Source organism: Enhydra lutris, unplaced genomic scaffold, assembly GCF_002288905.1.
Source record: "Enhydra lutris kenyoni isolate GAN:26980312 unplaced genomic scaffold, ASM228890v2 scaffoldscaffold78, whole genome shotgun sequence".
NCBI lineage: Eukaryota > Metazoa > Chordata > Mammalia > Carnivora > Mustelidae > Enhydra > Enhydra lutris.
In genome coordinates, this window is record NW_019154162.1 from 4,341,166 (window position 1) to 4,404,692 (window position 63,527).

General features: G+C 43.3%; 2 protein-coding genes across 2 annotated transcripts; both read right to left on the reverse strand.

Annotated features, from left to right (window-relative positions):
• Nucleotides 1–5,129: 5,129 nt before the first annotated feature.
• Nucleotides 5,130–15,416, reverse strand: LOC111160866 (RNA polymerase II subunit D). Its single transcript, XM_022524250.1, has 4 exons — nucleotides 15,302–15,416; nucleotides 11,706–11,886; nucleotides 6,687–6,782; nucleotides 5,130–5,532 (listed from the first exon to the last, which is right to left on the reverse strand). The coding sequence occupies exons 1-4, from the start codon at nucleotides 15,372–15,374 to the stop codon at nucleotides 5,454–5,456; spliced, it is 429 nt and encodes a 142-aa protein (XP_022379958.1). The 5' UTR covers nucleotides 15,375–15,416; the 3' UTR covers nucleotides 5,130–5,453.
• Nucleotides 15,417–22,136: 6,720 nt separating this feature from the next.
• On the reverse strand, nucleotides 22,137–45,346 carry LOC111160870 (AMMECR1 like). The gene is made up of 8 exons (XM_022524259.1): nucleotides 45,198–45,346; nucleotides 43,544–43,653; nucleotides 33,704–34,148; nucleotides 30,097–30,207; nucleotides 29,673–29,787; nucleotides 28,970–29,060; nucleotides 27,436–27,532; nucleotides 22,137–25,743 (listed from the first exon to the last, which is right to left on the reverse strand). The coding sequence occupies exons 3-8, from the start codon at nucleotides 34,108–34,110 to the stop codon at nucleotides 25,632–25,634; spliced, it is 933 nt and encodes a 310-aa protein (XP_022379967.1). The 5' UTR covers nucleotides 34,111–34,148; nucleotides 43,544–43,653; nucleotides 45,198–45,346; the 3' UTR covers nucleotides 22,137–25,631.
• Nucleotides 45,347–63,527: the final 18,181 nt, after the last annotated feature.

Genomic DNA, 63,527 nt, shown 5'->3' on the forward strand with positions numbered 1-63,527 from the left:
CTGCTTACATCTGCAATCTCAGCTCCTAATAGTTTTTCCCTGATTTACAAAGCTCCAGCCATTTTGGCTTGTTATCTCTGCACCCATTCCCCTACCCCATTCATACTTTTGTGCTTAGCATTCTCTCCTGATCTGGAACTCTCATCCCCACCCTCCCATATTTTCCTATCCTTGACAGTTCAAATAGCATCTTCTCAAAAATGCCGTCCCTGAGCACTGTATCTAATATCATACTTGTTCCCAGGCTAATCTATTTAGCTGTTTTTTTTTTTTCTTGTCTGTCTCCCCCCCCCCCCCCCCCCGGAATGTAGGCACCAGGAGACCTGGAACCTTCTTATCTTGCTCTCCTTTAACCCCAACCTAATATGGTGGGCACTCAGTAAAACGTGTTGAATAAATGACCTGATGTTGAGAATGTTGTAAGAGTATTAGAATGAATAAGAGCCTTAGAATGTTTTAAAAATTCTCTTAAGTGTGTGAAGTTTCAATAAGATATATAAAACACTTAACAGTGCCTAGCCACAAACAACTGGGCTCAAAGGCAGCCTGTCCTGGCTCCTTCTCTATTTTGAATGCAAATAAACCTGGAGTTACAAGACCTTTGTGTGTACATGTGTGAGAAAGATTCAAAGAAAAGAGGGATTCAGCTAGTTAGTACCCCAGTTACAAAAATATTGAAATATTGAAATGCTTTCCTAAATAAGCTCTAACCACTCCCACCTCCCCAGGACCTTACTCCAATCTGGCAATTAGAGACTTACTAACTGCACATAAGTCAGTGGCCCCCAAGTTGTTAAATATTTTGAAAACTACCTCTGCTCATAGAGGAGTGCCTGGGTGGCTCAATCAGTTAAGCATTAGACCCTTGATTTCAGCTCAGGTCATGATCTCAGGGTGGTGAGATCAAGCCCCACATCCTGCTCAGGGTGGAGTCGCTAGGGATTCTCTCTGCTCCCTCTCTCTGACCTTCCTCCCTCAAATAAGTAAATAAAATCTTAAAACAAAACACCCCTGCTCATTGAAAATTAGAAACCTGAGGAGGTCTGATTAGAGCCTAGTCAGAATTCCAGTTTTGCTAAGGACTACCTCTGTGCAATCTTTTTAAAACAAAACAAAAAAAAATTATTTTTGAGAGAGAGACAGAAGGAGTGCGCATAAGTTGGGGGGAGGGTTGGGACAAGGGAGAAGCAGGCTCTGAGCCTGATGCAGGACTAGATGCTACATCATGACCTGAGCTGAAAATCATGACCAGGATCATGACCTGAACTGAAAGCAGACTATTAACCCACTGAGCCACCTAGGAGCCCAGCCTCTGTGCAACCTTACATAACGAAACAAGGTATGATTATGATTTTTTTTTTATTTTTAAAAAAGATTTAATTTATTTACTTGAAAGAGGAAACACAAGCAGGGGGAGTGGGAGAGGGAGAAAACAGGCTTCCCGCTGAGCAGTAAAGTGGGGCTGGATCCCTGGTCCCTGGGATCATGACCTGAGACGAAGGCAGACGCTTATCGTCTGAGCCACCCAGGCACCTCTGATTATGATTATTTAAACCAGCCCATTTTATCCACCAAGAACAGGACATAGGGCTAACGGTTTTGTTTCTCCACTTTACAGGGCATAGAACTGCCAGCACCTTCATCAGATCCTGAAATGCAAATAAAGAAAATTCATGATACCAGATGCAGAGCGGAGGTTCCCCCACCTGCGAGTTCGGGGTACAGGGGATGTGGGGGACTAAGAGGGACAACAGCACATTGGCACCAGAAGAGGAGGCCCTGAAACTGCTGACGCCTTCTCAGGGGCCTTGTGAGACAGGGCAGGGACTGGACTCATTTCCCCTCACCCCTAACCACAAAATCCAGCCTTCTTCACCTGGGTCTGTAGGAGAAGCTGAGCTGCCCCAAGTAAAAGAGCTCACAGGTGAGCAGAAATAGGCTATTCCCCTAAGAGGGAAGCCCGCTAGGAGGGCTGGACCAAACCGATCAGCGCTAAGATGGATGCCAATCCCCACCTTTCACAGACTTGTCTCTCATTGTAATACTAAAATTCGCGCCCAGGGGCGGAGACGTAATATGCTAATTAGACGTGGGCAGCACGTATAGCATGAGCTTTATTTAAATGTGCAAGTTGGGGCAGGGGAACAATTCCTGCTCCTACTGCCATTCTTTTGCTGCCTGGAGTCTCTCTAAAGCTCTCTGGGTAAACTTTTCTCTGGGAGCCAGCCTGAGGACTCATTCCTTGTGTTGTCTCCTTTGTGCAGGAGCATAAGCCCCAATAAAGCCTTGCCTGGAAGGCTTTATTGGGGCTTATTCTCTTTCCTTTGGCTTCTGGTCAATTTGTACTGTTCAGAGAGCCCAAAGGCGGACTGGGTATGAGTGGAGGTAGCTGAGGTCCTTTGCCCGTCTATCCAGGTGAGTGCAGGCCCAGCAAGAGGCCAGCAGGCCTGAGATCCACAGCTCCCAAGTCCCTAAGGGGAAGGGGGGCTGAGCCCTTAGCACTCTCATGTCTAAGGTGAGGAAAACTGACCTGGATGAGAAAGCAAGTTCAGTTCTCGGAGGTCCCTTTTAGAAACACAGATGTTGGGGAACCTGGGTGGTTCAGTGGATTAAAGCTTCTGCCTGTGGCTTGGGTCATGAACCCAGGACCCTGGGATCGAACCCCGAAACAGGCTCTCTGCTCAACAGGAAGCCTGCTTCCTCCTCTCTCTCTGCCTGCCTCTCTGCCTACTTGTGATCTCTGTCTGTCAAATAAATAAATAAATTTAAAACAAAACAAAAAACTGCTTAAAAAAAAAAAAGCACAAATGTTTACCTCTTACCTCTTTTGTATGTTTACTCAAGTGTCTCATTTTTACTTTAAGTCAAATTAAAAAAAAAAAAATTTATTTTAAGTAAGTCTCCCCACCCAACATGAAGGGAGCTCCAGCTCACAACCCAAGATCAGGAGTCACATGCTCTTCTGCCTGAAACAACTAGGTGCCCCCAAATCAATTTTTTTTTAAAAAGTTTTATATATTTTTCCAGCCTTATTGAAGTAACTGACATAGAACATTGTATTGGTTATATATTAGTGAAAAGATTTTATATATGTATAAATTCTAACTATGTGAGGTCAGGGTGGTTAACTAAACTGACTGTGATAATCACTATATATGTGTATATATGTGTATATACATATATAGTGAAATTTATCACAGTCAGTTTAGTTAACCACCCTGACCTCACATAGTTAGAACTTCTTCCAGTGGTGACAACTTTTAAGATCTACTCTTAGCAACTTTCAAATATATAATACAGTACTTTTTAAATGATTTATTTATTTTAGAGAGAGAGGGCACGTGAAGGTGGGGTGTGGAGACAGAGAAGCTTCAAGCAGACTCCCTGCTGAGTGCAGAGTCCAACAAGGGCTTGGTCCCATGACCCAGGAGATGACCTGAGCTAAAACCAAGAACCAGATACTTAATCAACTGAGTCACCAGGCATCCCTACAATACAGTATTATTAACTATGGTCACCATGCTGTGTATTATGTCCCCATGCCTTATCTTATAACTAGGAGTCTGTACCTTTTGACCACCTTTACCCATTTCACACCCCTCCCTTCATCCTTTGACAACCACCAATCTGTTCTGTTTCTTTTGAGTTTGGGCTTTTTAGATTCCACATATAAGTGAGATTATATGGTATCTGTCTCACATTTCATGTAGCAAAATGTCCTCAATGTCCATGGATTCAGTATCTAAGTATTTGGCTGTAAGCCATTTAGCTTCTGAAAAAGTTCACCTGTTAAATAGGTGAGAAATAATCCATGGACAAGTAACCATAACATACCATACTATTTCTCTATTGGAAAAAGAATCAGCTCTTGACATACAGAGCTTCCTCTGTGTTCTGATGTTTGGTATACAGTTTCCAGAAATAGAATCACTAGGTCAGAGTATGGACATTTTTATGGTACCTGATCCATTTGGTGGGGTGTTTTTGTTTCTACTACCTGCCATGACCCTCTTCCCTCATCTGGGAACATCACCCCCACCACCCTCCCTGCTCCAACCATGTGGTTCCTGGGGAGTATCTGTAGTTTAGTGAACTTAGTGACACTTGTCTTCACATGACCAAATCTACTAGCTTATGTGCATGCTTTCTTTGTGCACACTCTCCACTTTCCTTCCTATGAAAATAGACAATCACCCCCATCAGAGATCACCTGCCACTAAGTAGCAAGAAAAAGGTTTGGACTGGATGCCCCATCCAAGGAGTCTTCAAAGTGTTCAGACCTTCAAGTCTGGCCACTGAAGGCAAAAAAGATCTTAATTTAGGAGGGAGAAACAGTACTTTAGGACCACTGCCTCCGAATCTACATTCTTCAACAGTGTAAGAAAAAAGGTCAAGTACTGATCTACCTCAAGGTTATGTTAGAGCCCTCCATGCTTGGCAGTTATCCTGGGTGTAACTGCTTCCCATGGTGAGCTTCTTCCTTGACTTCTGGGTTAAGCACTATGATGCCAATGCTGTCTCAGTCATTAGCGTATCATCATTTCTGTAAGGATTTCAGATGATGGTACAGGGCTGGTTTAATTCTTCCTTTTGCATTTATATTCAGGGTTTTTTTGCTTGTTTTTGCTTCTAGGCTCCATGCCCAATGTGGGGCTTGAACTCTCACCCTGAGATTGAGAGTCACGTGCTCTACCAATTGAGTCAGCCAATGCCCCTTAATTCTTCCTTTTGCATTTATTTATTTTTTTTTAAAGATTTTATTTATTTATTTGACAGAGAGAGATCACAAGCAGGCAGAGAGAGAGGAGGAAGCAGGCTCCCCGTTGAGCAGAGAGCCCGATGCGGGGCCAGATCCCAGGACCCCGAGATCATGACCTGAGCCGAAGGCAGCGGCTTAACCCACTGAGCCACCCAGGCGCCCCTCTTCCTTTTGCATTTAGATAAGACTGTCGTTTCCTGTAGTTTCAAAAACTACAAACAAATTGAAATTAAAACATGAAATCTTAGGAATCAAAAACAACATGTGGGCTAAAAAAATAAAATCTTAAAAAAAAGGGGTGCTTGGCTGGCTCAATCAGTGGAGCACGCCACTCTTGATCTTGGGGTAGTTTAAGTTCAAACCCCACATTGGGGGTAGAGATTACTTAAAAAAATAAAATCTTAAAACAAACTTTAAAACACAGGGGCCAAAACCATGGCATGAGGTAGTCAATAGTGTAGCTTATATGCGCATCACCCCACCTCACCCTCCCCAGAGGCAAGGTCAGGTTACCATGGTTCAATAGTCAAGTCTGAAATAGCAACCTAAACCAAGACTAAGCTGGGTTGTTCTAGCCAAAGACAGCCCAAGTGTCTTCCACAATGGAATTTCTGTGTAAGTTAGCTCCAGACACCAGGACAGTGGTGCTGGGCTTGAGATGTAGTTCCTTCAGCAGCAGAGTGGTATTTGGAGATTAATATTGAAAGCTGCGCTTGGTCTGGATATCATCAAGAATCTGCTGTAACTCTTCATCTTCAAACCGACCCTCCAGGCTACAAGAAGAAAACCAAAACAAAAGAGTGTCTCAGTGAGGGACAACATATTCTTTTTTAGCACACTAATCTTTGAGCACCACTTGTCTACTTCTCCTCTAAACATACACCTTTACCCTTCAGCTGTATTTTTGCCATTCCTTTTAAAAACATACAAAGTGTTTCAGAGATTTAAGAAAGTGTAGACAATAAGTTAACATTACCTCTACCTGATTTAAATTTCTTTAACAAACACAACAGGAACAAGTTAATGGCTCTGTGTATGCTCCCCTATCACAATACCTTCCCCAGAATTAACCATTATCCTAAATTTGTATTTATCATTCCTAATCATATTTTTATACTTACTATATACATATATACAAAATGTATCTATAAGCCATACACAGCAATGTTTTTAAACTTTATAGGAAATGGCATCATACTACATATATCCTTCTGAAATTTTTTTTCACTCCAAATTGATTTTGGAATTTGTTTTTGTTTTTAAGATTTTATTTATTTGTCAGATAGAGCACAAGCAGGGGAACAGCAGGCAGAGGGAGAAGCAGGCTCCCCACTGAGCAAGGAGCCCAATGTGGGACTTGATCCCAGGACTCTGGGATCACGACCTGAGCTGAAGGCAAACGCTTATTAACGGACTGAGCCACCCAGCTGTCCCTTGGTATCTGTTATTATTCCATGTTGCTCCAGTTCATTAATTTCTTCACTGCTACATAAATGATTTATTTGTCCATCCTCTTGTTTACTGAGAGACTGTCAAGTTTCTGTTATCACTAGCACTGCAGTAATGAACATTAGGATACATGTCTTCTTATGGAACTGCATGAGTTGCTTTTAGGCAAGTACCCAAGAATGGATTTTCGGGTTACAGGGTATAATCATCTTTAACTCTAGTATATGTAGCTAAATTGCTCTCCAAAGTGACTATACTAATTTGCACTCCTACCACCAGTGTGAGAAATTCAGCTGTTCCACATTTTTGCTAACAGTTGGTGTGCTATAAAACCATCATGTTCACACCCTGTTAAAGAAGGCACTCCATTCAATGTTGGTGCTATATGCCCCAATTTTAAATGCACACACCTTTTAGAAACAGTAATTCTACTTGTAGGAAATTAATATAAAGAATTTAGCACAGTGATAGTACTAACCTTGGAATCAGCGCCTTTGACTCCTCAGCAGTCTCTGGGCAAAGGTTGGCCAAACAGGCCAACTCAAACTTATGAAGCTTCTTCTGGAGCAACAAGCTGACCATGCGGAAGAAAATCAAAACAAAACAAAACAAAAAAATCAAAGACTGGTGAGTAGGAAAAAGAGAATCAAAGGTACTTAGCAAGTAAGAAAAAAGTAAAGCACCTGCAATCTTTCTATATGGTTAGCTTGGCTGCAAAATCCCACTTTCAAATCACTTCCTGTTCCTATGCCTGGAGAATAGGAAGTTAAAATGAAATCAGGCAGACAACAAAAGTGAGCAGAGCACATCAGGCCTGAGAACCGCTTGCTAGTATAACTTTGAAAAGCCATTATATACCTTACAGACTATACAACCCTTCCCCCCAAGAATTTATTTTGCTATTCTCTGCTCTTATCACTCTGCCTTGCTTCTTTCGTCATTAATTTTATGTCAAACACATAATGTTTGTGTATTTCTGACTTGGAGGAAATTCTTTTTTAACTTACCTACAACAGAACAAAAACAAAACAAATCTAAAAAATAAATATAGGCATACCTTATGTTGTACAAATATGTATAAACTGTGTCTTATTTTAAATGCAATTCTAGTTCAAATTGTATAAAACATTGTCAAATCCTATCTTGGCTTCTTACACATTTAGCTCTTAAAACAGAGCTCATCCCGGGCACCTGGGTGGCTCAGTCCGTTAAGCATTTGCCTCTGGCTCAGGTCATAATTTCAGAGTCCTTGGGATCAAGTCCCACATCAGGCTCTCTGCTCAGTGGGGAGTCTGCTTCTCTCTCTCTCAAATAAATAAAATCTTTTAAAAAAAAGTAGAGATCATCCATGATAAATCTGGTTTCAGAGAAGACCTTAATTATCTGTTCAGAAACAAAACATTTACTGTGTTTATTATTCTATTACAAGCATATTAGGTATACAAAATTTCAAAAATATAGGACAGAAAAATAAGCTATCCATATCACTACCTACACAAAATCAAGTAATTACCTTAGTGTACTGTTCCAAACACTTATGTTTTAGAATAAAAATTCACACATTCAGTTTCATAACTTTCTGCCACTTAGTAAAGCTATATTCATTTACTAAGGAAAATACTATAAACTTAGTTACACGGGAAAAGGTTTACAAAGTACTATATGTATCTGTGTGGAGGGTTTTGTTGTAAAATGAATATATTCTCATTTATAAACAATACAAAGAAATCCCCAAAAGGTGAAAAGAACCTGAAACCCTACCCAGAAATAACTAGCATTAACACTTTCATGGAGATCCTCTACCATTCCTCTTTATATTATAAAAGAAAGAAAAAAAAATTTTGAGAGTGTAATTAAAAAACAAAAACAAAAGGAATTGTAACAAATGTTATTCTGTGATTTTTTTTTTCACTCAATAACACTAGCTGTTTTCCACATTAGTACTACACATAACTCCACCTTGAACACAGCATTCTGTTGAATGACTGTGCTATAATTTATATGTCAAATTTCCAGCTGTTGAACATTTCAATTGTTTCCAATTATTCACCCTTTTATTTTTTATTTATCTTTTTTTTTTAAATCAAGTCTTTTCCCTTTTTTAAAAATTTATTTCAGAGACAATGAGCAAGTGGGGAGAGGTAGAGAATTTCAAGCCAACTCCCTGCTGAGCACAGAGGCCAACGTGGGGCGCATTCTCATGACCTTGAGAACATGATCTGAATCTAAAGCAAGAGTCCGATGCTCAACTGACAGAGCCACCCAGGTGTCCCTTCAATTCACCATTTATTTATTTTTTTTTAAGATTTTATTTATTTATTTGACAGACAGAGATCACAAGTAGGCAGAGAGGCAGGCAGAGAGAGAGAGAGAGAGAGAGAGAGAGGAGGAAGCAGGCTCCCTGCTGAGCAGAGAGCCCGATGCAGGGCTCGATCCCAGAACCCTGAGATCATGACCTGAGCCGAAGGCAGAGGCTTTAACCCACTGAGCCACCCAGGCGCCCCTCAATTCACCATTTTAAATAACGCTTTTCAAACACCATGTATACTTCTTTATGTACTAGACTGGTCACAATGCGTTGTTGTTTTTTTTTTTGTTTTTTTTTTTTTTTTTTTTTTGTTAGAGAGAGAGAGAGAGAGAGAGAGAGAGAGTGAGCACAAGCAGATAGAGTGGCAGGCAGAGGCAGAGGGAGAGGCAGGCTCCCCGCTGAGCAAGGAGCCCGATGTGGGACTCGATCCCAGGACACTGGGATCACGACCCGAGCCGAAGGCAGCGGCTTAACCCACTGAGCCACCCAGGCGTCCCTCACAATGCGTTTTAAAGATAAATTCCTGGAAGCTAATTATCCAGTCAAAGCACAGGAGTCCCAAGAGATAGTACCCTAAAAGTGCTTCATCAGTACACACTTACATCAGCAATAAATCCTGTTTCCCCATTTCCCCTACTTATTACATGTAGGTGTCCCATTCTGTTTAATCTTTTCAAATCTACTTAGCTCTTTTACCATTTCAATTTCCTTGAAGATGAGCATTTTTTTTTTGAAGATGAGCATTATTTCAAGAGAATTTGCTAGCCATCTTAAGTTCTCATTCAAATTGAGCCTCTAACTGCAGACTGTGTCCATTTTTAAAAACCAGTGTTATCTTTTATTAATTCTTTGTTGGAGCTTTTAATATTAAGGACATAAAAAACTTAAGGATATCAGTCCTTTCCCCAATTATTTATACTTGCACTTTGCATATGGCATTTAATTTAAGTAACAAAGTTTAAAGATATTTATGCAAATTAATTTATTCACTATTTAGTGCCTACAATGAGATTAACACAGTGATGAATACAACCAAGTTCCCCCACATTTAAAGTCTTACTAACCATAGCCAAAATAATGCATTCATTTACTCATATTACCACACAGCACTTTTATTCACCATGGTTTATATTCAAATCCTTAGGAATCAAGTTTGGTATAAGGTATAGTGCTTAAACTTTTTTTTTATTATTATTATTAACATAAAGTATTATTTGACCCAGGGGTACAGGTCTGTGAATCATCAGGCTTACACATTTCACAGCACTCACCGTAGCACATACCCTTCCCAATGTCCATAACCCAGCCACCCTATCCCTACCCCCTAAACTTTGTTCTTTTTTTTTTAATTTATTTGACAGAGAGAGAGAAATCACAAGTAGGTAAAGAGGCAGACAGAAAGAGGGGGAAGCAGGCTCCCTGCTGAGCAGAGAGCCCGATGCAGGGCTTGATCCCAGGCCCCTGAGACTATGACCTGAGCCGAAAGCAGAGGCTTAACCCACTAAGCCACCCAGGCACCCCTGAACTTTGTTTTTTTTTTTTAAGATTTTATTTATTTATTTGACACACAGAGAGAGATCACAAGTAGGCAGACAGGCAGGCAGAGAGAGGGAGAAGCAGGCTCCCTGCTGAGCAGAGAGCCTGACTATGGGGCTTAATCCCAGGACCCTGGGATCATGACCTGAGCTGAAGGCAGAGGCTTTAACCCACTGAGCCACCCAGGCACCCCTGAACTTTGTTTTAAAATATTTCTCCTTCGGTCCCCTCCTCCTCGGTCCTGGGACTGAGCTCCACATCAGGCTCTCTGCTCAGCGGGAAGCCTGCTTCCTCCTCCCTCTCTCTGCCTGCCTCTCTGCCTACTTGTGATCTCTGTCAAATAAATAAATAAAATCTTTAAAAAAAAAAAACTAAAAAAAAAAAAAAAAAAATTTAAGATCATTATATTAGCCACCTTTTCCATTCCCCTGAGGCTGCAGAATGGCACTAAATGTATACATTAATTTGGGGAGAACCAACATGTTTACAATACTGAAACCTTTTATCCATGAATGTGTCCAGATCATCTCCTAGACCCAACAGCTTGTAGTTTTGCTTGGAAGCTCTGCACATTTCCCTCTAATCTTTTCTCCATGTGTACACCCACACTTTTTAGAACATACACACACACTTGCTTTTTAGAAAGATTATATACATACTTCATATACAATCTCACACCTTCATTTTCTGTACACTTAACATGTGAACACTTCCATTTTCTATCACAATTTGAATGACAATAGATTAGCCAACAAATTAGTTCCCACGATTTATTTAGTTACTACTGAATGTTTTGGGTTCCCCCCCACCTTGGCTATGATAAACAGCTCTCTAAAAAGTATCTGTCTATACACATTTTTTTTGGTATACCTGCTATTCCTAAGGACAGTAATTCTCAAGCATTTTCACTGGAGCAGAGTAAACAAGTATCCCTAGGCAACCTGCAGTCACAGGCTCAAGTGACTTTCTGCATCTGCAAGGTTTTAAGTTTTGTAATTTAATTCAAGAATTCACATATATGTTTTTGTTTTATTCCACAATATGCTGGTATCTATTTTAATGTAGAAATGTTTTAAATCACCTACCATCAAATAAAACTGGTATCTGAAGAAGATAGGTTTCTCCCATGGTCTCCTATATGCCTTAGCACATCAGTTTTCCAAGTTACATCTGACCCAATTTGAGAAGCAATGCCTTAGGAAAAAATGCTAAAAGCCACTGTCTGGGAGGCAGAGCAAAGATTAAGAAAGAATGCTCCTGATTTATATTTATTAACATATAGAGGTCTTGAATACATTCCAGGTGAGTAATAAATTACCCCACTTTATTAAAAACAACAACAACCCACAAACACTGCTGTGTTTCTTATAGGTTTAACGTATGTATGTGAATGCATGGAAAAGATCTGGAAGACTAAGAATAAACTAACAATGGTTACTGTGCAGAATAATCTCTGGGATTTCAGGTTTAGGGAAAAGTGGCCAAAGAGAATTTTGGTCTTACAAGCAATTTTCAAATTTCTGACAAAGACCTTATTTTTCTTAAATTAATGGTACAGATGATGTCCATGGGATGGCACTGGTGGAGGCAAAAGCATTTTACATGTAGATGTCCAACAGTTTGGATTAACAAAAACTTTCTTTTATCACTCACCTACGGACACTGGCAATGGTCTCTCTGTTTTTGAAACGACTGAAACGGGCTGTGTAATTTAAGGTTTTCATGAAGACCTCAGAAAGCTCCTGTTCATCCTCCGCACTCTCATTCTGTTGCTTTCGATGCTCCAGAAGCATATGAACCTCTGAATTTAGCAGTGTCTCAGCTGTTTCAAACTCTATTTGTGAGAAGCACAAATGTCAGCTGAAAATATTCCTTCAAAGGACAGTGTCTAAATGTTCATTTTATCTTGAGACTAACAGCAAGTTTTTGTTCTTGCATGAATCCAGAGGCCTCATATCCCACAGCTTTATCTCTGTCTAGACTGATCTATCAAGGCACAGTAGAGTTCATAAAACACTAAAACTTAGCTCAGTCTGGCGAGACAGTTTAACATCAAAGAACCTGATCCGGATGTGCTATTAAATAATTACACATCATTATCCTAATGAGGCCAGTTACTGACTTCAATACAGAGCACAGCCAACCATTACTCCTCTTTAGCTTCCTTGAGGTGGTAACCTAGTTCCATAATACTAGTATTACATTCTCAATTTTAAGAATTATTACATGTTAGGGAGGGCACTTTAGGGCAACTGGAAACACATTAACAATGAGTCCCAAGTTCTATTTTTGTACCTGTACAAATCTGCTATTTACTCATTCACCCAGATCACTGCCTATTACATACTAGGCATTAGACCTGTGGCCAGAACTCCCTCCCCTCTAGATTTCATAATCTTCTAGTTTCCCAACTAAACCTACTTCAAATATTTGCCATCACACAAATCTTCATACTCATTTTTTCCTAGCTTCAAGTTTTTATTTAAATTCCAGTGAGTTAACATACAGTATATTATTTTCAGGTATATAGTTTAGTGATTCATCACTTACACATGACACCCAACAAGTATCCTCTACCCATCGCCCATTTATTCCACCCCCGCCGCCCCACCTCCTCCCTCTCCAGCAACCCTCTTTTTTCTCTATAGCTGAAGAGTGTTTTCTGGTTTGCTCCCTCTTCCCTCTATGTTCTTCTGTTTTGTTTCTTAAATTCCATGTATGAGTAAGATCATACGATTGTCTTTCTCTGACTTATTATGCTTAGCACAATAGTCTCTACCTCCATCCACGTTATTGCACATGGCAAGATTTCATTCTTTTTTATGGCTGAACAATATTCCATTCCACATCTTCTTTATCTGCTCATCAGTTGATGGGCATTTGGGCTCACCCTTGATACTCATTTAAAATAATTTTTTTTTTAAGATTTTATTTATTTGACAGAGAGAGATCACAAGCAGGCAGAGAGGCAGGCAGAGACACAGAGGGAAGCAGGCTTCCTGCTGAGCAGAGAGCCTGATTTGGGCCTCGATGAGACCATGACCAGCCATAGGCAGAGGCTTAACCCACTGAGCCACCTAGGCGCCCCTAAAATAATTCTCTTGACCAGTTAGAATACCAATGAGCAAACTTAAGTTTAAAGAGGAAATCCCTCAGTTGGTTAAGCATCTGCCTTCAGCTCAGATCATGATCCCAGGGGCCTGGGATGGAGCCCCACATCTGGCTCCTTGCTCAGTGGGGAGCCTGATTCTCCCACCACCTGCTCTGCCTCCTCTGCCCGCTGGTCCCCCTGCTTGTGCGTGCATGCTCTCTCTGACAAATAAATAAGATCTTAAAAATTAAAAAATAAATAAAAGAAATAAAAGAATAGGACGAGGTGCCTGGCTGGCTTAGTCAGTAGAACATGTGATACTTGATCTCAGGTCATGAGTGCAAGCCCCACATTGGGCCTAGAGTTTTAAAAAAGAAAAAGGACTACACAACAGATCGTCAAATTTTTGAAAGGCTATAGCATTCATTTGCATAATCTCATTTTACAAATAAAAAGGCGTGTATATATTTATTTATTTATAAACAAATCTAGTTTGGAAGAATAAACACTAAATTGTTTACACTGTTGCCTCTGGATAAAGGGTGTGGAGTTTCACTTTTTCTACTATGTATAAAATAATTTAAAATCAGGTGGGTATTGGGGCGCCTGGGTTGCTCAGATGTCTGTCTGCTTTCAGCTCAGGTCATGACTTCAGGGTCCTGGGATCCAGCCCTGCATGGGGCTCCCTGGTTGGTGGGAAGCCTGCTTCTCCCTTTCCCACTCCCCTTGCTTGTGTTCCCCTCTCTAGCTAGGTCTCTTTCTGTCAAATAAATAAAATCTTTGAAAAAAAACCTCCATAAGCGCCAGTTAAAAAACCCTCCATAAGCGCCAGTTAAAAAACCCAAATGGGTTCAAATGAACCAATCACTTCCCCTTCATGCTTTTAGTAATTTTTCAGGTCCTTGATCCTAGAGACCCGGCTAGCCCCTCCACTCCCCCTTTAAAACGCCCAGTCACCTCTCTACGAATAGAAATTGAGCTCAGGAGCTCCCAGGTGGCTGGGTTGGTTAAGTGACTGCTTTCCGCTCAGGTCATGATCCCAGGGTCCTGGGATAGAGCCCCCATCGGGCTCCCTGCTAAGCGACAAGCCTGCTTCTTCCTCTCCCGTTGCCCTGTGTTCCCTTGCTCGTGATGTCTCTCTCTGTCAAATAAATACATAAAATTTAATTTAATTAAAAAAAAAAAAGAAATTTAGTTCAGTACACGCTGGCCTCTTTCCCTCCTTCTTTCTTTTAGTTTTTTTTTTTTTTTTTTAAGGGGGGGGGGGGGGGGGGGGGCGCCTGCGTGGCTCAGTGGGTTAAGGCCTCTGCCTTCCGCTCAGGACATGATCCCAGAGTCCTTGGATCGAGCCCCGCATCGGGCTCTCTGCTCAGCAGGGAGCCTGCTTCCCCCCTCTCTCTGCCTACTTGTGATCTCTGTCAAATAAATAAATAAAAATCTAAAAAAAAAAAAAAAGAAAGAAAAGAAAAAAGAAAACAGGCTCGGTGCCCAGGCTCATGATCCTGAGATCAAGACTAGCAGGCTAGGTTGTCTCGGTGGCTCCGGTGTTAAGCGCCGGTCTTCGACACAAGTCACATCAGCGTCCTGCGTCCCTGGGTCCTCTCCCTCTGCCTCACGCCTCTCCGCGGCCCCGCCCCCCCCCATGCTCGCTCGCTCTCAAAATAAGTAAGTTAAATGTTTAAAAAAAAAAAAAGAAGAAGAAGAATAAAGAAAAAGACTGGCATGCTCTACGGATTGAGCCAGCCAGTGGCCCCTACAATCGTGTATTACTTATTAAAATATCCTTATTTGTCCTTACCACTGTAACTACTGTCGGCTTTGTTCATCCCTTCCACACCCCTGCAGCACTTCGCGGTTTATGAGATACAATAAATTACTTAAACAAGTAGGAAGAGGCTGCTCAAGGGCAGTGTGGAGCTGGGCGCCGAAGTTTCCAGGGTAGCAGGCGTGGAATCCAACAGGCCCCTCTGGAGGCACCCCGGCGGTGCCCGCCCTCGGCCCAGCCCGGGGTCCCTCTCACCACCGCATCCCCCATCCTCCCTGCCCCTCTCCGCGCCGGCGACCCGCCCGGCTGCCCGCCTAGGACGACACATGGGCAACGCCAGGCCTGCGGCGATCACGCAGGACAGCGGTGGCAGTCCTGCAGTCCCAGCCCCACCTTTGGGGAAGATAAGCTGTGAGGCATCCTCCTCCACGTCGCCGGCCCGCGGGTCGCTCCCACCGGCCGCCATCGCAACACCACGCCAGACCTTACCGCGCCCGGAACCACCCGCACGAGCGGAAGTACCCACGCGCCGGAAGCGCAGAAGCGCGGGTCTCGGCCACGGAAGGGGCGTGGCCAAAGATGGCTCGGTGGGCGGGTCCGGAATGGAGGCTGGTGGGAGGGCCGTGGCCCTCTGGGAAGCCCAAGACAAGTGGGGCGATGGAGTTGTGGAGCTTTCTGGGAGCAACGAGGATCTCCTTGTCGCGCGTGGTGGCTCTGGTCATTTGGCCTTTCTGAGCCTCGGCTTCCTCACCTCTGAAGTGTCGTGAGGCCGGGGAAGGTTTAGATGAAATGCGGAAACGCGCAGAGTGACTGACTGATCTTAGGAACTCCCGTGGATGGAAAGCTGGGTTAGTGACTCCAAAATCACATGGTGGAATTTCTTTCAACGCTTAAATATTTAAAAAATTTGATTGGGGTGGCTGTCTAGTTTAGTCGGTTGAGTCCCACATTAAGTGTAGAGGTTAAAAATAAAATCTTTTTAAAAATTGGTGGTGGATTATTCTGATACTTCTGAACGCGTGGAAAGTGATGTTGGAACATTTGGATGATACATAGAAAAGTAGGCAGATGAAAAACGATGCTGTTTTCAACTTCAGAGAATATAGAAGATTGCAACAAAGAAGTAATCAGTGCGTTGTCTCTGTGGTGAACGATATTTAGGTATCATTTTTTAAAAATATTTATTTATTTGACACACAGAGAGAGAACACAAGTAGGCAGAGAGGCAGGCAGGGAGAGAGGTGGAAGCAGGCTCCCTGCTGAGCAGAGAGACTGATGCGGGGCTCGATCCATCGGAGGACTCTGGGATCATGACCTGAGCGGAAAGCAGAGGCTTTAACCCACTGAGCCACCCAGGCGCCCCCACCTAGGTATGATTTAAACTATGTTTACAAAAAAAAAAAAAAAAAATTACCAGACAAGAATATGTATGTACCTATATATACTCTTTTGATTTATAAATATAATAATTCTTAACAAAATTAATTTGCTGTTTCTGTATTACCAGAAGAAAGGTATTGGGTAAAAGAATAAGTTATATAGCATAGGCAGAACTTAATAACTGTTTCAAAGCGGTTTCCTACATAGTTCATTAGAGGCATAGGATGGAAGTCCTAATGAGGAGTCTGGGGACATGCAGAAGCTGGGTGTGAGAAATAGGCCTGGAACACAGTGTAGACCTCCTTCTCCCATCTATCCATCCAACAGGCCCTTACAGAGCACCTGATACCTACTGGAACTTACCATGTGCTGCCTCAAGGACTAGCTGGATACCCAACACTTGGTATCTTCTACACACACACAGTAGAGAAGAAATCAACAGATGACGAAGAAAGAAAAATAATTCAGAGAGTGATGTTTCACAAGGTGGTTTGTCCATAACATTTTCATTCAGGAAACCATTATAAACACTTATGTGGAAAGCCCTGGGTTAAAAATATGACTCAGACTAAATCTGTCCCTACAAAGAGATCACCAAAAGTAGCGGATGCAAGATCTGGACTTATTTTCCATAATAAAAGAAAGAGGCAGGTGGTTAAAGAAAATAGAAAGTCGAAGAAAATAATACGGAAGGATCCATAGAGAAAAAAGTCACTTCTGGTTGGGTGTATAGGTGTCATAAGAGATCTGAGGAGCAGGGGCTGGCTTGGAACTGCTCTTTCATTTAATCAAACGGACATGGAAGAGGCATAACATGAATGAAATTATCAGGTACATACGAGGAATATTTACTCTTTAAGGTAACTTCATATTTCAGTTTCCTTAAATGTCATTTTCATTATATCATCCTCGGGAAATGAAGAGAATCAGGAATTATACAGTACTTATACAAACAAATGTTTGCTGTAATAAATATTTTATTGTTACTACATCGTTTTTTCTTTAAAAAATTTTTTAAAAAGATTTTACTTATTTATTAGACCGAGAGAGACAGAGTGAGAGAGCATGAGAGGGGAGGTCAGAGGGAGAAGCAGACTCCCCATGGAGCTGGGAGCCTGACGTGGGACTGGATCCCAGGACTCTGGGATCATGACCTGAGCCGAAGGCAGTTGCCCAACCAACTGAGCCACCCAGGTGCCCCTAAAAATTTTTTTGTACAAGATTTTATTTATTTGTCAAAGAGAGAGAGAGAGAGAGTACAAGCATGGGGGGAACCTGATGCAGAATTCAATCCCAGGACCCCGGGATCATGACCTGAGCCGAAGGCAGAGGCTTTAACCCACTGAGCCACCCAGGCGCCCCTTAAAATTTTTTTAGAAGATTTTTATATAGGGACGCTGGGTGGCCCAGTACATTAAGCGTCTGCCTTCAGCTCAGGTCATGATCCTGGGGTTCTGGGATTGAGTTTGCATCGAGCTCCCTGTTCTGCAGAGTCCGCTTCTCCCTCTCCCTCTGCTCCTCCCCTCGATCGTGCTCTCGCTCATTCGCTCTCTCAGATAAATAAATAAAATCTGAAAAAAAAAAAAAAAGATTTGTATTTCTTTGAGAGAGAAAGAGCAGAGCTAGAGACAGAGCATGGGGGGGAGGAGCAGAAGGAGAGGAAGAAAGAGACTCTCCCCATCCCCGCCACTGAGCAGGGAGCCTAATGTGGGGCTTGATCTCAAGACCCCAGGATCATGATCCAAGCTGAAGACAGACACTTAACCGACTGAGACATCCAGGTGCCCCTTTATCATTTTTCAACCCAAGTAATAATTTACACCTTTTGTTACCTTTTGGTGTACTTCTCGAAGAATCTTTTTTTTTTAAGATTTTATTTATTTATTTGACAGATAGAGATCACAAGTAGGCAGAGTGGCAGGCAGAGAGAGAGAGAGGAGGAAACAGGCTCTCCGCGGAGCAGAGAGCCCGATGTGGGGCTCGATCCCAGGACCCTGAGATCATGACCTGAGCCGAAGGCAGAGGCTTAACCCACTGAGCCACCCAGGCGCCCCATCGAAGAATCTCTTATGGACTGAATCATTAATGTCTTTCCTGGACCCAGGTTTCTGCCCCTAATATAGTATGATGTTTCCCAGTTCTATGTACACTGAAAGTTAATGTACAGGGGTGCCTGGGTGGCTCAGGCATTGGGCATCTGCCTTTGGCTCAGGTTGTGATCCAGAGTCCTGGGATGGAGCCCTGCAAGGGGCTCCCTGCTCAGTGGGAAGCCTGCTTTTCCCTCTCCCACTCCCTCTGCTTGTGTTCTCTCTCTCACTGTCTCTCTCTGTCAAATAAATAAATAAAAATCTTTTTAAAAAAGTTAATGTACAGAATCTCCCAATTTAAGCTATTATCTCATAAATAAAAAAAAAATTCTTGGCACCTGCTGCTGGAAGGAAGTTGGCTGGTAAGTGCTACTGAGGAAGTCAAAGGAATAAACATGTAACCCTCTCCCTTTTACTATTAATATAATCTCTAGAGATAGAAAGGAAGGGGATATATGGGGATGGTAGGAGGTTGTGTGATTCTGCCAACAGCCCTTGACTTCCAGGTATGAAAACTTGAGGGGGCTGCCCTGAAGTCCCACTCTTCAGGGGAGTGACAGGGCAGTGAGCCCTGTGCTGGCACTGTTAGATTCTACCTGAAAAGCCCTCTCTTCGTGAGGTCAAGCTGGGCTTACTTCAGCAACCACCTCTTTCAGAAAGTCTGTCCTTACTTAAAGAGCTGAGGATAGTTAAACTTTCTCCTTTCATATGTCCAGAGTAGCTTAGGGTTCTGAGAGGGTTTGAATACTTGCCCAGTTGTCCCCACCTACATGTGTCACTGGATAACAGTCCAGAGAGTCAGTCATCCAGTCATTGCAACAGTGTGTTTGAGCCTGGAGGCAAAGCCTTTCCAGCAGGCTACCTTGGAGTTTCAGTCCTGTCATAAAGCAGAACATTTGGCTCAGAGTATTAACTAGTTATCTGGCTCATAAACAGCAGGACCGAGATTGGAGTTCAGGCCTATCAGACCACCAGCCTAAAGATTCCAGGATCAGCATCCTGAGTTTCTTTCATCAGGAACCAGGGTGGGATCAAAGAAAGAATGGCCGGGGTGCCTGGGTGGCTCAGTGGGTTAAAGCCTCTGCCTTAGGCACAGGTCATGATCCCAGGGTCCTGGGATCTAGCCCCGCATCAGGCTCTCTGTTCAGTGGGGAGCCTGCTTCCTCCTCTCTCTCTCTCTCTGCCTGGCTCTCTGCCTACTTGTGGTCCCTGTCCATCAAATAAAAATGGGTAAAATCTTAAAAAAAGAAAAAAAAAAGAAAGAAAGAAAGAATGGCCATACTGGGGTAGTAGGTGGGAGGTCAGTTTGGCAGCAGGAACTTGAATGGCTCAGGGTAAATTTGGGAACTCTTTCCTGTTTAGTTCCCCCAGCAATAGGTATAGTCTTGAAGCTGGAAGAGTCACTTGTTTTCCCATTTGCTCAGCATACAGAACCTCGAGGAATCAGAGAGCAAGGAGCCGGAAGAGATCCCACAATCCTGGTTAGAGCTTCATTTTAGAATAAGGAAAACAGACTCAGAAGGGACAGCACTTGCAGTGCATTCCTCAGGACACTACTCTGGTTCTTTGTACAGTATTGGTTCAGAGTCAAGTCCTTCAAGGAGCTCACTGAATAGTATCTCAAAGCCAGGTATTCAAGCCAAGGTCAGCCCCTAGATTGATCTGGAAGCAGCTTTAGAGCATCTCCCTTACCCCCAGAATTAACTCCACTCATCTCTGACCAGCTGGCTTAGTTCACATGGTTAAAATGGCACATTTTAGGGGCACGTTGGTGGCTCAGTCAGTTAAGTGTCTGCCTTCTGCTCAGGTCATGATCCTGGGGTCCTGCGATATGGATTGGGCTTCCTGCTCAGTGGGGAGTCTGCTTCTCCCTCTCCCTCTGTATGTGCTCTCTCTCAAATAAATACAATCTTAAAAAAATGTAAAAAATGGCAAATTTTTGGTTATACACATCTTACCACCACCAGTGTGCGCGCGCGCGCACACACACACACACACAAAATCATCAAAAAAACCCCACAAAAAAACCAATGATATGAAATTCCATGCTATTTAACTGCAAGCAATATGATAATATGGAACAGTAATTTCTATAACCAAGATTTCTCTTCTCTTTAAGAAACAGAGAATCTGGGCGCCTGGGTGGCTCAGTGGGTTAAGCCACTGCCTTCGGCTCAGGTCATGATCTCAGGGTCCTGGGATGGAGTCCCACATCGGGCTCTCTGCTCAGCAGGGAGCCTGCTTCCCTCTCTCTCTCTGCCTGCCTCTCTGTCTACTTGTGATCTCTGTCTGTCAAATAAATAAATAAAATCTTTTAAAAAAAGAAAAAAAAAAAAGAAACAGAGAATCTGGGGTGCCTGGGTGGTGCAATCAGTTAAGCGTCCCACTCTTGGTTTCAGCTCAGCTGGTGGTCCCAGGCTTGTCATGAGCCCCACGTCAGGCTCCACACTTAGCAGAGTCTGACTCTCTCTCTTCCTCTGCCCCTTTCCCCCTGCTCTCTCTCAATAAATCTTTTTTTTTTTTTTTAAAGATTTTATTTGGCAGAGAGAGACACACAGAGGGAACACAAGCAGAGGGAGTGGGAGAGGGAGAAGCAGGCTTCCTGGGCCCCTGGAATCATGCCCTGAGCCAAAGACAGATGCTTAACGACTAAGCCACTCAGGCGTCCCTCTCAATAAATCTTAAAAAAAACCCCAAACACACAGAAAATCCTTCTCAGACACCCCAGTTTTACCACCAACTTCTGCGTTTAAAGAGTTGCTTGTCTGTTTCCAAATTATCTAACCCCAACAGCATGGATACCTACAGCCATAGGCTTAGGAGTTCTGCCGAGTGTAAGGGCCTCAGAACTGGGTATCTTAAATAACATCCTTGCAAATAAAGATTTAAACTTAAGACTGACAATTGCAGCATGTGTGCATTTGTTTGAAAAATTATTCTGGGCCATTTTCTTCAAACCCATCTCATCCTTTCTGGGCCCTCCAAAATAAACATTTCCCTTTAAGGTTAAACCATACCAGTATGTCTCGGGGTCTTTGGTTGGATTAATTCATTACCAAACGAGATCTTCAATTTGAGCAACCTCCCCAACCCCCAGCCCCCACTTGTTTTTTAGCTTTTTGGACAAGGTCAGTTTCAAACGGAAATCTAAAGAGGACGATGAACCTTCTTTCTAGAAAGACCCAAATTTTAAAGGGTACATGAACCTCAGTTTAGGAAATTTGGTTCTAAAAGGCCAGTGGCATTGCTACCAACCACACAAAAAATACAAGGGCAAAAAAGCCACAAAAAAACCAAACCATTGAGGATCATGGACACCATGCAAAACACACAGCCTGACTAAAAACAGCATCTGGGTGGCTATCTTCAAAAATAAGATGATGGGGTGTCTGGGTGGCTCAGTCAGTTAAGTGTCTGCCTAAGGTTTAGGTCATGATCCTGGAGTCCTGGGATCAAGCCTGTTACCCCCTGCTCCCCCGCTGCTCCCCTTGCTTGTGTGCACTCTAATAAACAAAATCTTCAAAAAAAAAAAAAAAGAAAGAAAGAAAGAAAGAAAGAAAGAAAGAAAGAAAGAAAGAAAGAAAGAAAGAAAGATGATTGTGAGGCATGCCTGGCTGACTCAGCTGGAGACTCCTCTACACACTGGTGTGACTCTTGGGTCTTGCAGTTTTGAGTACAAGACCCTCGTTGGGTGATTACTGAAATAAACTTAAAAATATTCTTGCCACTATTCCAAAAAAAAAAAAAAAGGACAAAGACAATTTTTACCCATTATGATTTATTTTCTACAATACTTCGTTAAAGAGTTCAATGATTTGCACTCAGAAGTTATATAGCCAAGAGGCAACCAAGTGTAATACAAAGAATTGGTCTGAAGTCTTTGCACTGAAGGCCATACAAAGTCTCTTGCTTCAGGGAAGTAAGAATGAAAATAAACAAAACAAAACACATAGCTCCCTAGGCTCCAGAATCTCAATAGAAAATAGCATCAACAGTTAGTGAAAGTGTAGGTGTTAACATATCATGGAAAACAGGTCTTGTGCAAATATTAAAATTAACACCCAGGACTTCTGTATAGATGATTTTTATTATAAACAATAAAATATATGTAATGTCTCAACTACAAACCTTTCACGTTGAAAGGTTCTCTAACATGAGTTGCTTTAATATTATGAAGCGAAAAAGTTTAAGAACCTCACAGTGGAAACAATCCAACACCGACAAATCCTAGTGATCAAAGACATTCTCTTTAACATAAAACAAGGACAATTCATAATTACAGAGAGAATGTCCTAGCTGTGGGTATTATGAGACAAGCCAACTTTCCAGACCAAAAGGCACTCACAGCTAGGGATGAAACAAACTCCGAACTGAACCAGCCAACATGGGCTGGTTCCTTAACAGCAGTTACCTACTGATCAGCTTGAGCAGCCCAAGGACAAAGTAAACACCAAGCAGAAAACATTCCCTTCTTTTTACACCTGCCACTCACACCACATGTACTGGCCACCCTCATCACTGCTTTGGTCAAGCACGTGGAAGGCAGTTCAGTTCCAGTTCGGAGCCATCATCTCCCTATGCAAAGCTGCCACATGGATGATCCAGGCTTAGTATTTTTCCTGAGAGCCACCTGCCACACATCTTCATGAGGTGACCATGACCATACACTTTCAGACCGCTTCCTGACTAGGCCCCATTCAGGACAGACACTGACAGTGGCATTTCTTACGGGGCCAAATAGTTTTACTTGGTCGACTCCTGGGTCCCCCTTACCAGACCAGAGGGACTTGAGCATCTCCACTGCTGGACTTGTATGGGAGCATGAGGGAATGTGCAGGGAGTAAGGCTTCTTCACTCCAAAACCACTGAGCCCACTTCAGTGTGGTGCTGGGCTTAATCAGCCCAATTCTTGTGCACTGATTTTTTTTCCCATTTCGTGGGTTTTAAAATTTTCTGTTCATTTCTTAAATGGCAGGTATCCTACCCCACCCTCAATAAAATAAAATAAAAAACATACTATACATTGGGGAAGACAAATAGGGCAACATTTCTACAAGAAAAAATAGGCTTGAAGAGCATGGCACTGTAGTAAATGCTTGCATGACCAGTCTCACTGAGCGTGCTCAGGGGTGAAAGTTTAGCACCAATTTTTTTGCTTTTTTTAATCTTTAGAAATTAAACACAACTTTTAACACAGAACACTTGAACAGTAATGAGTGTAGCCCTATGTATCAATACTGTTGTACAAATTGGAGGTGGGTGGTTTAGTCCAGAGCTGACCACCCTGACATCAATCCATGGCACCTAAGAGTAACTATCGTCACATTTGTTTGTTAACAAGACATTTATTATTCTCAGCAGCAGGAAATCACGAAACAATCCCTTCATCTTCAAAAGCTTTCTTTCATTAACCTTGCAAGGGAAAAGTGGCAGGATGCAAGAACGCAGCACAACAGTTAAGATAGGGTGGTGCAGCCTGACTTGGGCATCCTGAAGTCAGCCCACTTCCCTTGCACATTCCATATCCTCATGAACAGCAGAGGATGGTACCAAGCAAATCTGCTCACCCTCATCCATTTCTTCCAAGAAATGAGACAGCAATACCTAGAATGGCAAGTGTGTCGTTTCTTGGATTATGTCCCTGCTTCCCCTCCCCCATTTCTGGCAGAAGAAAACTCAAAATTTCTTTTGATTTGGATATTTGCCCATTTTGGAAAGCCACACCATCACCACATAAACTTTAAAAAATAAATTAAATCAAAACAATGGTGTTCACCGGATTGACACCCAATGCACTTCTAGAGTTCTCTAAGCATGTTGTTGAAAACCACTGTATCACCCTCCAGGTCCTTTCTTCCAATTGGCCACCTCTTCCTGTGAATCTTTTCAGCAGTGCCTCTGTGACGTTTCCAAAGCATTTTCCAAGTCCCCAGCTTCTATGAACTCTGCCACCAAATGAGGGAGGAATAGGCAAGAGGGAGGAGAAACCTGCTGACAGCTATTTGGAATCAGCAACAAGGGAGGGGAAATATGCCACATGAAAGTCTGAATGACTTAGAATAAAATGAGCTATTTGGAACTTTGCCACGGTGGGGTGAAGATTCCCAGCATGTCAGGCAAGATAAAGATTCATCTTGTTTAATTACACTGCTTTGTTCTAAAGTCCTGGAAAGGACTGAAACAGCAACAGTCTTCCCACTTCTCCAGGCAAACTAGACAAAGGAACTCCTCTGCTTAAAGGTCCCTCAGGATGTTTGCCTAAAAAGAAAAACAGCTTGGAGACCCTGGATTCTCTCCTATGACAATGTGTCCTTCTAAAGCCCAACCCAGGTGCTTGTTGGAAAACCTATGCCTTCTGAGAACCTAGATCCAGCTATAGGCACTGCTACCAGTAGAGGAGTGAGGTAGCCGGGTGGTAAGGAAGAGGTCTCTCCTTTCTCACTGCATGCAGCGATGATTTCAGGACCTCCCAAGGGCATCCCAGTAGAGTCCTCAGCAGGCTACACCACAGAGCTCTGTTCAATACCAGGAGACTCAATGCAGGAAGAGTGCCAGAAAATCCAGCTGAGAGTGGGATGAGAATTAAAACCTTCGAGGCTAATTGAGCAATGAGATCTGCAACGCCATCCAAAGGGCTTCCGATCTTGGTGTGGGTCTCTGTCCAGGAGCCTCAGAGGACTCATGGTGCCCACATTCAACCCTAACATGGCGTCCACTTATGAAGCATGGAGGTTGTGATCAACTCTTGGTACACAATAAACTGGAAGTTTAAAAAAGGAATTTAAAACAACCTAAAAATGTTTCTTGTTGGTCTCCGTTGCCCAGACTGCCATGGGAATACACCTACTTGATCTGGGGAGGCTATAGGGGTGTGTGTGGGGTAAGCCTTCATGAACCACCAATTCCGGCTTCCACTGTGTGGCCAACACAGAGGCAGCAAATCAGCAGTGGCACCTGCATGCCAAGGATCTTCTGAACCCACACGGTAATTCTCACTAGTCATGGAGGAGCCCCAATCCAACGGAACCCCATATTGAGGAAAGGCTGAGATAAGGCTTGGGCCCCTCAAGTTCTGTTTCATTCAGTATAACCCCACCCCCCCTCAGTCAGCTGGAGGCAGACTTGGCAACGGAAGCTAGCATCATAAAATGGTGCAGTAATAGAAGTAACTGGACCAGGAAGAGGAGGCATCTGCTCCAATGATGTCATAGCCATTGGTGGCCACAGGGGGGTGGGACTGGTCATGCAGCCGTGTGTCAGGAGTAATGATTGTAGAGGGGCGGGGCATGAAGAGTGCCATTCTGGAAACAGTGCTGTCGAGAAGCAATATACTCTGCATAACTGATTGTCACCTTCTCACTTCGGTACCTGTATAAGGAAACAGGAAAGGGTATTAGGAACCTCAAAATCTTCATTCTGTAAAGTCACTCAGCAGAGAAAACCAAAAGCTTATTCCACATTTTGAAAGAATAAAAATGGAAGACCAAGAGCAATCTTACTTACAGAAAATGAAAGACAGCACAAGAAAACAATGTTGTTATTACAAATGAACAAGATGAAAAAGCACAATCACAATTCACCCCTGAGAATGTATTTTCTGCACATCCCACCTTTAAACACTACTTATCAGGCTGCTCTTAAGCAATCTGCTACTGGGGTCTGGATGAAGAATGTCAAGGTCAAATTACACGGGTGGCAGACTGGAAGATGGCTATACCAATGCCCAGTGCAAACTGCGTATCTACTGCATAAAATGTGATAAATTTGACAGAAATGCAACCTCAATTTGCAGAAAAGCAACAAACAAGTTATTTATAACTAAAAGGGGCACAGATACCTAATTCTGGGTCAAATTCTGATGAAGCAGGTTAAAGGATCCTGGGGCTATATAGGACGGGTCTCAATTCCCAGATGAATATGCCATATCATATCACAGGGTCATCAGAACAGAATTCATAGCACTTTGGCTTTGCTCTGGAAAGAGCCATGAGTCAGGATGCGAAGCATGGGGTGTTACAAACCTATGGAGCCTACTACAGACCACAGGAGCTGGGTGTGACAATCCTTACCCAGAGCCATCTCTTTCCCACTGTAATCACTCCTCCACTGCAAGGTGATTATTCCTGAATTTTGACAGGGAAATGGCTGTTCAAATAAATTATAATAATAATAATAATAATAATGCTTTGTATTTGAAGTTTTTTTCTTTTTTTTTTTGGAATCCAAAGCATTTCAAAAACACTGGGTTATCTTCCAAATAGACCTGTGAGGTTAGTATATGATTATTCAGTATTTTACAGATGAGGGGGCCAACAGAGGCCCACAGAAGCCCATAGAAGCTAAACCTCTCAGTGTTTCCGATTTCAGTAGGGATGGCAAGAGAACTGACATCTACTGACCACCTATAATTATTGCCTGGCCCTGGGCTAGAAATTCTTCATACATTACCTTACCACACTCTAAAACAACCCCAAGGCATTATCATTCACTTTTTACATACAGAAAAGTCCCCCTCCCCCCTCAGAGAGGCAGAGTAAGTAACTGGCCCAGATGTCACACAGTTAAGCAGTGGTGGAGCTGGGATTCAGACTCCAAGTCCGTGTGCATTCTACTACACTGACGCACCCTCCCCCAACTAGAGGGGTGTTTCCTTGTAACTCTCTGTGAAAACTCTCACTATTAACATGCTACCTGTATCCCCTGCCACCTGACTGCATGTGACTTCAACTGACCCTGGACCTCTGTGCTGACAGCCTTCATTCCTGACCTCAGTCTGCCCCCTTAAGTCTCCCAAGCAGTGGGTCTGGCGAAGACATCCACCACCTGATTGTGGCCTGAACTCTGCTCCAGCTCTGCCATCAACTCAGCTTCAGAGATGCCCAGGACGCTGGGAAGTCTTTGCCTTTGCTGCCATGCTTCCTCCCAGCTTAAACCTGACCCAGATCTCTTTAGTTGAGGGACATTAGCAGAGAAAATTTTTTCTAGTCCTTTCCATCAAAAGTATCCTCCATCCAACCCGAGCTAAATTAAAATGACAAGGAAAATGAGACAGTGGGTTACCTGGTAAGTTTGATCGTTTTTCTGAATTCACTGGTAATTGGAGCCTTAAAGCCACCTTTCCTGAGCAAGGAGTCTATTGTCTGGATCTGATCCCAGTCTGAGGAGAAGAGAGGCACACTGAGGTCAGTGCACGATGATACAAGAGTAGGGTATGTTCTCAAATGGCAAGAAAAGAGAAGCAGCCAGGTCTGCTAGGGTCAAGGGGAGCTCTGGACAATGGACCCACATCCCTAGAGCCCCCGTCTGCCTCAGTGACATCCAAGTAGAATCGGAGACATGAGATGATAACTGGACAAACACCATAATGGCTGTCCCCAGGCCCCCTGCTCTTGTGTCTTTCTTGTCAGATGTGATCCCACTATAATTATCTAGGAGTAAACATGGTCTCAACTTAAGACTGGTCTGCTGGTCTAGTGCTGGTAACCAAGGCTGTTCTGTGAGAGGAGAGAATTCAAATTCTGTAGCCTGTATGTCTTTGCATGGCCTTCCTTTACTTTGATGATTTCTAGGAGTCCTGTTATCTATTACAGAGAACTGACAGCAGGAAGGATGCCAATCCTTCACGAAGAATAAGAAAGTTGTTCACATATACATCATTGTGTTGTTCCTGCATGTTTTTAACAGATAAAACCAAACACATCAAAACTGAAAACCAAAGAGAAGCCCCTAAATTACACCCGATTTTTAAATTTTGCCAACAAATTTTCAAAAGGCACAAGTAATCTGATTATCTGTTACTGCCACCTCTCACTGTTAGGAAATATTTATGGTGTCCCTTTTTGTACAAAAATGTTAGACTTACGGCCTCAAAGTGGCTAAAGGACTTCCTTTTTATGCCACATCCACACTGCTTTTGAAGTTTAAACACAACCATGATGGAAACCAGTAAGGCAATCACTCTCCAAATAATTAGTTCACTGATACACTGAACTGGATATTTCTCTTTATTCCAGGTTTACACCCAATAAATACTGTGTGTTTTACATGTTATTTTCAAAAACAGACAGGAAAGGAGGAAGGGAAGGTGGGAGGGATGAAGAGAAGAGAGAAAAGAAACTGGGTTACATATCACAGAGCACACAAGCAACACTGAAAGGTATTCTTCCAAATATAGAGAAGATTATGTTTTGCCTTTTAACAAGTATAACACTGTCTAATAATTAATGATCAAAAATTCAAAACCCACTGATATGGGCAACTTCCCTTTACAATGGACTCTATAATATGGTCCAACTGATTGGTGGAATTTTGCTACAATTACCTCTAGTTTTGGGGGCCAAGGAATAAAACTTTTTACTGAGAGGAAGTGAATAAAACAAGAGGGTAAGGGAAGTCTTTACCCCTTTTCTTCCCCAGCTCCTGAATATTTTGGGAGTTTATTTCTCATTTTATAAAACTTTGATAGACACTAAGAGGAAGAAAGGCACTCATTCTTTGTTGCAGTTGGGCTGAAAGACAATAAATGCCACTTTCCTGCCTTTAAACAGTGACACTGAATAGTATCCTTCATTGAAATTCCATTTGTAAAACTCACCTTGTTCCTTAGCAACCTCAGGTAAGTATGTGGCTGTACGTTTGACGCCTTTTTCATTGATGAATTCAATTCGAATCCCATGGACCCCTACCTACAGGAGAAATAACCAAATAAAGAGCATTTACTTACTCTAATGGAACTTTAGGCAACCACGTTTAATTGACACTGTCCCCTGACCAGCTCGATCCAAGTCTGAGAAAAGGAGAACCTGCTCCTTTTTCATGACTAACTCTTTGCCTCAGGTATAGAAGCCAAAGTAATTTTAGCTCTCCAAGTATGAGGGTTGTAGAAATAAATTCTCTCAACCACTTATCCAATAATCTGAACTATTCCACCTTTAATCTATTCCATTAAACATACCACAGGGTTTTGATCTAGGCTCATGACTCCACACAACTCTTACTCAAGGGCTTACAAGAGGGATCTGGAATGCTCTTTATCCCCAGTATCATATCCTATTAGACGTGGGAGAAGGCTATGGAATAGGAGTGGACTGGGAAGACACAGGAAAAGAAAAACTTCACATTTCTTCCCACTTCTAAGATCACAGCAGCTTTCCTATCACCTATGTGGCCCCCAGTTGCTTCCAAACTGAGCTTTAACATTCTTGTACCCTCTCTCAATAAAGGAGATACATTACCATGTACTAACCCGAACCCAAATGCAACGAGAGATGCAGAGTTCCAAATGCGGCTGTTCTCACCTCCCAGTCCAGGTAATCACTGGCATCCTCAAAGTTAGTAAGGAGGGAGACAGAGCAGAAAAGTTTAGGCAGCTCCTCTCGGGTCAAGGGGGGAAATCGGCTGTCCTTAAGTGCACTGGAGGGGACAGAAAACATAAGTGAGGCTGCTCTGGAGCCGAGAGCCAACATTATGTGCCCGAAAATTTATGAATCCTGAGCTAAGCAGAGAATATTGATTATCTATCCACACTAATATGCTAAAGATAACTTGATGCTATTAAATGTCTACACTCAAACAGCTGAGTGACTCACCAGATTAAAGCCCCCATACACCCTGATTACCAAAAAGAGAACACTCAAACTTTACCATTTAGAAGAAATAAAGTCAGGCAGTTGTTTCAATTCTAGCCAATTTATCTATAGAGCTTATGTCTGGTGTCATTACCTGGTTAACGTGTATTCCCTGAGTCCTGAATGAAGATTCATGGCTGAGAAGGTCCCAATGCAGCCACGAAGCCGCTTGTCCCGCCCTGTCTTCCATGTCACAAAGAGCGGACTACAAAAGCAAAACAAAAAACATTCTCCAGCCCCAAATCAATCATGGGTAGTAACAAAACCTTTGCTTTTGCCCCATTCATTTCTGTTATTCCCCAAAAGGACTGTTTTGTGAGTTGTGGCTATCTGAAGGACTGTGCCTTTCTGGGACTGTGTAGTCTCTGGATGGAGAGAGAGGGGAGACCACAGTAAGACAGTGTGAAGAAAGGAGCTCTGTGCAGCCCTTCCTATGATCCTTGCTGATACTTTTAATTCACTTTGACATGTCTGTGCTACTTTCCTTTCCCTCTGGCCAGCACTCAACTTCTAATTTTCCAAGTCTTTCTCCTTTTCTTTACTCTATTTTTAGGAGTGTCCATGTTCCCCAGTTACTTGACACTGGGCCTGCATACCTTCCCCCCATTCTCTGCAACCTCCCCCATTACTCCCCTAATTATCTCTGCCCCTTGTCCTGCTCTTAAATGTTTGGGGGAAAAAAAACAATGTCTCTGCAAGAAGCCCGTTATTAGAAGCTATCACTTTCTATTTCTTGGCCAAAGTCATGCGTTGTCACTGTCAAGCTACATCAGACTAGAGGTAACAGAAGTTTTTATAAACAGGTTACAGAGCTGTCTCTTCATCCTGGTATTTCCTCTGTACTCCTATGCCTTTACTTCTCAGACTGAGCAAAATACTTCAAAAAATCAACTTAAATTTTTAAAGCTATCTACTTCGGTCACTGTTACTAAGCACATCTGCTGCCTATCTTTTCCTTCCAGTACACACCTGAACAGCACGAAAGTTTTTGTCCCCAAACCTACTTAAAACCCCTCAAGAATTTCACTGTTTGAATGATGGAAATATAAACCCCTGAATACAACAGCCCATTCCCTACAACACTGCAGCCACACCTACTCTTCCAAGTCCACATCCCTCTCTTGTGTAGGATACACCTGATCCCATAAGGATCAAGGCTTAGAATCTCCTCCTGTTCCAGTCAAGAATTTTCTGACCATGGTATCCCATGGAAGTATGTCCCTAAAAAGTTACATTTCTCTACATATTCTTTCCTCTGACACTATCGCACAGGAGTAACTTTCCCTCTACTTCTGTCCAGTGTGCCATAACACATTATTTAGCTTTGTGTGTGTGATTTGCCAACTTGGTAAGCCTCCCAAAAGTGAGGACTTTTTCTTCATACCCTCTCCATTCCCTGACCAGTGGGGCTATGCTTGCTCCAATATGGCATTAACAGCTGAATGAATGAGTGATCTTAGGTCAATGAATGCTCCAAAAGCATCTCTTCAGTGTTCTTTTAAAGCCAGTTCAGGTGCACCTGGCTGGATGGGTCAGAGGAACAGACTCTTGATCTCAGGGTTGTGAGCTCCAGCCCCAAGTTACATATGGAGATTACTTAAAAATAAAATCTTAAGGGGCGCCTGGGTGGCTCAGTGGGTTAAAGCCTCTAACTTCAGCTTGGGTCATGATCCCGGGGTCCTGGGATCGAGTCCCATGTTGGGCTCTCTGCTCAGCAGGGAGCGTGTTTCCCTCCTCTCTCTCTGCCTGCTTGTGCTGTCTGTCAAATAAATAAATAAATAAATAAATAATCTTTAAAAAAAAAAAAAAAACCTTAAAAAATTTATATTATATATACAGACACACACACACACACACACACATCTATCTATCTCAACAACAGCCAAAGTATGGAGAGAACCCAAATGTTCCCTAACAAATGGATAAAGATGTGATATATATTATATGCAATGGAATATTACTCAGCCATCAAAAAGAACGAAATCTTGCCATTTGTAATGACGTGGCTGGAGCTAGAGTGTATTATGCTAAGTGAAATAAGTCAGTCAGAGAAAGACAAATACCATTATGATTTCACTCATATGTGGAATTTAAGAAAGAAAACAGATGAGCATATGGGGAAGGGAGAAAAAAAAGGAGAGAAACAAGCTGTAAGAGACTCAATGGTACAGAACAAACTAAAGGTTGATGGATGGAGGTGGATGGGAGAATGTGTCTCATAAGTTAAAAAAAAATTTTTTTAAATGGTATTTAAATTTTTTTTTTTTAAATTAGAGAGAGAGAGAGAGAGAGAGAGAGAGAGCGCGCACAAGCAGCGGGGAGCGGCAGAGGGAGAGGGAGAGGGAGAAGCAGGCTCCCCACTGAGCAGGAAGCCTGACATGGAGCTTGATCCCAGAACCATGGATCATGACCTGAGCAGAAGGTAGACACTTAACCAAATGAGCCATCCAAGGTGTCCCTATGGGTGATGGGTATTAAGGAGGGTAATTGTGGGGCATCTGGGTGGCTCAGGTGGCTAAGTATCGGACTGTTGGTTTTGGCTCAGGTCATGATCTCAGGGTTGTAAGACTGAGCCCTATGTCAGACTCTGCTTGGGGAGTCTGTTTGAGATTCTCTCTCCCTCTCCGTGTGCACCTCCCCCTGCTCACATGCTCTCTCTTTCTCTCTCTACAAAAAATAAATAAATCTTGGGGCGCCTGGGTGGCTCAGTGGGTTAAGCTGCTGCCTTCGGCTCAGGTCATGATCTCAGGGTCCTGGGATCGAGTCCCGCATCGGGCTCTCTGCTCAGCAGGGAGCTTGCTTCCCTCTCTCTCTCTCTCTCTGCCTATTTGTGATCTCTCTCTGTCAAATGAATAAATAAAATCTTAAAAAAAAAAAAATCTTTAAAAAAAAAATAAAGGGCACTTGTTATGATGAGCACTGGGATTGTATGTAAATGACGAATCATTGAATTCTACTCCAGAAACCAATATTGCACTGTAAGTTAACTTTCTAAAATTTAAATTAAAAAAAAAGAAAAGGAAGGAAAGAAGGCCAGGTGGCTCAGAGTTACTTCCAATTCTGTGGAAGAAGAAAACACATGCATGGATTACTTCACTTTATACATACTTCGTTTAAATCACTGATACCAGTTTGGGACAAAAATGACGGAGTCTTGAGGTAAAAACAGTAAAGCAGATTCTGACATTCTTGGTGGGGTGTGAGTAGCCATGTGGGATCACCATGGGATTACTGATGAACAAAGTGAGGGGACTCTTATTAAGAGCATCATAGCTCCCACTAAATGCACTCCTATTCTCTAGCCTGGCCCTCAGACACTTCCAATTCACTTGGACTTCAACACCTGGGTCCACAATGATATTAGGTGTGGTATCTTCACTCAAGAGTTTGAATCACCTACCCACTGCAATATAAACCAACAAACCAAAAGAAGAACCAAGAAGAAAATCCCAATTTCTACAATCTTACCTTAAAAACAAACCTAGACCTCCGCCAAGTATAACCTAGACCTCTTCTGTTACTGAATCCAGGTATTGTTCTAGAGATATTGTCTAGACATTTCTCATTATCCTACTCCCATTATCCTCTGCCTGAATGATACTAAAGCTTTTTATAAGTGTCAGACTCTCTCAAGAGAACAACCCAAGAAAGACAGCATCATGGCTTTCTTAATGTCCCCTGCACCTGACTGATTTACTCACTAGGGGTCATTGGTGAATCTAGGAAGTCGTGGCTGTGGGAAGCCATAGAGGTGACAGTAGAGGACGTCAAAGCAGTAGCAGCACATCTCTGCAGTCACCACCAGATTCTTGGTGGTGTTGGCAGTTCCATTGGGCCGGGGAAGAGGGCTCAGCGCTCCCGATGCGGGATTCATTCGTGTAATGGGAGAATTTCCAGGTCCCAGAGTTAAGTCCGACACATTCTCCCGACCACTGCTGCTATCCACATGCTGGTGGTTTTGAAGAGGTCCTGAACTAGAGCCGGGGACAGTTGTGGACTGGTTCCCGTGACTATGCGTTCCACTTCCAGATAACTTGGGCTTCTTGACCCCACAACAGCCTGCTGCCAACTTGGGCTCAAGTGGAGGAACACAACGTCTTTTTCCCATCCTGATTCAGTGCTCGAGGTCTGGAATGCTGCAGAACCCTGACCAAAAAGAGAACAGTTACACATTAATTCAAAAGGTTAGTTAAAAGGAGAAAACAAAAATAAAAAAGAAAGCGTCTATGTACAAAGTCACCAAATTCTTTTTCTCATCCAGTCACCAGATCACAAAAGGCTGTGGACCAGCATGACTGGAAGAGATCCTGAGTTGGAGACTAGGGACGTCTAACCTTTTCCTAAAGAACTATTTTTCCTTTTCTATAAAGCCTTATGATCATTACAGATGGAAGCAGGCAACAAGCAGCCCCTCTTGCCCAGGACTCCCTAGGGTAGAAGGGCAGGCGGGTGGCAGCCACTGTGGAGCTGCACAAGGACATTTCAAAATTGCAAGATAGCACTGGACCTGTCAGACTTCATCACTGCAGTTCTCTACCTTTTAGGGCCTCCAAATTAGACCACCCTATTTTTAAAGAGCCCCAGAGGAATCTTCATGCTTCTCCTTGTTAACCACATCCTTTCAGCATTTTACTCATCACTAACCTAAATCTGTGATTTCAGCCCTAGACCCGAGTGAATATGAAATGCAGTTAGCTGCCTTTCTGAAAAGAGCACACCTTCCAACACAAGGCTCCCAACTTTCTATTCTCACAGCTCTCATTCTCCGATGCCTTGCTCATTTTCTTTGGTTCTCTGAACTCACTCCAATGTCTACACATCTTTCTATCCTTTCAAAACCCCAATTCAAAAAAAGCTACAACCTAGTAGGAACCTTTATTCACACAAATGACCCAAGCTTCACAGGCCTTTTGTGAGGTAGCCATTTCCTCCCTGTCACAGCAAGGCAGATGCATGCAGCTTAACAATGTGTGGCAGCGGATGGGCCAGGAAACCAGAACACCCCATCTGATGATGTAAATGGAAGGAAGGAATTTTTTTTACTGAATTTTTCTTAAACAGCCTAAGGTAAAAATGGACAGTTATAACACAACCAATATTCTTTCTCTGATTCAACAGAATCAGGAAAATGGATCCTAGTTATTTCAATGTCAATAATACCAAAGTGTGTAAAATTCTGCTGACTTGAGAGAAAAGCACACTTAAATCTCTCTGTGATTTGGACATATAACACATAATTGCCTTTTAAAAAAAAAACCACATAATTTGCCTTTTTACGCACTGCTCTGTAATATACTATTTTGGTTGTAAATTCTACGACTTTTTTTTTTTTTTTAAGATTTTATTCATTTATTTGACAGAGATCACAAGTAGGCTGAGAGACAGGCAGAGAGAGAGGAAGCAGGCTCCCCGCTGAGCAGAGAGACCCAATGCGGGGCTCGATCCCAGGAGCCTGGGAGCATGACCTGAGCCGAAGGCAGAGGCTTTAACCCACTTAGCCACCCAGGCGCCTCAATTCTACAACCTTTTAAATCAAATTAGGTATTTACATGTCCATCTGCAAAGCCATTATCTCTACACAAATAAGTTGTCACTTTAGGCTGAATGAAATACAAAAAATTCACAAGGTTTTTTTTTTAAGATTTTATTTATTTATTTGACAGAGAAGAAAGAGAGAGGGAGGGAACACACAAGCATGGGGAGAGGGAGAAGCAGGTTGTCCAATGAGCAGGGAGAACGATGTGGGACTTGATCCCAGGACCCTGGGATCATGACCTGAGCTGAAGGCAGACGCTTAAGTGACTTAGCCACCCGGGCGCCCCATTTTTGTTCTTGATATATGCTGATCCATAACAAAATACTATTTTTGTACTTAGGGCAATTCTTAGTGAGATGAAAATTGCTTGTAGCTGAGCGATAATAGTTTGTACACTTCAATGTCTGGCTTGACACAGGTTTCTTTTTGAGAAAGCCTTAGGTACTTAATAACCACCCCCCCCACACCAATGACAAGTTTGTTTCTGAGTGTGGATGTTGCTGTCTTTCTTGTTTAGACTGTTAAAAGACAGAGAACTGTCTTGGGTTAAAAATGCTGCCTCCAGAGACAAATGGTCTGTTCAAATTCTGATTCCTCCGGGATCAAGCTCTCTATGACTCAGTTCCCTCAGTATGGGAATAACAATAGTACTTCCTACTTGCCTCTTGGGGTTTTAGGAGAATTAAATTAGTTTAATATGCATAAAGTGTTTGAAACAGTGCCTGGTACCTAGTAGGTGGCAATATATCTAGCTGCTCTTATCACTTGGGCTCATGTTTCGCTGCCCCATTAGGATGGAAATCCTAGAGGGCCAGGAATCCGTTACGTACTTAGCACTTAGATCAGTGCTTGCTCTCAACAGGTACGCTTTAAATATTACACTGAATCCTTGAAACCATTCAGCAAGGCAGACGATGTTACTATCACTTCACAGAGGAGGAACCTTGCGCTTAATAAGCAAGATAACTTGCCCCAAATCAAACTGCCACTAAGTGGCAGAGTTAGGATCTGGACCACAGTCGTCAGCCTCCAAGGCCTGGGTCCTTCCACCAAGTCACAGAGATGAGGCCTGCCAATAATATCCATTGGATTCAGTCATTTCCCAAGGGCTTGAATTACACTGAATTATATTCAAGGGTATACTAAAACTAACTTAATAGTTCACAGAATCCTGTCAATAAAAATGGAGCAGGAGGGGCGCTGAGTGGCTCAATTGGAACAGCATGCAACTCTTGATCTCAGAATTGTGAATTCAAGCCCCACTTTCGGTACTGAGATTACTAAACAAATTAAAAATAAATAATAAAACAAAATGGCCTAAAAAATTACCTATGCCCAAAGCCAACATCTTAAGCCACGACCCTGAAAATATCAGTGCCCCTGCTACTGCCATTAGTCTGAAGTGGATGTCACTGGCCTCTTGACTTTCTACCTTGCAGGGGGTTTAAGACATGCCCCCACTTAATTAATTAATTAATTTTGAAGATTTTATTTATTTGACAGATAGATAGAGAGCGAGCACAAGAAGTAGGCAGAGCGTCAGGTAGAGGGAGAGGGAGAAGCAGGCTCTCCGCCGAGCAGGGAGCCCAATGTGGGGCTCGATCTCAGGACCCTGGGATTATGACCTGAGCTAAAAGTGGCTGTTTAACCAACTGAGCCACCCAGGTGCCCTAAAGATTTTATTTATTTATTTGACAGAGAGAGACACAGAGAGATTAGGAACATAGCAGGATTCCCGATAAGCAGGGAGCCCAATGGGGTGCTCAATCCCAGGATACCTGAGTTGAAGGCAGACGCTTAATAACTGAGCCACCCAGGCACCCCAAGACACATGTTGTTGAATGCAGCAGCAGGACTCTCTCTACAGAGAGCTGGAGTTTTCATAGGCTCTCCAGAAAGCCCCGAAGTTCAAAGCAGCAAAGAGAAGGGATGAAACACCACAGTTAAAAAAAGAAATGTCTCCTCACTCTCATTACCCCAAAGCACACCTGAAGGAAGAACTTAGTGTCATGAGATGGCAACTCAGGTGCTCCTCAGCAGGTGTCATCAGCCACCAGACTGGAGAAACATCCCACAATGGAGCAACAGCAAGGACTGTCAAACCATGCCAAGGCAGGCGAAGATTCTGCCTGTGCACAACATACTAGCCCCGATCTGCAGATAAGCATGATCGCAACAGACACCAAGTGACTACATTTAACAATTCCCCACACCCTCCTAAACTATGATTTGAACTGTATAGAACCAACCCAAATCTTGTGGCTCCTTAGGCCCAAGCATTTCTCTGGAGGCCACTAAGCAAATAATTCAACTGATATTCTCAATTAATGACCAAAGGTGGTGTTAGAGACTCTTTGCATCAAAATTATAACATATTTCTTCAAAAACTTGCTCCCTAAATTTAAATCTACAAAAATTTCAAACACAAAGTCAACGGTATGATGGACCCAAGAACCAGTTTTATAATTTTTAACATATGGCCAACCTTATTTCAACTATAGCCTACGTACTCACTCTGTCTCTCCGCTTACTGAATTATTATGAAGACTTTTTTTTTTTTTAAAGAAGATTTTATTTATTTGAGAGAGACAATGAGAGAGAGGGAGAGAGCATGAGAGGGGGAGGGTAGGAGGGAGAAGCAGACTCCCCACTCTGCAGGCAACCTGATGTGGGACTCGATCCTGGGACTCTAGGATTATGACCTGAGCTGTAGACTGTCCTTTAACTGACTGACCCACTCAAGCGCCCTGAAGACATTTTTTTTTTTTTAAAGATTTTATTTATTTATTTGACAGAGATCACGAGAAGGCAGAGAAAGAGGAGGAAGCAGGCTCCCTGCTGAGCAGAGAGCCCAATGTGGGGCTCAATCCCAGAACCCTGAGACCATGACCTGAGCCGAAGGCAGAGGCTTTAACCCATGGCGCCCCTGAAGACATGTTTTTAAGGAGGCCAATATTTTACTTATCTGTTGGCCTAAGGCAAATAATGAGTGACTTACAGGTGAAGAATGTGAAGGAAATGAGAGTGCGGTTAGTAAATACTTATTCAGATTATCAACCCTGTCTCCCAATTTGATCAAAACTTTCTCTTTGAGGGATCCCCTGGATGGCTCAATTGGTTAAGCGTCTGCCTTTGGCTCAGATCATAATAGCAGGGTCCTGGGATGGGTCCTGTATGGGGCTCCTTGTTCAGCAGGGAGCCTGCTTCTCACTCTGCCTGCTGCTCCCCTGCTTGTGCACTCTTTCTCTCTGACAAATGAAATCTTAAAACAACGACAACAAAAATGTAACTTTCCCTTTAAGGTTCTTTTAATCCTACTCCAACAAAGTGAGCCACCTCACCACAACAAAGCAGTCCCCAACTCAGCTCCCAGGACTGCCCTCCAATGACCTAAGAGATACTGGTTTCTCCAAAAGCTGGGCTTCTGAGAGTACATCCTAACAGAACTCAGAACAGCATTTCAATACAACAGACTAACCAGTTAAAAACAAATTACTCCTAATGACGCACTCACCTTTTCTAAAGCTGCATGTGCATTTGTTCTCACCCTTCCCCCAAACTACCAACAATGGTACTTTGATACAGGAGTTCCTGAATGGATACTGTGAAGTCAGTTCGTCTGAAATAATTGGAATGGGGTATAAAAACTTTTCTTTCCTCTGTTGCTCTGGGCTGGGTGGCTTACCATGCCACCTCAATCCCAGATAGCACTGAACACACTGAACACATCAACCACCTTTATAAATACATATATCACTGAGACCCTTTTAAGCCTTTAGCTTGTTTATTCTTTCAAAGCTAAACTCAAGGGCCATTTCTTTTTTTTAAAGATATTTTTTATTTGACAGAGAGAGCGCACAAGAAGGGGGAACGGCAGAAGAGGGAGAGGGAGAAGTGGGCTCCCCGCTCAGAAAGGAGCCCAACGCAGGGTTCAATCCCAGGACCTGCAATCATGACCTGAGCCCAAGGCAGGTGCTTAACCAACTGAGCCACCCAGGTGCCTCAAGGGCCATTGTTTTAAAAAAAGATTTTATTTATTTGAGAGTGTGTGCACACACATACAAGGGGAGGTGTGGAGGGAGAGGGACAAACAGACACCATGCAAAGCATGGAGCCTGATGTGGGGCTCCATCTAGGACCCTGAGATCATGACCTGAGCCAAAATCAAAGAGTCAGACACTTAATGCACTGAGCCACCCAGGCGCTTCTTGAGGGCCACTTTAAAAAAGCCAGCAATGGGGTGCCTGGGTGGCTCAGTGGGTTAAAGCCTCTGCCTTCGGCTCGGGTCATGATCTCAGGGTCCTGGGATCGAGCCCCGCATCAGGCTCTCTGCTCAGCGGGGAGCCTGCTTTCCCCTCTCCCTCTGCCTGCCTCTCTGCCTACTTGCGATCTCTCTCTCGGTCAAATAAATAAATAAAATAAAACAAAAAATCTTTAAAAAAATAATAAAAAATAAAAAAGCCAGCAGCATTGATTTCATTTTCCTACTGCCTATCTACTTTAGACCAATCAATGAGAATGAACAAGTTAAAACTAGATTTCCACCAGATGGAGACAACACCCATACTTCCACAAAAGCTGAAGAAGTAACAGGAATCACAGTTTACCTCTTCCTTCAGGACCTCCTAACCTGTGTCAAGTATAGGGAAGCATGTTTACTAATGAAAAAGGCACCACACCCTTTATCTGATATGCAACAGTCAAGGCGTCTTGACCTTCATTAGGGTCCACAACAGAAGATGGTAACTCTTCTTCCCTCTGTGAGGGAACCTGAGCAGTGCTCTGTTGCTTCACACTGGGTGGCTTATTTACCATGCCACCTCAATTCCAGACAGCGCTGAACTCATTACCTTTAGTCTCAGGGGCCGGGTGGTCTTTTTGTGTTTTCTTTTACAACAGTGCCCTGCATATAGTATACATGCCAACAATCTTTTTAATTTTTTTAAAGATTTTATTTATTTATTTGACACAGAGAGATCACAAGTAGGCATAGAGGCAAGCAGAGAGAGAGACAGGGAAGCAGGTTCCCTGCTGAGCAGAGAGCCCAATGTGGCTGGTTCCCATGACCTGGGATCATGACCTAAGCTGAAGACAGAGGCTTGAACCCACTGAGCCACCGAGGTGCCCCCCATGCCAACAATCTTATCTACAGATCTCCGAGTTATTTCACTGGTTTGTCTTTTTTATAAAAAGAATGCTTACGGCACAAGCTAATCTTTAGACCTTTGATTCTACTGTGAGGTGTGTTAGAAGCTGAAGGAAACTGAATTACTAGTATGTATTCTTATTGACGTCAACTCTATTCAGACCAAACCAAGGAATGGTTTAATTCATAGCTAAATGAATACCCAATGTGGCCGATTCATTCTAAAAATTAGATCAGATATCCCTTAAATTAATGTCTTGGTTTGATTTATGCTTACAGCTGCTTTCTTTGCTAAAACACACTAGTCACTGGTCAGTCCTGGACTTAGCCCTGGGTGGTATTTAACTTTAGATTTGCTCAAGGCCTTCCTTTGAAAGGCCATGCCCAGCTTCTAAAACTATATTTGAGAAGTTTTTTTTTTGGAATGATGGGATGCTTTAAGAACTACGCACTGGAATATTATTTGTCTGGGAAATAATTTATTATTTCAGGAGTTAGGACAAATGGTATCTCATAAACTGCTAATGTTTATAAAGAAGGTATAGAGACCAGTATTGAGGGGAAGATGTGAAGATACCCCGATGGATCTGGCTAGCTGGGCAGGATGGCCTTCCTCCCTTGCTTCGGGTCTCTCTCATGCTTCTCAAGTTCACTGACATCTTCACAGAGCAGCTCCCATCATCAGAGGACAGAGCCTAGGCTCTGGGATTATAGTCTAGGTTCAAATTCTAACTCTGACTTGTCACGTACTGGCTACACAAACTCAGGTGGGTTGTCATATCTCTATGGACTTAGGTTCCTGATACCACAGAGGATGATCTGTGACCATTCAATGAATAAGCCATGAAAAGCATCTAGCATTCCTCAACACATAACTATTATTTATTAGAGTGTCTAGTATTATTAACACTACCACTATGGTAGGGTATACTACAAAGAACAATAGCTTAAAATTCTTAAAATTTCTAGAGAAATAAATGCCCTCATAACAAAATCCTATTAACAACTACCTTGTATTTAAATAAATAAAATCTTTAAGAACTAAGTTGTAGTCTAAAAGATTGTATCACTAACACGAAATTATTACTCTAATGACCTTGATGCTTTTCCTCTTTGCAGAGCAATGGCTTCTAATAAATCATCCACTGATCTGTCCACTGTGAGATGCCAGAAAATACAGAGAATGAATACTGGGCTGTCTGAGTTGCCCACACTTCTAATCTACCAGAGTCCTCTCTTAAGCTTACATACACACACTAAAAAAAGATGAAACTTGCTAAATAGTCTATTTATTGTAGAAGTCTTGACATATGAGTACTAATGGAACCTCTGTGTCAAAGTTAGATCTCAAACAATAACCAGATTAAAATGTCTAGAAAAGCCTGGAGATGAAAAAACAAAATCTAGATTCACCTTTTGAAGATAAGCTTAAAACAACTTACTGGGGAGCATGACCTTCTAACAAATAGATCTGGGAGGTAGGAAAGAGGCAAAGAAAAAAAGGAGTCTCTGGTTTTTCTTGTTATTACCTAGTGTCCAGATGTCTGTTCAAATCAAGCTTTATACAGAAGGGAATGGGTTGTTGTTTCCTCTGTGATAAAGAGTTGAACCGAAATTCAACTTAATAATTACATTGTATGAGCAGGAAAACGGCACCTGAACTGTCATTCTGGCCTACTTATGTAACTATTTCAAGAAATAGTCAGATGAAAAACCCACAAACATTCTGGTAATCATTTCAAACTATCACTTTTGTATTTTTGAAACCTCAAAATATACACATACACATATCCAAATACTTGCTGTTTGAAAAATTTCCCCGCAAAATACACTTGATCTTAGGATGAGAGTGATCCCGTAAAATAGAGATCTACCTATATAACTGCTTTTAAAACTTACACAGATTTACAAAAATGCACAGAACTATATATTCTTATTTCAACTTAGCTTAAAGAAAAACACAGGAGTCAGAAGTTTTGTTTTTAGATTCCTTTCCCTTTACTGTGTGATCTATGGCGAAGTGCCAGATATTTTTGGGCCTTGGTTCTTTCATTTGTAAAATGAAAATATTTGTCCCGTCTCCCTCACAGAGGGATTGTAAGGCTCCAATAAGATGTGAAGCAGTGTGAAAAACTATCTTACAAGTGTTAGCATACCACATTTAATAAACTCAAGGGGATGCAGCTGTAATAAAAAATTTTCCGGAAAATAGTATCACCATAGCAGATTTAGGGCAAAATGTTCCAAAAATCTCTGAAGATTATAACCATATGGAAGAGACCCAACAATTGACCTTGATTAGGAACTGCATTAACCTCAGAGTTTTGATCTGTGGTTGTCTTAAAAATTAGTAACTTGGGAAGGGAGGGAGCCAGACCTTATGTACTTTTAAAAACGTAAAGGGTAAGCATAATACTATATCACTATCTAGGTCACTCTACTGGGATTATGGAAAATAAACTTGTCTTTTTTTTTTTTTTTTAAGATTTTATTTATTTATTTGACAGGCAGAGATCACAAGTAGGCAGAGAGGCAGGCAGAGAGAGAGGGGGAAGCAGGCTCCCCGCTGAGCAGAGAGCCGGATGCGGGGCTCGATCCCAGGACCCTGAGATCATGACCCGAGCCGAAAGCAGAGGCTTAACCCACTGAGCCACCCAGGCGCCCGAAAATAAACTTGTCTTTACGAATTTACTTTAAGAGAGCAAGCAGAAGGAAATTCATTAGTATTAGGACCTTCTCAAGGAAGCAGAAAAATACAAGTGAGAAAGTAAACCTACATCCTAATGTCCTAGCACAGGACTAAAACCAACAATAGCAACAAATTCTAAACATTCTAAATATGTCCAAGGTAATACTCACTGAAAGCAGATAGTTTGTATTGCCAGGGGAACAGCTATAACAGAGGAGAGGAGTTATTTTGTCTCTGAAATGAACTTTCTTCCTTCCGATTCCATTCCTTCTTCCTATACCTAAGACAGAAATGCAGGTGCAGTGAATGAACAAAATCAAAGCAGTCCAGAAGATACGGTTTTTGAAAAATTACAACTCCATTGAGCAATTTCTAGGGAAAAAAAAAAAAAAAGAAAAGAAAAAGAAAACAACAGCTAGGAACAAGCTTTCCCTACTTCAAAACATTTCCAAATCTAAATATAAGGTAGCAATGGCAGTCCCATGCACTGAATCACCTCATCCTTAGCATCATCACCAAGAAGGGAGGACACAGAGGATCAAAGGTTTTATTGAACCTGAACATGAGACACACATTAAAACTTCTCCACCACTAATTTAGATCAAAACTTGCTCTCAGGCCAAGATATACCATTTCAAGGCTCTCCACTGGTTTCAGAATACAAGCACATTCCCAAATCCTCTGCAAAGATGGTGTTGAAGAATTACTGGACAGCATGCTAGGGTCCTGAGGACAGGCCATCTTGTCACCCCAGGTGGACATAATTGTTGGTAAGAGTCATCCATCCTTACTACTAGTTTTGCATAAATCTCCTCATAATCTCTTCAACAACTCTCCCCACCCCGCAGTAGTAGAGAATTAAGCTATTCCCAAAGATGTAAACAGGAGACTCCAAGCCCCACCCACACTATCCAAGGAGAGGGCAGTGAAAGAGGATAGGCCCAGAGGGATGAGGGTAAGGGAGTGTGGCAAAGTGAGGAGTTCAGATCAGGACAGGGAAGGGAGGAGGGCAAGGAATGAAGGGCAAAACCCACAGCCCGGAAAGGAGAGAGAGGCATAAAACCCAAAGAGTTTAAGGTGGAGAGGTAATGGAAATGGGGCTATGGCTGGATAAGGAAGCAGAGAGTGAGGGTGGGGCTTGGAAAATAGAGAAGAGGAAGAGGAGAAAAAGCGTGCGCGTGAAGAGAGTTAGGCAAGAAAAGGACGAGAGAGTGGGCAAGGAGAGGCCGAGCAGGGAGGGGCAAAGCACGCAGAGAGAAAGGTTTAAGGTAAGAAAAAAAAGGGGTGGGGAAAGAGAGTACGAGGCTCTGAGGGGAGTTGGGGAGACGCCAGAGCGACGGGTAGGGCACCGAGGGCCGAGCCGCGGGGGTGGAATCCAGACGCCGGGCGGGGGAGGGGGCGGCGGGACAGTGGGTGGGGGCCGCCAGGCGGCGCCGGAGACCACCAAACTTTACATAGACCCAAGACTGTTTCCTGGAGGGAGTGCAGAAAAGAGCTGGAGCCTCGCCTGGCCTCGCCTCACCTCACCTCGCGGCCCAGGGCAGGGGCGTCCGCCTACCCCTCCCCAGCAATGCCTCCCGACTCCCCTGCCCTCGGCGAGGACACGCGGCCCGCAGGCCCCGCTCGCCTTCTTCCCCCGCCACCCGATAGCCCCTCCCCCACGCTGCCCCGGGATCCCCGCCGCTGACCCGACACCCCTTTCCGGGCCCCTCAGCTCGCTCTGGAGTGAGAAGGCCCGGCGGGCACGGCGGCAGCAGCCCGAGGGAGGCCGGGCCCGGCGGGGAAGGAGGAGGAAGAGGGCGCGGCGCAGCCCGAGTTTCCCACCTTTTCTCCTGGCCCAGACGCAGCTGGGGTGGACGGGACCTCTCGCGCTCTGCCTTCTTCTCCTGCTTCATGGAGCCATGCGCTTAGGTGGGGGCTCCCGAGAGAAGCGGGCCCGCGGGCGGGCCGGACGCGCGGCGCGGACGGGGCGGGGCGAAGAAGGCCGGCAGGCGGGCGGAGGAGGAAGCGGCGGGCGGCGGTGGCGGCAGGGAAGAACTGCTAGAGGTATTCCCCCGGCTGCTGGAGGACTGAGTCTAGCTGGGACCCGAGTCCTCCACTATCCCAGCAGCAACCGGAGGCAGTGAGGTAATGGAGGAAGAATGTAGGGAGTCCTCCAGTGGACCACACGCTCTCTAGCGAGCCGCGAAAACCATAGAGATCCCGGAGCCGCCAGAGCACCGCCCCGCTACTGTCACGTGGCCAGAGTCCGCGCACTTTATTGGCTGGCGCCGACTCTACGGGGTTGAATTTAGAGGGCTGCTTTCCATTCGTGGGGCCGAGTCCCAGGCAGTTGGAATAAAAGGGTAGTCGCCGAGGATCCGGAGGCGCCGGCTGGCCCGCCTCATATCTGAGCGCCACGTTCCGCCCGCTTAGCCACCCGCACGGTCGACGGGCGCAGTGCACGCCGGGCCGCCCGGCCTCTACGAACGGACGTGAAGCGCGCCGGGAGATTTCGTGCGGGCCCCGGCGGGCAGCGTTGTAGGCGCCGGTGCCATGCTGGGGTTTCCGGCCCTGCGGCCTGGCCCTCGCCCGCCTTAGCACCCGTCACCCAGCTGCCCACGGCCCTTCCCCCGCAAGCGCCCACGCGTCATGTTGCCTCAAGCGACCCGGCCGCAGCCTTCAAAAGCAGCCAGGAACGGGGCAGCTCAGAGCCGCGTAAATCAAGCTGACCGACTGGCGACGGCCATGCCTGAGGGAGGTGTTCCAGGCCCCTTGCCAGACTCTTCACGGACCTAGAAGGGCAAACAGCACCCAGCCTTTGGTATCGGGAGTCCATCTTTCTGCCTTGAACCCCTGAATTCCCAAGCAGGAGAGGACTTAGATGCAATTACCCACAGGACAGGATTTCAGTAGGCCCAATAACATTGCTCAGCATTAGCAGGGCAAGGGTCTCAAAAAGACCAATATAAAACATTAAAAAAAATTAGGAGTAATAACTTCAATTTCCAATACTTGCTATTTGATTTGAGGACTTGGCATTTTTGTTAATTACAGATGGAGTTGCACTAAGTCTTGTTTCCGCCCTGCTCCCACACCCTCACCATTCCAAACACAAACTGTACAGGCCCTGCAGCATTGCCAATCTTGTTAACAAAGACTCAAGCCCACAGATAGACTGTTTTGTGTTTTGCTCTTCTGTTTATGCACAAAGGAGTCCTTAACATGTTTGTCCTCAAGGAGCAAAGAAAAGTATCTAGTAAAAAATGCAAATCGTATCTGACAGTGAAGCTTTCCAGCAAAAACCTTCTGCTCTAGAATGCATAATGTACTCAAGCATAATCAGATCTACTACTACAGACTTCTAGCATAATTACCTGTAGGCAACAAAAACTGAGGAAACTGAGTATTCGATTGGTGTCTCTTGGACCCAAGCTCCCAAAGAGAACCTGGTGAACGACAACAGAGAAAGGAACAGACAGCTATGCTTTGGAGAACAGGAGGCGACTTTAAAAAAAAAAAAGCAATTTCTATAGCGGTCTTCACAATTCCTGTCACAGTCTTGACACACTTATCTGCTGGTGAGGCCACGTTTGCCTGTTTCTAACCGCTGTCTGCCTGAAGAACTGCAAATTAGATATCATATGGCCTGCAGCCAGAAATACAGGAGGCAGCAAGCCAGAGGTCAGTTTTTTTTTTTTTTTAAGATTTTTTTTTATTTATTTGACGGAGAGATCACAAGCAGGCAGAGAGGCAGGCAGAGAGAGACAGGAGGAGGAGGCAGGCTCCCTGCTGAGCAGAGAGCCCGATGCGGGACTCGATCCCAGGACCCTGAGATCATGACCTGAGCCAAAGGCAGAGGCTTTAGCCACTGAGCCACCCAGGCGCCCCCAGAGGTCAGTTTTTGTTGTTGTTGTTGTTGCTGTTTTTAAATAAGAAGACAAAATCCTGACTTAAAATAATCCGAATAAATTTCACATAGTGAAGTTTTTTCCAGCTGGAAGTCTAAAATATGGCATCTGGAAAGGGCCTAAGTCTGTTGCTCCCAGGGCTCTAGTACAGCATCATTAAACAGCCCACAGATAAGGGAGTTACTGCTCCCTGGTTATCAAGCTGTCAGGAAGTAAATGATGGAACTAAGTTAGACTTGAAACACTCCCAAATTAAAACAAAAACAAACCTTGCACTGAGCTGTCAGAAGAGGCATTTTACTGAGAAGTAGGATCCAGATGCTGTGGCCATTGTTAACTGATGCCAAAAGGCAAAGAGTCTGGACTTTTAAAAAGTCACTTTGAGGTCACCTCCTATCCGTAAGCAACAGTTTGAACTAATGCAAAAGTATGCAGAATGAAATTATGAACAGGAGGAAGAAACAGAGGGCAGTATATGCCAGAAATACAGAAGAGGCTGTGTCTTACTTATTTTCTCATTTCCTACACAAAATAGAGAAACCTGGTATATAGGAGTCATGCACTCATTATTTGTGACCCGAATAAATAGAGAAGAAAGCCAACAAGTAATAGGAATGTAATATTGTTGGGGAAGGGAACTGTAGCTCAAGCCCTCTGCATGATCCTGAAATGTCATCTCAATCTGCTATGATATAACTGCACTAATCTTATCAAAATAGCTCCAATCATCTGCTTCCAGATGCACAGCTTCCCATCATTTCTTGCCTTGAATGGTTAAGAATATATGGTAATGTAAGAGACTAGATCTTAATTGTTCCCACCACAAAAAAGAAATGATAATTGTGTGACATGTTAGAGGTGTTAACTAAGTCTGTAGTGATAATCATATTGCATTATATAAGTGTATCAAATCAACAGATTGTACATGTTAAACTTACACAGTATTATATGTTAATTATATCTCAATTTATTTTTTAATTTTTTATTGTGTTATGTTAGTTTTTGATGTAGTGTTCCAAGATTCATTGTTTACGTATAACACCCAGTGCAATCCATGCTTTCCTTAATACCCACCAGCAGGCTCACCCATCCCCCCACTGACTTCCCCTCTAAAACCCTCAGTTTGTTTCTGAGAGTCCAGAGTCTCTCATGCTTCATCTCCTCCTCTGATTTCCACCCCCTTCACTTTACCTTTCCTTCTCCTAATGTCCTCCATGTTATTCCTTATGTTCTACAAATAACTGAAACCGTATGATAATTGACTTACTCTGCTTGACTTATTTCACTCGGCATAATCTCCTCCAGTCCTGTCCTTGTTGATACAAAAGTTGGGTATTCATCCTTTCTGATGGCTGAGTAATATTCCATTGTATATATGAACCATATCTTCTTTATCCACTCATCTGTTGAAGGGCATCTGGGCTCTTTCCACAGTTTGGTGATTGTGGCCATTGCTGCTATTAACACTGGGCTACAGCTGGCCCTTCTTTTCACTGCATCTGTATCTTTGGGGTAAATACCCAGTAGTGTAATTGCCGGGTCATAGGGTAGCTCAATTTGAATCTCCACACTGTTTTCCAAAGTGGCTGTATCTAAAAAATTACATATGGTAATGATGAAGAGAGTGCACTTTGGAATCAGGCTGTGTTCAAATTCCAGCACTGACACTGAATACTTGTGAACCTAGAGCAAGTTAAAGCATAACAACTCAGGGTGATTATTTAATTTAAATAAGTTTACAAATATGAAGCTATTATAGGATTAGCATGTCAAAGATGCTCAATAACTGTGAAACTTATTAGTATCAGGATGTTGTGATAAACATGAAATTGACCTGTACAACAGACATTCCCATTCTTTTGGATTTGCACCTTGGACGAGCAATGCACTGATGCACTAAAGGCATTTGTCAACCCATAGTAATGAAATAAGTTTTTGCAAGAGATTTCAATGGGTAACACAGATTTTATCTGTCCCACTTTCCACGCTGACATGGGTCCAGTCTTAGGAGGAGATGCAGAGACTGAATCTGTGCTCTGGCCTCCACAAAAAGCAAGTACACAGAGACTGTAATCTGCTTCAGAGATGGTGCCTGCCTCTCGTGTACCCTCCACAGGGTAAGTCCAGTTGGGTACTTACAAGGGAGGATAAATTCTAATTTGATTAAAATAAATGTTTACTGGATTGCAGGGGTGACTCAGTGGATTGACCATCTGACTCTTGCTTTTATTTATTTTTATTTATTTTTTTAAAAGATTTTATTTATTTATTGGACAGACAGAGATCACAAGTAGGCAGAGAGGCAGGCAGAGAGAGAGGAGGGAAGCAGGCTCCCCGCTGAGCAGAGAGCCATATATGCGGGGCTCAATCCCAGGACCCTGAGATCATGACCTGAGCCGAAGGCAGAGGCTTTAATCCACTGAGCCACCCAGGCGCCCTCTGACTCTTGATTTTAGCTCAGGTCTTGATCTCATCAGTCATAGGATTGAGCCCCAGGTCTGTTTTGGGCTCCATCCTCAGTGGGGATTCTGCTTAAAGATTCTCTCCCTCTGCCCCTTCCCCTGCTCGCATGCATGCATGTGCTTTCTCTCAAATAAATAAATAAATAAATAAATATCTGCATATACCAATGTCTACATGGGTTGAGTGTTTCAGAAATATGAAATACGTTTCTGACAGTATGAAATATTTCTGATAGTATTTCTTGACAAACTGATAAGACCCATGGTATTTTCTCTGTGGTAGAGTTAAACCACATTACTCTGAAAAGATGTATGTATTTTAAGACTTTGTATGTCCCTTGGGTACACAATTTAACATCAAGAAGTTTCTAAACTTCTCGCTATTACTGGTAAAATAAATGAAGCCAAGTTGGAAAGCTCAACTCACACATCTATTTATTTTATAAAGACTCTTAATATCTAGTCTGTACTGAGAATTTTATATTACTTTTTTACTGAGATATAACATACACAAGTAGAATGCACAAATTTTTTTTTTTTTTCTTAAGATTTTGTTTATCTGGGAGAGAGAGACAGATACTGAGAGAGAGCATGAGTAGGGAGGAGAGGAAGAAACAGGCCTCTCTCTGAGCAGGGAGCCCAACGTGGCAGGAGCCCAGGACACTGGATCATGACCTGAGCTGAGGGCAGAAGCTTTTTTTTCTTTTGTTTTTAAAGATTTTGTTTATTCATTTGAGAGAGAGAGAGACAGACGGAGAGTGCACAGGCAGAGGGAGAAGGAGAAACAGACTCCCCACTGAGCCAGGAGCCTGACCAGGGCTTGATCCCAGGACCTGGAGATCGTGACCCGAGCAGAAGGTAGACGCCCAACCATCTGAGCCACCCAGGTGTCTCCCAAAGGCAAACACTTAACCAACTGAGTCACCCAGGTGCCCCTAGAATGTACAAATCCATCCAAATTAAGATGTAGATATTTCAAGCAACTCAGCAGACTCCCTTGTTTGTGCCTTCACCCAGGTACTAATCCCTGTGCAGAAGATAACCATTATTTTGACTTATATCACCAGAGATAGTTTTGTTTGTTTTTGGATATCATAGAAACAGACTCATATAGTATGTATTCTTTTTGTTTGGGTTCTTTTTCTCAACATTATGTCACAGAAATGCATCTCTCTGCTTGGGTGCAGGCATAGTTCATTCCTTTTCTTTGCTACATTGAGTACTATGTCATTCAATACAGATTGAATGAATATGCCACAATGTGTTTATCCAGCAGTATTAAAAAAATCTTGTTTCCTTCTCTGAGTCTAGAGATTTAAGACTTTCTACAAGATCTCATGTTTTTTGGAACCCTGTGTGGTTCATCCTCAAATTGCAATAGTTATAAATGGCTACTATATCCATCAGGGTCCAGTCAGGAAAGAGGTATTTCAAAGATAGGAACACGTCTTCACTTGTCTAGCCTCAGGGTTATGTCACCTATCCTTCTCTTCACTGTAAACGTGCCTGCAGAGAACTTAATCTTCCTGGCATTCCACAGAACATCACACTTATCCATTACATTGGTGACATCTTGCTGAGTGGACATGATGAGCAGGAGATGGCAAGTACTTTAGATGCATTAGAAAGTCATGTGTGTTCTGGGAGGCGGAGAATAACTCCTAATCCTGGTACCAAGTACTATACCAATTAGGGTCCAGGAAATAGAAATCACACTAGGCATTTAAAACAAAAGGCATTTAATACAAGGAGTTGGTTATACAGTCTAAGGGTATGAAGTAGATGTTGAAGTGATCCCAAAATTAGCAAAATTAAGAAGTAGCTATCACCTTTAGGGGTTAGAGAATACTAGGGAAGATTTAGCATTACCAGAATATAGGACCTTGAAGGATAGGCCCCCAGAGGCTGGTGCTGGATTGACCAACCATTTTACCTCTGGTGCTGGAACCTCTTGAGAAGGTACTGTGTGGGGGCGCCTGGGTGGCTCAGTGGGTTAAAGCCTCTGCCTTCAGCTCGGGTCTCGATCCCAGGGTCCTGGGATCAAGCCCCACATCGGGCTCTCTGCTCAGCAGGGAGCCTGCCTCCCCCCTCTCTCTTTGTCTGCCTCTCTACCTACTTGTGATCTCTGGCTGTCAAATAAATAAAATCTTAAAAAAAAAAAAAAAAAAAAGAAGGTACTGTGTGCCTGGTCCTCGAACCTTTGTGGGGTGCCCTTGGGCTGGTGCTCAGAGAACCAAAGTAGTGGGGATTTGGAACTTTCTGCAGTTACTGGAGGAGGACCACAGTAGCTGCAAACAGGAAGAGATGCTTGCCTTCTCCCACCTTCCAGGGTCTCACCAGCACTTCCTGTCAGCAGAGCCTAAAAAGGAAATCAGGTGGCAAGGAGTTCTGGGAAATGTGGTTTGCAGACAGCCAGACCAAGCATCACTGGAGTGGAACTGAGAAGGGCAGGCTTGGCGTGGTAACCTGGTAACTACCAGTGCAGCCATCACCAAAATAAAATTTTTATTTTAAAGTTTTCACCAAAATAAAAATCCCTCCCCCAACTCCCCCCATCACCCCCACCCCAGGAATATGCCAGTTGCAACTCCTTTGGGTCCTGGTTAAAAACTTAGAAGTTCTGGGCCTTCTCCCAAGAATGCTGAAAGCTGTCATCCTCCCTGAATTGTCTAGCACCTTAGGGCTTGTGGAGCTCCTGAACTTCTAGCTCTTAAACCTCCTAAAGCTGCAGCAACTAGATATACACCAAGGGAAGGAAAGAGCCTGAGGTCAGATATACTTTCCCTTCTTAGGCCTCTCTGAGGTCAGTGGGACACATTCCAAGAGTTAGTACCTTATAAATGCTACAAGGATTTTTTTTTTTTTTTTTTTTTTTGAGAGAGAGAGAGAAATAGAGCACAAGCAGGGCAGAGGAAGAGGGAGAGAGAGAATCTTAAGCAGGCTCCATGTTCAGTGTGGAGCCTGACCTGGGGCTCGATCTGAAGACCCTGAGATCATGACCTGAGCAAAATCAAGAGTAGGTCACTTAACTGACTGAGCCACCCAGGAACCCGAAGGCCTTTCTGCATATAGTGACTTTACGTTTCTCAGAGATGGAAACATAAGAGCAATTCAAGACAACCATTGTTTTCCTCTGCAGTGTTCTAGTAGAGACCTTTATGTGCAGAGATGGAGGAACAATGAGACTAAATAAACAACATCTCACCATGGCAGGAAAGGAGAAAAAGTAATGAAAAAAGAAAAAAAGGAAAAAAATTTAAAAAGGAAAGGCAAGATATGGGACCCAGAAAGCAGGAGCTGGTGAGTAGCTACAAGCACAGATACTGATTTGTGCTGAAGAAGATTACAATTTGCTTGGGGCTTGCTCAGGAACAACAAAAAGTAACCATGTTGATTGGAAGTCACTGAACATATAATGAAGCAATGGAAAAGACGAAGTGGTGAGGGTGACACCAATGCAAAGGAAAAGAGGCTGGAAATGCTGGAAAGCATCAGGAATCCTTGTTCACTGACCTTACCGTCCCTCCCTACTGACCAGATCATGAAGGCTGTCCGGCTGAAGCCCTGCAGCTAGTATGGTGAACGTGTCAAAGTGTGACGTGCCATGTAGCTACAGCACTGGCCACAAATGTGTCTGGTGAATAGCCGAGCAATTTCGAAGGCTACCCATGCTGTGAATATTTTCTCACTTCTCAGGGTAGAGATCTTTTTTTTTTTTTTAAGATTATTTATTTATTTATTTGACAGAAATCACAAGTAGGCAGAGAGGCAGGCAGAGAGAGAGGGAGAAGCAGCCTCCCCGCTGAAAAGAAAGCCTGATGTGGGGCCCGATCCCAGTACCCTGGGATCATGACCTGAGCCAAAGGCAGAGGCTTTAACCCACTGAGCCAACCAGGTGCTCCTCAGGGCAGAGATCTTAACTTCTGTAGAAACTGAGTTCCTAAGCTTTAAAGCCTTAGGACCCTGGCAGAGCCCAGACATACCAAACTAGGGATCTTCTTTCTTCGAAACTACACAAAGCTGTAGGAAGGGGAATGCAGGGAGAAAGGGCAAGCAGGGCCCAGGATGGGGAGGGGAACAGAGCATCTCCTTCACTTACACTTGGGTGTAAATCCAACAAAATATGTAAGGGCATATATAAAGAAAACTACAAAATGCTGTTGAAAGAAATTTTAAAAAGGTAAAAAAAATGAAAGGACATACTGTGTTCATGGATTGGAAGACTCAACAAAGATATTGGTTCTGTCCAAATTGATTGGTATATATAGATAGATACAATGCAATTCCTACCAAAATTCTACCAAGGATTTTGGTAAACATAGAAAAGCTTATTCTGAAATTCTCATAGAAAAAAACAGGAATTAGAATATCTCAAAGAATTTTGAAAAAAAAAGTAGGAAGACTCACTCTACCTGATATTTTGGTTTCCGTATATGGATATAGTAATCAGGACTGCTGTATTGGCTGAGGGACAAACACGTAGTTCCCAGAATAGAGAACAAAATGATAGCTTACATAAGACCAACCAACTGGTTTCTGACAAAGATAAAAAAGCAATTTGATGGATGAAAAGAGAGTCTTTTCAAACAAATGGTGTTGGAGTAACAAAAAAACCAAATACCTTGGCTTACCCCCTTTTACAAAAATTGACTCAAAATGGATCAAAATGGATCATAGGTTTTAAAGTGAAGTGTAAAACTATAGAACATTTAGAAGAAAACAGCAGAAGACCTTCAGGACCTGGGCTTGTTGAATAATTTGTGGATATGACACCAAAAGTACTATCCAAAAGAAAAAAAATCAATCAATTGGACTTCATAAAAACTTTTTGTCTATGAAAGGTCCTCTTAAGAGGGTAAAAGTACAAGCTACAGACTGGGAGAAAATCTTTGCAGACCACATATCTGATAAAGAGCTCATTTCTAGAATATACAAGGAACTCTCAAACTTAATGGTAAGAAACAAACAATCCAATTAGAATATAGGGAAAATGCATGAATAAACATTTCACTGAAGAGGATATATGGAAGGAAAACAAGCACAGGAAAAGATGCTCAATGTCACTTTCATTAGACACGTTAAGACCACACTGAGATCTCTTACACACCTACGAGAACAGCTGAAATAAAAAGTAGTGGGCATGCAAAATGCTGGTGAGGATGCAGAGAAAATGGGATGGCTCATACATTGCTCATGGGAATGTAAAATTGTAAGTCCACTTTGGAAATAGTTTGGCAGTTTCTTTCTTTTTTTTTTTTTTAAGATAATTTATCTATTCATTTGACAGAGAGAGAGCACAAGCAGGGGGAGTAGCAGAGGGAGAGAGAGAGAGAAGCAGGCTCTCGGCTGAGCGGGGAGCCTGATGCAGGGCTCGATACCAGGACTCTGGGATCATGACCTGAGCTGAAGGCAGACACTTAACCCACTGAGCCACCTTCTCGCCCCAGTTTTGCAGTTTCTTAACCCTACACCCTAACAATTACACCACTGGACATTTTACCTAGCGAAACGAAAACTTATGTCTTCGTGAGAACCTTTACATGATTGCCCATAGCCGCTGTATTCATACTAGCCTGAAACTATGAACAGATCAGACCTCATTCAGCGGGTGAATGGTGAAAGAAACTGTTATAGGTCCACACCATGAAATACTACTCAGCAGTAAAAACGAACTAACTATTGATAAACGCACCCGCCTGGATGGAGCTCGAGGAGCAGGAGCTGGTGGGTGCGTGCGGTGAGGTGCCCAAGGAGCACACCTCCACTGCTTTCCAGCCTCTGCTTAGGTCAGTTCAGCTTCATCTCCCTTGCATGGATGGGATCCAGGCCTGGCATCTCTCGTCCTCTCCGTCCCAGTGAATGGCTCAAGCATGACCGCATGACCCAGTTCAGGCCAAAGACAGTTTCTGAGCAAGTCACAGCTTGTCTTTCTCCTGGCACTGCTGACTGCTGTCTTGCTACCATGTAGCACATGACCTGGAGCAGCTGGAAAGGAACCACACTGGGTATATTGTTTGAACCTCTGAAAGAGTCCATGCCTGAAGGTAAAACTACCCCAGACTCATGTGATAAATTATATCTTCTATTAAAAGAACAAACTATAAAGAGTCCTTGGAACAATTCAAATAACAGGAGACAAGATGCCTCTACTCTGAATGAGGGAGTTGCTAAACTCCCAGAGTCTAAAGGAAGGGGGAGTGTATTTGAGAAAAATTATCCTGTGTTACCTAAGCCCCATCTTCCATCTTGACAAAAATGGAAGATCCCTAAATAAGTCAGAAGATTTTTGTTCAAGCAGCTGCCCATTTTTCTAACCCTCTTTTGTGTCAATCTCATTAAGGAGTAACTTTTTAGTTCTAGCAGTAGAACCAGAATTTAAAAAAAACAAAAACCATTCTTTTTCCTCTAAAGAGAAAGCTCACAAAATACAGGTAATACACAGCAATGTGTAATGCTTCCTCCCTTCCCTGGAAGCCAGTGGGGGAAGGAAGTAGTGGGGACAGGTCCCCAGCTAAAAGAGGTTATAGTTTCTCACATTCCAAACAGAGCTCACTGGAGAGGAGACATGAATATTGTTTCAGCAGCTTCAAGAAAACTGGTTCTTCTTCACCAGCTCGGCATTTCTATTCGCAGATACCAAAGAAGTGGCAGGCTCTGGGGACCTGGCTGTTGTTCCTGTCTATCTGAGGGGCTGGCCATTGTGCCCTCACATGACACGTCACCTGATCTGATCCAGGCTCTTAACAAGAAGAGTGAGATGTTGAGGAGATGGGGCCAGAATAAAGCGCAAGGAAGCCACAAATCAGCTGGGCTGAAAGGCACTCCCCTTTATCCATGTGAGACTTAGTACTGGCTCCTACATCCAAACTACTGTGTTATAACGAGCTATATTAGCCAACTTTATAATTAAGGCCCATAGACTTCAACTACTCCAGCAGAAAATTTCTGCCAAATTCTCATTACAAAGTGACACTTTTTGTGAGATATTTCAGGAACCTCGGCAGAAAGAAGAATGTGCCCCAAGATATCCTAACTAAATGCCTTTCGAATAACTGTAAAGGAAGTGCTTTTTAAAAATACACACTACATGAATTCCTTTATAACCACAGAAGTGCCATAGATTGAATGTTTGTGTCCCCCTCAAAATCCGTATGTTGAAACCTAACCCTCAGTGTGATGGTATGAGGAGGTGAGGCCTTTGGGAGGTGATCAGGTCATGAGGGTGGAGTCCCCATGAATGGGACCAGTGCCCTTCTAAAAGGGACTTCACAGGGCTCCCTCACCCCTTCTCCCATGTGAGGACATAGCGAGAAGACAGCTGTTTATGAACCAGGAAATGAACCCTTACTAGACATCAATCTGTTGGTGCCTTGATCTTCCAAAGCTCCAAAGCTTCCAAAGCTGTGAGGAGTCAGCGTGTGTTGCTGAAGCCCCTTGGTCGGTGGGGTTCTGTTACAGGTTCTGTTAGCAGGAACAAACGGAGATGAGAGGGAGGATTGAAGATATGCCCCAGCATGTGCTTGTTTATCAGTTCACTAATTCCTCACTGAAAAGTCTTTGTCTTAGGTTGTAAAAAAGGTACCTTATTTTTTTACTTTAATTTCTCTAATAATATACTGGTTTCCGTATTGTTGCCACTGTCTTCTTTCGAGGTTGAATTCAGTTTTTGCCTTTCTTTCAAACCCGTTCCAATAATCAAACTAATATTGCATCTCCATTCTCTAAGCTCCAATAGCACTTCACAGTTTAGTCCTTAATTAACCATTATCTTCCTTTGCTTTCAGTTTATTTCATGTGTGCCAGGACTGTCCTCACAATTAGATGTTTTATAACTGTGGTAAAAAACACATACTATAAGGGACCTGAGCCAAAGGCAGACACTTAACCAACTGAACCACCCAGTCAGCCTGTCTGTACCTGAGTTTATGCTAATGAGGTGGCTCTTGGAGGCCAAGGATGGCTTCAGGATGCAGTTGGTTGCCAGGGGAAACAACCGCATGAAGAGATGGTTGGAATTTAGAGCTTTTCACCTCTGGGGCAGGGAGAGGAGCTGGAGATTGAATTTGATCACCATTGGCCAATAATTTAACCAATCATACATATGTGATGAGATCCCTATAAAAGTATCTAAGCAGGTTCTGGAAGCTTCCTGATCCATGAACACAGTGAGGTGCTGGGAGGGAGGTGTGCTTGGAGGTGTGGGTGCTCCATATTAGCTCCAAATACCTTTAGGCTGTTCTTGAATTGTATGCTTTATAATAAACTAGTAAACATAAGGAAAGTTCTGTGAGTCATTCTAGCCAAGCACAGAAGCTTAGGAGGGGGGTCATGAGACCCCTGGTCTGTAGCTGCTCCAACAGAAGTATGGGTGGCCAGGACTTGCAGTTGGCGTCTGCAGGGGGGCTAGTTCTGTGGCAGTGAATCCTTAAACTTGTGGGGTCTGCCGCTAACTCTGAGTACTTAGCATCAGAACCGAGTTGAGTTGAGTTGTTGGACATCCAGTTGGCGGCAGAGAAAATCTGAGAGTTGATGCTAGAACCATAATGACAGGCAGGCACTTTCTCTGGCTCCAAAAGGAAGCATATGTGGGAACGGAGCCTAGCCAGGAGAGCACACTCCGTGCATCTGGTGCATATTAGGAACTCGGCACCTGCCGAAAGAATGTTTACTTAAGATAAGTATTAAAATAAGTATTACTGACCTGCCTTGCAATGGGGACATCTGGGGTATTCTAGTAAAAGTTATGGGACTTTTACTAAAGATTCTGATTTGAGGCGTGCCTGGGAGGCTCAGTGGGTTAAAGCCTCTGCCTTTGGCTCAGGTCATGATCCCAGGGTCCTGGGATTGAGCCCCGAGTTGGGCTCTCTGCTCAGCGGGGAGCCTGCTTCCCCCTTTATCTCTGCCTGCTTCTCTGCCTACTTGTGATCTCTCTTTCAAATAAATAAATAAAATCTTTAAAAAAAAAAGGATTCTGATTTGAAGTTTATTTATTTTTAGTAATCCCACAATGATCACACAGAAGGGCGCCTTTTGTGAAACCCTATTAGGCTGGATACTTAGGATTTGTGTACTTTTCTGTATGTATTTCTACTTCAAAAAAAAAATCAATGACAGTATTCAAATAAAAAGTTCAAAGGTTTACCTCTTAGAACTGTGAGGATTAAGAGATCGCAGATGTAAGGCGCCTGTTTTTACATTCATTAGTTATTTTCCAGCTCTTATCAGCTCATTAGGTGAAAGCCCGAACATGCAAATGACCAATCTGGGTGAGAAAAGAAAGATCAGCAGTCCGCCACTTCCACCGAGAGAGCAGAAGTGTACAAGGAAAAACACGCAGAGATGTGGGGTTCATGTTTCGCTCCTCCACCTCCTGAGCAGGTCCCTTAACCTCTCTGAGGCTCAGCTTCCTAACTGCCCAACAGGTGAGTTACCAAGATTAAACGGCATCATATGCAAAGGCCCTGTCCCTACACTACCTGTTTGCACCGCAGAGCTCAGTGAGAGCTAAGAGTGATGCAGAGGACCAGGGAGCTGTGCTGTGCCCACGACCCGACCCCACCTTCCTGCAGTCTGAATCTCAGACAGGCAGGAGAATCAGCAGGCAGCTTTAAATACAGGTTCTCCAGTGGCCATTAACCCTTAAGCGTCTGCAGATGAAAATTCCAGTATTGCCCTAGAAAGTTAAACTTTCCAAGAAACGCTATTCCCAACTTACCTTCAAGGAAAACATTTGCAGTTCCAGTTGCCATGTGTTCACATTAAGCTTATTGCTGGTAATGGCCGAGCCAAGACAGTGGTGCCAAATACAGCCTTCCTGAGTGACCTTAAAAAAATTAAGCTAATGGCAATTTTATGTTTTATGGAAGCTTTTCCTGTCTACTAACTGCCAACAAGAGCCAATCTTGGCGTCTTGCACCTACATCTCAGCCTGGACATTTCAGGAAACTCAGCAGAAAATGATATCAGTGCAGATTAAGATGCCTCTTAGCTGTACTGTGAAGTTTAGGAGATAAAGCCATACAATTAAGTGCTTGTGGAAACGTGATTTTAAAATTATATTAACATGCACGGTAATGATTGCTACCACCTACTCCGATCCTGCTATAACCCAGATATGACATCAGGCATAGCCCCAATAATATGTCCCAATATTTACTTACCCATCAGAAGGGAGGAGGGACATCACCTCCTGCAGTCCCTATACTCTCTCCTGTCACCTTGGCCCTGCAAAGGCTAAAAGGCCACACGTTATAGTTTTCTAGATATACAGGATCCTTAACATACACTCATAGAATATAGACATCAGACATCAAGAATAAGTAGATGCATCTAAAGCCGAGAGCCTGGGGCGCCTGGGTGGCTCAGTGGGTTGAGCCGCTGCCTTCGGCTCCGGTCATGATCTCAGGGTCCTGGGATTGAGCCCCGCATCGGGCTTTCTGCTCTCTCGGGGAGCCTGCTTCCTCCTCTCTCTCTCTGCCTGCCTCTCTGCCTGCTTGTGATCTCTCTGTCAAATAAATAAATAAAATCTTTAAAAAAAAAAAAAAGGTATTAAAGCCGAGAGCCAGACAAATGTGCTGCAGAGGAAGTGACATTGGAGCAAACACCTGCATTCTGCCTCTGCGGACCAACTCTTTGAAAGCAGGGGAGCCTGTGGACAAGCCACCTGAACAAATGTGGGCTTCCTACACAGAGAAGGGGAAAGAAAGGTGCTCAGAAGGAGTGGCTTTGTGCTGCTGTGTACGAGGTAGGTTCAGAGTAATTGTTCCTGAATGTTCTGGGGGAAACACTTGTTTGGCTAACCTCAAGGTCCTTGCTGACTTGCATGAATATTTCATATCCAGGTATAAGAGAACTTAATTTTTTTTTAGATTTATTTATTTACTTATTTGACAGAGAGATCACAAGCAGGCAGAGAGGCAGGCAGAGAGAGAGGAGGAAGCAGACTCCCGCTGTGCAGAGAGCCCTATGTGGGGCTCCATCCCAGGACCCCGAGATCATGACCCGAGCTGAAGGCAGAGGCTTTAACCCACTGAGCCACCCGGGTGCCCTGAGAACTTAATATTTAAAAAAGAGGGCAAATTAGGAGCTCAGTGTTTGTTTTGTTTTGTTTTCTTGAAATGAGATGATAACATCAAGGTAAAGGGTTGCTAACATGATGGTGAACAAAAGGGAAGTAGTAGTGAAATTCTTAGGAAAACCAGGCTAACGGGAAACTGAGTGATAATCAAAAGGCTAATATCCACGATGGTGATAGTCTAATTGCAAATTGATAAGAAAGAGAAAAAAAATCCAAAAAATAAAAAACAAAGAAAAGTCGACCATAATAAATAGGCAATGCATAGCATAAGTAAGGCAAATGGCTAATAAACATAAACTGAAACCATCAGTCCTACTGGCAATTAGGAAATTGTAAGTTAGAACATGTTTCTATCAGGGCCCCTGGGTGGCTCAGTCGGTTGTGTGACTTCCTTCTCCTCAGGTCATGATCCTGGAGTCCTGGGATAGAGTCCCGCATGGGGCTCCCCGCCCAGGAGGGAGTCTGCTTCTCCCTCTGACCCTCTCCCTTCTCATGCTCTCTTTTTCTCTCAATAAATAAATAAAATATTAAAAAAAAAAGAACATGTTTCTATCATTAGGCTGGTAAAATGTAAACATTATCAACACTTTCCAGTATAAGGGAGTGTGGAGAGGCAGGGACTGTGTGGTATAGCCTTTGGGAAAGTGACTTGGCAGCACCTGTCAAAATCCAAAATCCAACCTCAGTCTTACTTTTTTACAATACGGACACTGGGATATATTTCTATGTACGCATATATTTCTCTGTATGCTTCTCTATCTTCATGCTACAGTCTGGAAAACAGACTGGAAGGATACATAGCAATGGTCAGCATCTGGGGAGCTGCCTTTTGTCACAGCCCTGTTTCTAGGTATCAGGCATATGTGCACACAAACACGAATGCAAGGATATGTAGCATTTTTTTTTTATGACAGAAAAGAAAATGTTTGCTACTAATTTCATCATTAGGAAGGATAAATCCAGAATGCATTATAAGTGAGTTCATGGAATAAAAACATGCAGCTGGGCTGTGCCTGGCTGGCTCAGTCAGTAGAGCATGTGACTCTTGATCTCAGGTTCATGAATTCAAACCCCATGTTGGGGGGTAGCGATTATTTAAAAATAATAATAAAAAGTTAAAAAACCTTGGGGGCGCCTGGGTGGCTCAGTCGGTTAAGCGTCTGCCTTTGGCTCGGGTCATGATCCCAGAGTCCTGGGATTGAGCCCCACATCTGGCTTCCAACTCTTTGGGAAGCCTGCTTCTCCCTCTCCCTCTCCCCCTGCTTGTATTCCCTCTCTCACTGTCTCTCTCTGTGTCAAATAAATAACATCTTAAAAAAAGTTAAAAAAACCAACCAAACAAAAAACCTTGCATCTGGGAAAAATCGCCTGGTGGAGCTCTACGGCCAATAAAGAAAACTCTCTAGGGGAGACTGGGCGACCCAGTTAGTTGAGAGCCAGGCTCTTGATTTCCACTGGGTTCTTGATTTCTGCTGGGGTGGTGATCTCAGGGTCGTGGGACGGGGTCCCACGTAGGGTTCCACATTCAGCAGGGAGTCTACTTCTCTCCCTCTCCCTCTGTCCCTACCCCCACTCATGTGAATGAATAAATAAATCTCTCTAAGGAATTGTGAAATGAAAAAGCCAACGACCTAAAATCACTGTGATTGGTCTCTGAACATGCTTATCTGTCTGCATGTCACTCTGTGGAAAAGAAGATGGGAAGGATACACACACCTCTGAACAGTAGTTTCTTATGCGGAGCAGAGGGAGATGTAGGTCAGGAGGACCTACATTTTCTTTCCTTCCAGAAACTCACCTGAAAGTTGGGGTGGACAAACATGGATTCTTCACGTTAGTGGGAAGCCCACTCTTAGGGACCTATTGGCCAATGCTGCCTTGAAAGCATTTGCCCTTTCATAAGATAAGATTATATATTACTAGTATGGGGGTGCCTGGCTGGCTCAGTGGGTTAACGGTCTGCCTTTGGCTCAGGTCATGATCTCCAGGTCCTGGGATTGAGTCTGCTTCTGGGTCCCTCCTCAGTGGGGAGTGTGCTTCTCCTTCTGCCTGCCGCTCCCCCTGCTTGTGCTCTCTCACTCTGACAAATAAATAAATAAATAAATAAATAAAAGAAACTGTAATCCAAGAGTTAGAAATTATTCAATCCAAACTTTTTATTTTACAGACAAGGATATTGAGGCCCTAAAATTAGAGTGACCTAGCCATCCTGCCGAAGAATTGCCAGCCCCATCCAGGGCACCACCCAGACCTCAGAGCCCAGGTGGGTGCTTACGGCCATGTATTAGAAGCTGTCTTTCCTAAAAAGCAGCAACTTCTATCCAGTGCTAGTTATCCTGACCCATGAACTTTCCAGATGAGAGACTTGTTACACTGAAGGGTATTGGCTCATTCTGAGATGCAGTCCTCCAGGGGAAGCCCTATCGAGAAAGGCATGGGTGGAGGGACAAGCAAGGAAATCCTTGGTTTTTTTGCCAATGTCTAGATTTATTCATTCCTTTCAATGTTCTCTATAAAGCTTTAGGTCCCAGGGCTTTAGTGAAAAGGGTTTTCGAGGTCCTTCCTCTACCCACATCCTGGACATGATGGTAGGGAAACATGATTAGGCTCTCACTTTGGTCTTCGGAAGATGCTCCTTGGACAAGGTGAGGGAGAACAAGGGAAGGGGTGTCAAGCACTGGGAAAAAAAAAAAAAATATATATATATATATATATATATATATAT

Bases quoted from the DNA above. Each gene is read 5' to 3' on its own strand.
- LOC111160866 (XM_022524250.1), bottom strand. From the start codon at position 15,374: ATGGCGGCCGGTGGGAGCGACCCGCGGGCCGGCGACGTGGAGGAGGAT. The intron at 11,887-15,301 runs GTGGGGCTGGGA...TCTCACAAATAG, and splicing joins ACAGCTTATCTTCCCCAAAG to AGTTTGAAACAGCTGAGACA. The intron at 5,533-6,686 runs GTTAGTACTATC...TTCTTCTTGTAG, and splicing joins TCAAAGGCGCTGATTCCAAG to CCTGGAGGGTCGGTTTGAAG.
- LOC111160870 (XM_022524259.1), bottom strand. From the start codon at position 34,110: ATGGGAAAAAGACGTTGTGTTCCTCCACTTGAGCCCAAGTTGGCAGCA. The intron at 30,208-33,703 runs GTGAGTAAATCA...TTGCTTTTGTAG, and splicing joins AGATTCACCAATGACCCCTA to TCCGCTCTTTGTGACATGGA. The intron at 29,061-29,672 runs GTGAGAACAGCC...TTTCTCCTGTAG, and splicing joins GTGATTACCTGGACTGGGAG to GTAGGGGTCCATGGGATTCG.